At 42.5% G+C, this 69,898-nt stretch overlaps 6 protein-coding genes across 10 annotated transcripts; 2 read left to right on the forward strand and 4 right to left on the reverse strand.

Moving 5' to 3' along the window:
• Positions 1–6,383: 6,383 nt before the first annotated feature.
• On the reverse strand, positions 6,384–22,002 carry lrfn5b (leucine rich repeat and fibronectin type III domain containing 5b). 3 transcript variants are annotated; one of them, XM_086263488.1, is made up of 6 exons: positions 21,864–22,002; positions 13,992–14,907; positions 13,041–13,215; positions 9,643–9,976; positions 8,393–8,693; positions 6,384–8,265 (listed from the first exon to the last, which is right to left on the reverse strand). In XM_086263488.1, coding segments are annotated over exons 1-6 (2,418 nt in total). In that variant the 5' UTR covers positions 21,866–22,002; the 3' UTR covers positions 6,384–7,575. The 3 variants fall into 3 exon arrangements, with proteins under 3 accessions (XP_086119614.1, XP_086119615.1, XP_086119616.1); XM_086263489.1 differs by lacking the exon at positions 21,864–22,002 and adding an exon at positions 20,117–20,718; XM_086263490.1 differs by lacking the exon at positions 21,864–22,002 and adding an exon at positions 15,799–17,571.
• LOC147312326 (sterile alpha motif domain-containing protein 15-like) lies at positions 21,869–25,002 on the reverse strand. The gene is made up of 3 exons (XM_086263492.1): positions 24,435–25,002; positions 24,213–24,311; positions 21,869–22,113 (listed from the first exon to the last, which is right to left on the reverse strand). Exons 1-3 carry the CDS (start codon positions 24,519–24,521, stop codon positions 21,940–21,942), a joined length of 360 nt encoding a protein of 119 aa, XP_086119618.1. The 5' UTR covers positions 24,522–25,002; the 3' UTR covers positions 21,869–21,939.
• Positions 24,591–33,303, forward strand: LOC147312327 (methylmalonate-semialdehyde/malonate-semialdehyde dehydrogenase [acylating], mitochondrial-like). Its single transcript, XM_086263491.1, has 12 exons — positions 24,591–25,117; positions 25,419–25,463; positions 27,336–27,410; positions 27,845–28,006; positions 28,093–28,171; positions 29,015–29,317; positions 29,596–29,717; positions 30,437–30,626; positions 30,731–30,912; positions 31,495–31,674; positions 32,226–32,324; positions 32,461–33,303. The coding sequence occupies exons 1-12, from the start codon at positions 25,082–25,084 to the stop codon at positions 32,563–32,565; spliced, it is 1,578 nt and encodes a 525-aa protein (XP_086119617.1). The 5' UTR covers positions 24,591–25,081; the 3' UTR covers positions 32,566–33,303.
• Positions 33,304–33,565: 262 nt separating this feature from the next.
• On the forward strand, positions 33,566–43,796 carry entpd5b (ectonucleoside triphosphate diphosphohydrolase 5b). Of its 3 annotated transcripts, XM_086263495.1 has the most exons (15): positions 33,596–33,671; positions 34,281–34,426; positions 35,802–36,022; positions 36,483–36,562; positions 36,771–36,914; positions 37,412–37,487; positions 37,927–37,962; positions 38,273–38,361; positions 38,450–38,532; positions 40,226–40,287; positions 40,646–40,747; positions 41,019–41,162; positions 41,473–41,529; positions 41,713–41,828; positions 43,086–43,796. In XM_086263495.1, the coding sequence occupies exons 3-15, from the start codon at positions 35,803–35,805 to the stop codon at positions 43,167–43,169; spliced, it is 1,293 nt and encodes a 430-aa protein (XP_086119621.1). In that variant the 5' UTR covers positions 33,596–33,671; positions 34,281–34,426; position 35,802; the 3' UTR covers positions 43,170–43,796. The 3 variants fall into 3 exon arrangements, with proteins under 3 accessions (XP_086119623.1, XP_086119621.1, XP_086119622.1); XM_086263497.1 differs by lacking the exon at positions 34,281–34,426 and having other exon boundaries at positions 33,566–33,671; XM_086263496.1 differs by lacking the exon at positions 33,596–33,671 and having other exon boundaries at positions 34,024–34,426.
• znf410 (zinc finger protein 410) lies at positions 43,003–60,585 on the reverse strand. Its single transcript, XM_086263493.1, has 12 exons — positions 60,469–60,585; positions 60,093–60,179; positions 59,955–60,006; positions 59,698–59,830; positions 56,564–56,746; positions 51,616–51,837; positions 48,952–49,108; positions 47,842–48,023; positions 47,252–47,341; positions 46,976–47,095; positions 45,723–45,842; positions 43,003–44,146 (listed from the first exon to the last, which is right to left on the reverse strand). The coding sequence occupies exons 3-12, from the start codon at positions 59,985–59,987 to the stop codon at positions 44,046–44,048; spliced, it is 1,341 nt and encodes a 446-aa protein (XP_086119619.1). The 5' UTR covers positions 59,988–60,006; positions 60,093–60,179; positions 60,469–60,585; the 3' UTR covers positions 43,003–44,045.
• A 950-nt stretch (positions 60,586–61,535) lies between these two features.
• On the reverse strand, positions 61,536–69,489 carry cipcb (CLOCK-interacting pacemaker b). The gene is given in 5 exon segments (XM_086264113.1): positions 61,536–65,908; positions 65,910–66,739; positions 67,962–68,134; positions 68,234–68,383; positions 69,107–69,489. Coding segments are annotated over 4 exon segments (1,161 nt in total). The 5' UTR covers positions 68,343–68,383; positions 69,107–69,489; the 3' UTR covers positions 61,536–65,859.
• Positions 69,490–69,898: the final 409 nt, after the last annotated feature.

The raw sequence follows: 69,898 nt of genomic DNA on the forward strand, positions 1-69,898 counted from the left end.
AATGTGGAAAAGTTCAAGGGGGCTGAATACTTTTGCAAGCCACTGTAAAAAGGCACCTAACTGAAGAGATGGACAAGTGGAAGACAAATAAAGTTAGGATATGTAGTACATACAGCTGATGAACAGTATCTGAAAGTTATTCCCTGGAGAAAGAGGAAAAACACAGCAGCGACCTGACACAGGACGTGAGAGACCTTAAACCAGCTGATCCATGTACTGGTCACTGAAGCCTCCACAGAGAAGGTCTAACTTGAAGGATGTCTGTCAAGAAGCTTTTCTTATACCAGTAAAACCAGATTTTTTGAACTTTGAGTTTTTGAGACCTACGCTACATTATTAGTAAGAATTTTTATTCTTACTGATGCATATTATCAGAAACGTGTAGTGCTGCTGTGAGGGATAAATTATACAAAAATGCCAGGTGTAGCAAAAATGATACAAACTAAAACTCATATATGCAAATTGATATTAAATTTTTCCTTCTCTTTTTTTAATTGTCAGAATATTTAATAAACACTCCAGTTTAAAAATAATTAAATTTTCTGACAATTATTTCATGGTTCAGGCTCCACAGAGTTAAGGAAGGGAAACGGGGAAAAGAAGCTGACGTATGCCAAATGAACAGCAGGTTTGATGGAGTGATGAATCAAAGTTGACATTTCAACATTATTGAAGCAGTGTGGGATCATTTTGACAAAACAGAACAAAAGGCATCCAACAGCCAAGAGAAGAGCTTTGAATGTCCTCCACGCACCCTTCAGAACTATTCCTAAAGACTACTTAAAGAAATGACAAAAAGCTGCATTAGCTGCCATGTATGCTTGAATAACATTTTCCTTGCAACATATAAAGGAATGAGGTGCAGCACAAGACTTTTGCACAGTTCTGTATTAATAATGTTAGCATCTGTGGGGTTTCATCTGAATGAATGAAACGATCTAATTAAAACAGATGGTGGCTATTCCCTCACACCTAACAGATAAAACAAATAGCCTAAAATCAAACACAACTATCAGCCGCTACATTAGAGTCACATTCAAAACATTTAATGTATGGACCCAACACCTGTTTGTGTGCTGTACTGTCAGGCACCTGGACTGGCAGCAAATCCTGGGTGGATCTGGTTTGTTGTGAGGTGTGCAATCCATGCTTGATTGCGTTAGGCTCTGGGGAGTTTTGAGGTCAGTGTGATGCCTTTGACCTTTTGTCTCATTTAAACAATTCCAGAGCAGTTTTAGCAGTGTGGCGGGGTGCATTGGTCCCCCCCCCCCCCCCCCCCCCCAACCAACTGGCTGTTCCTTCTTGAGCCAGCAAGCAGCTGCAGGTCTCTAATTGAAGTCTTTCTTCCTACTGAAGGGAGTTCTTCTCCTGTCACCAAGCGGTTGCTCATAGGGAATGGTCGGATTGTTTTTTTTTCTCTATTATTGTAGAGTCTTTATTAAATAAGTAATTAAATTAAACAAGTAATTAAGTTACTGCTTAGTTTTCAGACTGAGGCTTTAAAAGACACAATATTATTATTTAAAAACCAGTATTACAGCAGAAAGACTGTCTAATTGAGGTGAAATTTCTGATGTTTCTGAGTTGTTGTCAGAGCCACAAACCAAACATTTCCTCACTGAAAGTCTCCAGTGGTTTAATTTAAATAACCGATTGAAGCCCAAAGATGTAAATGCATCAATATTTCACAGCAAATTAAAAAAGAGACACAAAACCACGATAAATCTGTGTAGCAGAACCTCATTAATCATCTCTGCAACCCCTTATGGCTAGAAACACTGGACTAAAGTCTTTAAGTCTTCTTTAAAACAAGTCCACTGCAATCTGTTAATAGTAAAATGCTGGCAGTGCAGTGGTGCATCAGTAGTACAGGTGTAATTATGTACAACTACCACTGTAATTCAGTGTTTTGACATTTTTAAAACTGTCTAAACCTTTGTGGGTTTCCCCACCAGTGATGGGCTTGATCCAGCTAAGCTCAGCTAGCAGGATCAAAAAAGAAGTGTTGCTGTCTCTCTGCCTCTTGTTTCTCTGTGTTGTTTGCAGCATCATAACGAGATGCACGCACACACTCTTTGGGGGGTGGTGGGGGGTTCTTGGTACGATCAGCTTTCACTTGAAATGTTGTGTTGCAGACCTGCAGAAAAAGAAAATCATTACACACTGTGGTTTTTGCCCCCATCCCCCCAGTCTCTCCCATCACGTCAATTACAAATCGACCTTTATGTATCTACGTCATTTATTTCAGCACCCTCATCACGTCCTCCCGTCGCCGGGTCACTGAGGGTGACTCCTTCAAAAAGAGCGTAGCCGTCGCATCTACATTTCAGATCACTGACTGTATCTGCCCTGCAGATTTGATCAGCCTGCAAAGTCCTTGCAGAGCAGATCAAAAGCCCTATAAAGACTTGTTTATGAAGCGCTACCTGACATATTCAATTTCACCAGCTGTGGCTCTGGCCTGTCAGCTGCACTGGATGATGGCTGATCAAACAACAGCTGTGGAGGCCATTAAAAAAAAAAAATGTCCATCGCCACCTATGCCTGCATTTATATTTTACGAGGCCAGTTAGCGTGAAAATCCTGCCTAATGCTACACCCCGCTTTTGATATCTCAACTTAACAAGCGCACTCTGAGCAATAAATAAGATTAGCGCGCAGAAACACAGTCAATTCATAATCCTGGTGTGAGCTGGTTAGGAGAGACCTAGAGCCACGCAGATCTCCGTGTAGGATGGAGAAATGACTCAACAATACCCAAAGTGAAAAGAAAGAAGCAGATGGAGGAACGTGTAAATATTTGGGACCTGTTTGGTAAAAAATAATGTTGCCCCTGACCTCCCAGCAGCTTCCCATCCTCTGTTACCACGAGGCCAGGAGCGATAACGAGATTAGCATAAGCACTTTTAGTAAGTCACTGTGAATAGGATCCTTAAGAAGGCTTAAACTGTCCCCTTTCACCAGCGGTTGACAGATAGTTGAGAGCTGACTGGCACATCTGCTTGGTCGCCGCTCTGTTCTCTTAGAGATCTTCAGCGCTGGCAAATCAATGGGAGATCCATCACTTGAAGGGACGCAGGGTGCAGGGAAGGAGAGCAAATCACTTCTATAAGTGATAGCAGCTATCAGGCAAATGGGCAGAAAATGGTTCCTAATGGTGCCTGGTATGTCTGGTGTAAACTGCACCCAGACTCTTTGTCGTCCATCACCCCGGAGCATATGTAACCGAAAGTAGGGAGGAGGCAGGAAGAGGAGAAGAGGGAAGCATCTGCTCGTTCAGCGTGGGAACCCCTCAGGGGGTGACACGGTAATCTGGGTTCACGTCAAACCGAATCTGGCGCCTGTGCGGATGATGCTGTGTCAGTGGCTAAGTCTGTGTGTCAAGCAGCTGAAAGTCACTAAATGTGCACCGTACCCCCCCCCCCCCCCCTCCCGCGGTGTGCGACCTTCACTCGGGCTTTCAAAAAAAAACAAGAAGAAGAAGAAAAACCCTCTCATTCTCTCTCCTGGCTTTGTTAAAATCCTGTTGGTAATTGAGGTATAGTTGACTCAAAGCTGAGATAATTAAAAATGAATGACTCCGACCCTTCTCTACACCCCCCCCCCTCCCCCCCTCCCCCAATTCCGACAGAGAGCGAGAGAAGGAGAGGAGAGGCTTTCCAGGGCGACAAGCTCAGCAGGATTAGTTCTAAACTTCAGTCACGAGTCATGACTTGACAGTAGCAGTTGGTGCTGAGTAAACAAATAAGTCTTTAGATTCGACCACTTCAATTACCCCCCACCACCCAACACCACCACTACCAGCCACCCAGACTGCTGTTTTCCCGGAAACAGTAATCACATTCACTATTAATGAGCCATGATGTTCATTCTGGACCCATCCACTCCTCTCAGTAATGCATGCTTTTCGGAACTGCGTGTGCATATTTTACACCTTGCCACACCAGATGGATACCTGCGGTGTCCTGGTTGCGCTCGCTGTCTGACCCCCGGGGCTCCTCTTTACATGCTCAACCATGAATGATGCTCGCTCATCGGGAGAAATTGTCTGATGTGCGATTTTGACTAAAACACTGCCTGCAGAGCGGAGATAATGAAACGCCGGGCTGCAGCCCGGAGAGCGAAGGACGCCAACACACCTGTTCAAAGACCTCAGTTTTCCTTATTACTCTAACTGCGACGCCAACAGGCTCTTCATTTTGTTAAAACACACACGACAATCTCTTTAAATGAGACATTTGACCTCGAGCTGCACACATCAGTGTCCCAGTGTCATTTTTCCCCTTCTTGCCCACCACATGATCTTCATTAAACGCGCGCAACTGTGGCATCAGAGGTTTTACGTATAGGTTTAAGTGCTCATGCAGAGGAATGAAAAGCCCATTTAGCAGTTAACAGCAGTAATTTCAGATGTTTCTGTGTGTTGTTATGTCTAATATATTTGCTTATATTGGCAAATAGTTTGCAGTCCACAATAGATACAAAAGGTTAAGAAATTTTGTAAGTATCTTTCTGCGTTATTGTACATGTTCTGTGTTTCACATTCTAATCAATCCAGTCTCTTTTGGCCACTTATAATATTTTTACAGAAGTGTTGTGTTATATTTTTGTCATTTCTGCTGCACTCTTGGCTCGCTCTTGAAAAAGAGATTTTTTTTTAACGCCAGTGAGAGTTTTACATTCATAATTAAACAATATATAAAAGCCTCTTTGACAGAATCTGATTGCAGCTTCTACCTCATGACAGGAATCTTTCTTTCTAGCTTTATATCATTCACGAAAGAAGTTTCTGACGTATGTTTCACAGATTATTTGCCAACAAGTCATTTACAACCGTTACAAATACAGACACTTCTTTTTATTTATTATTGGGGAAACAGCGGAAATCATTTTTGGCAGGCTGGCAGTTCCAGTTGTGAAGGATGCTGGTGGCTGGTGGTGATGGTAGGGGGTTTGGATGGCTGTTCGGGAGTATGACAGGACTCCCGCATTTGAGATTCGAGAGGAGTGAGTCAGCATGACCTAAGACTGGGGGGGTCAGAGGATGTTGAGGGTAGGAGGCAGACTAGACGCGAGCATGGAAACTCATAATAAGCGTTTGCAAAGCGGGTCAGAGCTGTGCAGCGTGCAGTCTTGTGAATGAGGAAGTGTTTGTGCTCTGGCCGCAGGGCTCGAACTGCTCCTATATCTGCCAGACCTCCACCACCCAAAGGTCTATCACCCAGGCTCACCTCCTTGCTGCCCCTTCTTCATCCAGCCCCCGCCACCCACCCCCTCACACAGTCCCCTCCCTTGCCATCTTTGTGGAGGTGCGCTGAATATCGAAGAGCCAGAAGCTGCATGGCTGGCTTACAAAGGATGCTCTCTTCCCTGTCTCCCGCACTCCGCGTCCTGTTCTGCTCTACATTCTCCCTTTACGCCAGGCTCCCCGTGCCCTCCTCCTCCTCCTCTTTTCTCGTCTCCCTCTCAGTCTCAGCTGCTTCGCTTTCTTCTCTGCACCTCTCGCTCTCCTCTCCGTTTCTTCACCGTCACCCCCGTGACTCTCAGCCTCCAAACCCTCCTCGCCGTATTTGTTTCACAAAACCTTCCATCTTCTCCTCACTGCACCGCCTCCCCTCCTTTCTCTCCGTCTCTTTCTCTTTCCAGAAAAGCATCTATTATTAACACACACCTCTGGCTCTCGCCAAAGACTGAACCGAGGTTCAGGCCAAGCTTCTCAGCATTTTTAATCACCCGTAATGAGCGAGAAATAATTTAAAAATATATAAATCAGTGCCTGAATGCAGTGTGTTTGGGTGATAGCGGTTCACTTATGTCTTACACAGTCTCCGTGCGGCTCTTTCTTAACAGGTTTTCCCTACGCAAGGCTTTATTATTAGAGGCACACCAGCACATTCATGTATAGCAAGTATGAAGGAAAAAAATCAATCAGGCAGCATGAAACCACCAAAATACACCGTGAATCAGAGCTCGTATTGCAAGGGGGATAATGCACTTCATGTCAGTCCTGATATCACGGAGTCGTTACTGTAACTGTAGAAATTAGTCATGCGCAAGTTCCCACTGCGGAGGTTGTGTTTAACCTCTCCTGCCGCAGGATTTTTTTCTTTTTTTTTTTGCAGAGGCTGCTGTCGGAGGGCACAGGCACGGCGCTGCTGTCAGATGACTGAGGAGATACGCAGGCGAGGGGCGTCCCGGGTGACAAACGTGGCCTCTTTTCATCATCCGCTTCCCTCCTCTCTTTGAACAAATACAAAGGCTCAGAGCCAACTACTACTTTGAGTTGCAGAGCTCGAAGAGAACTAAGGGATTCAGCTATTATTTTGTCCGGAAACAGGGCTCTAATTGCAGGGGAAGATGAACCAGAGAAGCTGAAAATGAGATGAATCTAGCCCCTCCTTTTATTTTTGTGGTGTTTTTGGTTTTTAAATCACTGGTTTATTTATACTGGTAAACATCAAACAGAAACAACAGCAAAAAACCAAGAGCAGACGTCCTCCCAGTCACCGTTTCTCTTACATTTCATTTGATTTACAATGGTTGTCATCGGCATGACACGATCACTTCAGTAAGTTAGGGGGGGAAAAACACAAACAAAGCAAAAACATGAAAATGAATCATTCCCCTGGATCCACGCGTAACATCAGATTACTTCCCGCACCTTGTCACGCTGTGGGTGTTGGCTCAATCGTCGCTCAAATCAGTCATGACAGGAATCCTATCAGAGTTGAGTCTTCGTGTAATTACGTGATAAAAATGTATCGATTCAAACCGGAGGGCAGTATTAGGCTGAGTCGACTTGTGCCACACACACACACACACACACACACACACACACACACACACACACACACACACACACACACACACACACACACACACACACAAAGAAATGCTGCATTGTGCTGTGTCTGGGGGTGGGCTGGGTGGGGATGAAAAGATAGAGGGCTGTCAGTCTACTACATTCTTTTCCTACACCTCTGGGATGTAAAGCACATTCGTAATCTCTCCAAAACCACATCCAAAGTAATTAAGACATGTCACTGTCTGCAGAGCTGGAGACAAGAATCGTGTAGTCTACAGAGATTGTATCACTTTAAGTAACAGGCAATGAGATTGTTAAGTATAATAACCCCATCCCCTGTGCGATGCTTCTGTTATAATACAGTATTGTCCAGGTTACTGCATTCGATACCACATGAACACTTACGGTTGTACTGAGATATATAGTATCTCACACAACTAAAACATGTTTTGTTTTGTACATGAAGTTTGATTTATACATTGTTGTGCCTTTCATCAAAGTTTGATCAAACTCTGTTATAAAGAAGACTTTGATAGGTTATAAGGTAGAAAACAAATGTGAAACTTTTCCCGTAAACCCTGTGTCGCCTGCCTTCTCCCAGATATACGAGAGAAGCCTACAGGTCCTTCAACAAAGAGCACAAAAGCTCCAAAACAACAACACAAAAAACAAAACAAAAAAAACCCCATGGCATAAAATCCTGTCTGCTCACCACGGGCCACAAATCCAATCCAGCAATCCAAGAGAGCGCAGGTAGCAAAACTTCAAAATCATAAAGTGCTCTCCAGAAGCCACTCAGACCTCGAGAGCTTGTCCCTGGCCCGGCGAATGTTTGTTGTGCTCTCGAGCTGCGGCAGCTCTCCGCTCATTGACAGGCTGCGTTTGGAGCGCAGGCTGGCCCCGGTTTTTGGGTAGGCCACGTAGCAGCGCTCCGCGTACGACTCTGCGTTGAACGAGTGCCTGCGGTTCACCCTCGCCCCTCCTGCGGGAACAGTCATGTATTGTCGAGCAACTTGATGGGGCCGCGGAGCCCTGGGGATGGCAGTCAACTTGGTGGGCTGGCCCGGTACAGCGAGAGTGATGGCTTGGGCCGTTTTCACATCCGACGAGTTATTCCGGTTCATGTTGTCGAGCTCGACATCTGCTTCGGCTCGGCGAGCCTCAGAGGGTTTTGTCGGAGCGGTCGAATGCTTGGGTCTCGGAGTGCCCGGGGAGGCTGGGTGCCAGCTGTGACTTCCAGCTGAGGTAGAGACCGTGCAGTCAGGGACAGACGGTTTCGTGGATGCCACCACGACAGGTGGTCGCTGCTTGGCTGGCTCCGGGGCAGGCAGGGCGACACGGAGGCAGTCCTTGTCATTCTTCTCTGGCCGCAGAACCTGCTTAGAGAGGGACTTGGGAATCCCACAGCCCTGTAGCTGTCCATCACTGCTCAGTGACCTAATATCCCCCATCTCTAGTGCCTGACAGGAGACAGGGAGAAGGCAAGAGCGAGAGGAATGAAAGCAAATCTATGAGACACACATTTCAATACAGACAGAACTAATAAGGATTAAAAGAACAAAATGCAAGGAATCGTCGCCCACTGACCTTATCTGTATCCCCTTGGTTACACACCCGATAACGCACAATGAGGAAGATGATAAAAGCGAGCACAGACGCCACGATAATCCCTCCGATGATAACCACAATGGTACCACCGAGAAACTGGGACTGCATGAAATGGCATCTCAGGTACTGCGGCTCAGTGGTAAAGTGGATGCAACCAATCACTCTGGTGGCGGTCAGCGAGGTCACCTGGTCGTCATAGATGGCCAACACGCACAAGTCGTAGTGCGTACCAGCCGCCAGGTTGTTTACTAAGATGCTCTTACTGGTCGGGGGTATCATCCTGTAAAAAAAACAAGAAGAAGAAGAAGAAAAAGAAGAAAAGGCTTTGTGACTGTTCCGACATACTTTAGATTAGAGAAGGCTGAATGAAAGGAGACAGAGCAAATCAGATTATCAGCCTTATTGTTTTGTAGGGATAAAAATGACATGACAATCATTTATCTCTCAGGGGGCTATTTACGATCTGTCTAGGCGTAATCTTTTGTGACATTTGATTTATTCTCTCAAACATCATTACAGATAAAAGGTTGCTTCGGTAGCTGGGGACACGCGGATCCCCCGTTTGTTCACAACATCAAGATTACAGGACGGGACACAACTCTTTAATGTCTCTTTAATTCTGTGGCCGCGGCTGAAACACCATATGTGTTACTGACTTTGAAGTTCATTTAGGGAGAAAAAAAAGGGTGGTGGTGGGGGGCAGTGGGGTATCTTGCGAAATGATCCTATCATATCACAGTGATTAGCACAAAATATGCGGTGAAAGGGTGCAGAGATGAAAGTATCCTGTGTACGCCAGTTCCTCAGATGGGCATGTGTGAAGCCTCTGATGCTTTTTTTGTAAAAACTGTGGAAGACTAGTCTTTCATCTTCCTATGAGTCCTCAGCTTAGTGCTGACATTCTGTTTTGATTTTGTTGATTAAGCATTATCAAGCTTCTGCACGTCGTAAATGACACACTCCAGCAAGGGGAGATTACGAGTCGAAGAATGAGAAGTCAGATACAGCGCATTAGTCTGTCTTCCTGATAGGATTAATAGACGCCACAAATAATCGCGTTGACAGCCAGGTCCATTTCTTAATGACTAAACATCCAAAGTGATTTAGAGATTCAAAGAACACCGTGAAGGTAAAACAAGGGCCGTGGAATGCATACATATGCTTAGATTCAGCTTTAAAGTTTGTTGGGCAGTAAGAAAAGGAGCTTTTTCTTCTTCACATCTGCTCACCTGTATACCAATGAATCATCGTACGTCCCATTATATTGGATCTGAAACATGCGGATTCCAGGAATACTCCTGTGGAAGTTGAACTTGACCAGAGCTGAGGTCGAGGTGGCCTCAGCAATTACTACTTTCTTCTCCTGGCTCGTCTTTGCATTCCCCAGAGGCACCCCTCCTGCCTCTGCCCCCGTCTTGGTCACTGTGGCGATATCTGATGAGCCGGGGTCACGCTCCTGCTCCTCGACTGTGTTATTGGTGATGTGAGGGAGTTTGGTAATGACCAGCTTTACTGCACTGTGGGCCTCTCCGGCTGGGTTGGAAGCCACACAGGTAAAGGAACCTGAAACAAAAACCAAACAGATTAACTTTCTCCTGCCTTAAATTCATCACAATGTACAAATAAGCCCTGTGGGTCAGAAATGTGTAATAGAGAGCTTGGCAAAGAACCAATTATATATATTATTAGTTCCAATTTCTTCCGCTGAATCTATCAGAAAATGCCAAAGATGATACTTATTTGTGCAACAACAACATCTACAGAAGATGAACAGTTTCTGAAAGTCATAACCTTAAGAAATAACAGGAAAAAAAATCAGCAAAGACCTGTTAGATGCATCTGGATGTTCAGCTAATCCATTTACTGTCCAAGCCATTTCTGATACACTTCAGTGGAAATGTGACTGTCAATAAGCCCTTCTTAAGGAAGGGAAACAGGGAGAAAAGTCTGAGGTATGCCAAATTACACAAGAACCGGACTGAAAGTCAGTGGCAACAGGTCTTATGGAGTGCCAAATCCAAATTTGAAAAATTTGGCTCAAATTTTTGACAATATAGAGGAGGTCAGGAGAGAAGTACAACAGTAACCGTCTACAGCCATCTATAAAACATCTCTAAAACATGGTGGAGGCTCTGCATTTAGCCACTTTTGTGGATCTTCTAAACATGTGTGGATATATAAATGCAGAAAGGTACCCTAACATTTTGATCCATCATGCAATACATGAGCCGGTGCAGTAAAAGCATAGCTAAACAGAAAAATACACACAATAGAACACTATCAGTCATGGATTGACCTCTCTGGAGCAAGGACCTCAACATTACTGAAGCAGTGTGAGATAATCTTGACAGAGAACAGAATAAAAGGGAAAAACATCCAAAGAAGAGCTTTGAATGTCCTTCAAGAAGCCCAGAGAACTATTCATGAAGACTACTTGAAGAAATGACAAGAAGTCGCCTAAGAGAGTTCAGGCTGTGTTGAAGAATAAAGGTGACCATATCAAACATTGGCTTTCAACTTTGTTACAATTGTAAAAACTCTATTTGTTCCTCATAGTCTGTATTTCCATATATAATTACACTTGCTTCACTAAGTCACTGCACCTGTTTCCAATTTTCCTAACCAAATATAAAGAAATGAGGAGTGGCTCAAGACATTTGCACAGTACTGTATATTCTCTTGTGCACTGTGATCATTGTACAACTTCCTCGTCTGCTTGGTGTAACGGTTGTGCAGACAAATCAGAGTGGTTACAAACAAAGCACAGAGCCATGCATACTCTCTGTGTTTCTGAATTATACATTACTCTGACCTTAGAGGATCCTCCGGCTCTGCTGATGTGAATTATAACACCAGAATAAACTGAAATGAACTGAAATGGAGGTAGTGGGATATTTTTCACCTGCTTTTTTGTCCGTTCTTTCCATCCTGTACAAATTTATGCTTGACTACATTTGTTTTTACTGACTTTGTGTGAAAATTTCTTTGGATACAAGGCAAAAACTGCAGTTTTTCAAATGGTCCCCTGAGGCTGACTCCAAAAGGCTAGTCAGTGATAAACTCCCATGCTGAAATGCGACTATTTCCAGCAAAAACACATCAAATAAATTGAATTAAAAAAAAACCCCAAAGGTTACAAAAACAGTTTCAGTCCTTCTAGCTGATTTCCCCATTCATGACAACTGTGCAGTTTTCAAATTGTGCATTTTTAGGGGTCATTCTGTGCAGACAGATGGTTGCCAAGACAGGCGGATATAGCCAGTAGCTCTCTACGAGGCTTCACCGTAAACAATTTAAATGAGTGAACTGGACCAGACTTGATGTTTATGGTGTTGGTGCTTTTCACTGCACTCTTAATGCAAATATCTGACAAATAAAAGTGCTTTCTGTGTGCCTAATTGGACTAACAGATCGTCCAAGAAGTCTGTGCTCTGCGAGTCAAATTCTGGTATTTCATTTTTATGTTACTTAGCACTAATTACCAGATATGCGATCTGTGCAAAACACCCATCCAGTCTGTTCTTTCAACAGTAGCTTTTACTTAGCACCCCCCTCCCCTCTTATTTATGGTCACTTCTGGCTTCAGACTGGAAACATTGGAAAAACATCACCTAGCTCTCTCCAAAGGAAAACAAGCTCAGCCTTCCAGCACTTATGGACTAATTAATACAAAATATCTAATCTTTCTAGTGTTGTACTTGAAAAGCTTCTGCTTTGAATCAGGACAGTTCTAAGGACTACCTCGGGATAAGTACCCACTGTGGAAGTCCTGAGCAACTAGATATCAAATTCCAAGTTTTTTACCTAAGCAGCACTAACAGAAACTCTAAAATGATGTAATAGTCAGCCAGCGGCTGGTAATACAGCATCACCTCTTGCTGTGGTCTTTTATTTTTCTTTCTAATCCTGTTTCGGTCTCTGCACGTTCTGTCCACATAGCTTCACTGTGGTCGACACCTCGTATCAAACTGATGAACATTGCTAGTGAAGATTTTTTAACATTTCGCTTTGATGAGTCCAAATCACATCATGTAGCTTGTGTTGCACATAAGCTCAATACAGCCTGGAGTCCACTATCAGTTCACCTCTCTGAGCTTTCGTGCCATTTTAAAGGCTAGCATGGGGAGGTCTGTGTTTCCTGCCAAATGTTTCACCAGCTGGAGCTTATAATGGCAGTAGCTTTTGATAGTTTTGCTTGTGTGTTTGATCAGTCAACACTTACATCTAGACTAGTCACACAGCACGTCCCGTCACTCCAACTTCCTTCAAAGCTAAAGCAGAAACAGTACTTACACCGGCACAAGGAGCTTAAAAAGGACCTTTAGCTTCGGCTGCTGGCGATAGTGAATACGAATGTGTTTCAAGATGTTAGACACTGTTTCTGGAAAATTTCAGGTATCTAAAATGTTAATTGTTAACAAGTAAAAGTGTCAAAACACATTTCTTTGCAAACAGATGCATATGACAGGAACTTTGCCACGAATAAGCACACAGGCACGTCTCCACACTCAAAACTTTATCACCCGGTGTAGGTAAATACTACAGCCTTCCATGCTTATGTGCAAGCAAACAACTAATTCCGCTCCGTCAACAACATAAAAGCCCAGTCAGTGCAGTGTAAACAGACCGGAGTCCTTGACAGTGCTGATTAGGATGTCCAGCGTGCCGTCGGTGTGGACTACAGCCCTGGAGGAGTTGGACATAAGGCGTCCATCAGGTGCAATCCAGTGGATAATGGGGTCAGGGTCGCCCCTAGCCTTGCAGCGCAGAGTCACACTCTGACCCTCCAAAGCTCGCAGCTCCTGAGGCAAAGGGAGGAACAGGCAATCAGAGCGAGAGCTTCTTTTAACACCAATTAGATAAAGACCCTGATCAAAACTGAAAAACACAAATTACACACAGAAGTACTTTTGTGCTGCACGGTGTGGCTTAGATATTATTATTAATGCCGTTACTGATGATGTTGCGTTTCACAATCTCATTCCCTGTGAATGTAATCAGCAATTGATCATTGTCACGTTACTGAATTAGCATTATTATAACGGGAAGATCATCAATGAGACAGTACATCGCAGTTCATACGCTTGAGTCCAAATATAAGTTCATTTTCTCTGCAATTATGCAAAATAGGTCTGCTGAATGTAAATGAGATGATATATCTGTAGTTCTTTGGCAAGGATTTGATCAGATAATTTTGTTTGGATGCAAGGATAGAATCAGTCCGAGCTTCCACTGTGTATTGAGAGCTGCACTGCGGTTCCATCGCTAAACTGCAAATAGCTTTATTAAAACTGAAAATCTGACCAAAGAACTCCTCTAAAAACACCATCAGGTGCTGCAGTTTGATTTCATTTTTCAAGCACTTTATTTTTTATGATTGGCGAGCTGAGTGGCCCAGATGAGTCCCACAACTCTTGTAAGAGTTCTCTGAATCACAAAGCTAATATTTGGTATGACAGTCAAAGGCAGCAAATAGTGCAACCTTGGATTAACTAAGGCAAAATCCGATGTGTGGCTCAGAGTGAAGCAGTACAGAATATTGCGTCTTAACGGTCCACAGCTTAACTCGAAGACGTACCTGAGAGTACCTGGTGATGAGAGGAGGCTCGCACAGGAACTCCTCTTCCGAAACAGTCCAGAAATAGCGTCCGGCGAGGTGTTGCGGTGAAGCACAGGTCTCCAGATCATCCTCCCTCTGCAACCTCCGCAGCCAAAGAAGCTCACAGTTACACCTCAGTGGGTTGCCCCCAAAGCTCAGTGCGAACGATGTAGGCCCCATTTTCCCAGATGTTGCCAGGACCCCAGCTCTCTGGAAAATAGGATCAGGAGGAAGCTTCTGGAGCTTGTTGGAGGTCACATCCAATCGCTTAAGCTTCTGCAACCCAGAGAAGGTGCCCTCTGGGATGTAGCTGAGCATGTTGTGATCCAAATTGAGCGTATGGAGATTGGACATCCTCTGAATGGCCACCCAGGGGGCGCTTTCCAAGTTGTTGTAAGACAGGTCCAGCTCCTCCAGTGCTGTCAGGTCATTAAAGGCCCCGCTTTGGATGTGGGTGAGCTGGTTGTTGTTGAGGATGAGGTGGTGCAGCTTGGACATGCCGCTGAAGGTGTCGTTGTTGATGCGGGTAAGCCGGTTGCTGTCGAGGTGAAGAGCTCGTAGGTTCTCCAGATCTCTGAACGCGTGAGGCGCGATGGAGCCAATAGTGTTCCGAGACAGAGTCAGATCCACCAGCTTGGTCATGTTTGCAAAGTCTTTGCGTTTGATGCTGGTTACAAAGTTATCCCCAAGACGCATCTCCACCGTGTGCCTGTCAATGTTAGGGGGCACAAACAGAAGCCCCTTTTTGTCACACAGTGTGGCCAAATTAGGGTTAAGCACCTGGCAGACGCAGCGTTTGGGACAGATTTGAACTTTGTGGGCCTTCACAGCCACACCGAGGATGATCAGATACACCAGGAGAGACTCCATTTGGCTTGTCATCAGGTTGATGCGCCTAAAAAATAAACGAATGAGAGACAGAGATGATCAAGCTGTTTGTGAAAATGGCAACAAGTGCAAACCCTGAGATCTATAATTCAAGCTGGGCAAAGTCACATTTAAAAAAGGAAAGAAAAATGGGCAATTCTGCTCTGCAAAGTTAAAGATTTTCCACTAGGCTGCAAACACTATTACTGTCAGCTCACAGCTCTCGTTTTTATAGCGCAAAGTCTGAGCAAGAAGCTAAGCAGATCGATGCCTGAACAAACAATAAATGCTGCACCATTAGACATGAAACTAATTAGTCACCTGCCGACTTGAGAGTGAAACATCCCTGGTAGTCTTGTAAGGTTTTTGTGACAGCTCTCCTTCTAAGCCCCTACTCCTCTGATCATACTTTTTTAAATATATGATCATGCCAGTCCTTTTATGTTTGTGTACAGAAGGATGAAAGTCTAGACTGGCAGTCCAGGGTCTCATCAGAATTATCCTGATATCTCCCAGGATCATATCGCCAATAGGAAGGGATGATTGGGCCCTGTGCCTCAGCGAAGATGTGCTATGCCTTGTTATTGATTTTCTCTCTTCTCTCCCTGATGCTGCTCTTACTTATGACACAGCTGAGATGTGGGGGGAATAAGGAGGGATCCATTTGATGCATCCTGAGACATTGTCAGGGATATAGCATCTCATAAAAGTAAGACTTTGGAGATCAGATGTACCAGAGCAAGAGTGACAGAAGTCGAGATTATATTTACTCTTTTTCTTTCTCCTTTTTTTGGTTGAACATGCAATATTCAGCCCTCTGGGTGTCCAATTACAGCACACAGAAAAGGACACCAATCAAATCAAACACAGAGAACAGGAGATCCAATCCCACAACCTGGGTGAAAATCCAAAGGCCGACCTTTAAATACAGACGAGAACGGCTGATTTATGATTACAGCTTCCTGTGGTTTGCCGGTAATGCCTCTATTGTCCGTGTTGGGACTCTAAGAGTGTGCAGAAGAAAAAAAAACAGTTAAAAAAAATCCAGCCTTAGCAGAGAGGCCTGTCAACTGAGTGCCTTCATGTTTCAAAAGATTCTGTTGCACTGGAGCGGTGACACACAACTCCCGGTGTAATAACCTTGATAGAGTGAGAATGAAGAAAATATCATAGAGTAAAGAAAACAGCAGACAGGACAGGTGTGATACCCTGCCATGCGAGGGCATGCGGTGCCATTCGCTGACAGCTGGGTAAAACGTATTACAGCCCTAACGAGGAGGCAGGAACCATTCCTTTTAAAATGGGCCATAATAGGAAGGGGAGGAATGATATTGTTGGAGACAGAGAGAGAGAGAGAGCACGCTGGGTATGACATTTTCATGAACGCTGCTGATGAAGCAGCGGAGAATAAATGTCTTTTTCTGACCCATTTTTACACGGGACAACGTTACCAAATCCCACAAGATGTGTGCGGGGAGCCGTGGTGCACCGATCTGAGCTGGCGAGAAATGGACCGTGGGATCATTATTTAATGTTGTCATGACTCTCTTTAAAGAGAGCAGATGACTTCACCGTGAAGCAGTGCTGCAAAGCCGTGTGTAGTGCTTTCCAAGTATGCGTGCAAACTATCGACTTTTTATGTGCGCGCACAAAGCGTGAGAGGACAGCCTGCCTAAGTGTGTTCACGTTGGTGTGCCAACCACCTTCTGCTCTGACTCTGAATGGTACGGCCTCTGGTTGTGCAATGAGGCAGAGAGGACCTGCTACTTCCAGACTCGAATGGCGCTGAAGACACGATATTGATTCACTCTGTGGAGATGAGGCTTCTTCTTTCTATTTTTTTTTTCATGGCTGAAAACTCAGCCAAACGTGAAGAGAATGGTTGCAACAGTAATCTCTACAAAATTTGTTCTGTGAGGACAAAAGGACAGCCGCTCGCTGCTTAGATGGGCCAGGAAATATCTCTTACTGTCCCTCAATTTGCATTTAATTACTGGTCTTCCACAGAGATTTGCATAACAGGTTGCACTCATCAGGTACATGAACAAATAAGTAGATGATCAATCAATGTATTCATCAATCACACACTTCATCTTCAAATGTCAACCTCCCCCCCAAAACCTCACAGAAAATCATTATCCACTAGGTCGGCCTGTTCATTATAGTGGAGCGACTTGGGAGGGCCACAAATAAACAAGAAAACAGATAATGATGCATTAACCATACTCTCCTTCTTAGTCAATCAAGTGTTCGTTTACTACCTCCGAGCAGGTCTTTTCACCCTCGGAGAAAAGAACAGACTGACAGCACACTCCCACACATAAGCACACACACCAGTGGGTGGGGATTTGTGCCTAATAGAGCCAGATCACTACACAACAACCCCCCTTCCTCATCCCCAGCTACAGAGACACATTCATGTGCAGCAGCAGCAGCAGCAGTAGCAGTTAACAGTAGGAGAGGGTATCTATAGCCTCCCTGGGGTGGCATTGGCCAAGAAAAACCTTATGCAGCATGCTGCATGCCAATCCGGCCGGTGAGGTCATGGGGGATATGTTTTCAGATGGTCTAACTTATGCTGGAGCTCATGTGAGAAAGCCTCTGCAATCCGCGTCTGGGCAGGAAATCAGGGAAAGCATCCCTGCGAGGAGGGGAAGATAATGAGATGAAGCCTGCCAGCGTCTCCACGCAGGTCGGCACAACGGCAGCGGTGGCATCTCGGTTTGCGTCTCACCTGAGTTGGCCGGTGGGAGGTGGTGGAGGGTGGAGAGGCCGGACATTTGCTACACTGCCATATATATATATATATATATATATATATATATATATATATATATATATATATATATATATATATATATACATATATATATATATATAAGCTGTGTTGTGTCAAGGAGGTAAACTGATGCTGCAACGTGACGGTAAAACGGTATCGACAAAACAGTGAAACAGCTCCTCATCCTGCCTGCTTTTATGAGAGCAAATGGAGCCGCAGCATCTGCTGAAGTGGATCATATTTTGACTGAGCTGGTAGAAATTCTATGTTGTCGGGTAAACGCTTGTGTAGGTAAGAGCAGCAGACCAAACATCGATGCTGTGAAGCACCATCCAACTCACTAACACATGTGAATGTGGCCATATGCTGTGACACCCTGGCTTCCTTTCGTTTTTCTTTTTTCTTCTTACAAAGTCTGTAAATGTTAGAACGTGATAGCTCTTTGGGTGACAGCCTTGATGCCATGGCAACACCGCAAACGTCAGTTTTAGGGTGAGATGTAATCAGTGGCTGATTTTTTTTCTTCTTCAGATAACCTAATATTATTTAGAACAAAGAGTCCTCTCCGAAGGAAAAGGACCTTGACAACTCTTTTGCTCGAAGGCCAGAGCAGACCCACTGTAGCATTTCTGATGAGGAGATTGTGCACTCAGCTAATTCTGGATTGATTTGGATTTTTTTTCCCAGTCTTGCACGTAATAAAAGCCAAAATGACTTGATGGGGAAATCTGATGCAGATTAAATGATTTCTCAGCCTGTGAGTGCATGTCTACCCATCCACATGCGTGCCAGACGGACGGCATACTAAGCAGACCCAGCTGCATCAACAGAAGTGCAGTTCATCAGCATTTACATCGCCTTCTTGTAATTTTTCCCCCTTCATCACAAGAAATTCACCTTGATACACTAGACACCTCGTGACCGGGGGCGTATAAGCACTTTGCATATTCTTCTTTGAGCATTTCACTGAAGCAGGTGACAGATTTTAAATTCTGATCACCGATTTGTGATCTTAATTCTTGCACCGTTGCGACGTGCCCTGAAGTGATGGGCTTATGACCTGGGATTGTCTTCTGGTAGAAAGGGAACACAGAATCCTCAAACACTAAGTCTGAATATCAATGTGGCCTCCTCAAGTTGAATATTCTGCATGATACATACCAGCAGGTGTGCAGATACTCACATCTGTCAGTTCCAAAGTGAATTTCGGGTAAAGGAAGTGCAAAAACACTTCTATTGGTGACAGCACGACTCCCTCATGTTATCATTTACATGTGTGTGAGGGGAAGGGGGGCAGCCATCAGCCATAATGAGATCTCCGCACCTTCTGACTCATTTTCCTTCTTTCAAAGACCCCCAGGATACTGGATTTCTACCTCATGTAGCAGCACTAGCCAAATTGTCTTTTTTTTTAAAAAAAAGCTTAATAATGCATAAATCTCCTTTACCTTATTAAGTTGTGTAACCATAAGGCATCTCTCACATACTACACGTGTGAAGCAGGTGTGCAAGTTTGTGTGAGCCATATCTCAGTTTCAGATCTGGATGCAAGCACTTCTCCAGTGGGGGAAAAAAGCTACACAAAACCTAATTTGTGGGGAGACAAATTTGGGTCAGCGAGTGTGGAGCTGGTCTGCAGAAAAGCCCGGGTGCTGAGGAGCCACACATCACTCCTCCTCCGTCAGTGAAAGGAAGCAGCACATAAGCACCAACATTTGAGTGCATTCACAGAGCACAGAGAGCAAATAGAAGCAGCAAAATGAGGCGTGGGCCTTGTTTCACTGGTGTAGCAGTTACAATCATGCCTCGGGCACTCATGAATAATAAGATACGTGATAACTAACACTCCTCAGACAGGACCATTATACCTCATCCTTTATAAAAATAAAAAAAAATCACTAGGACCATTTCCCCCATACCACCTCCTCCTCATCCCACAGACTTACAATCCTGTTATCAGTTTAGGCTCATTTAGACTTCATCACAGCTTAATTACTGATGAGGAATTTGCATATCAGTTATGGGTTTGACCAGAACACACCAGAGACAAATCTCTCTAAAACACACAAGAAAACACAAAACACATGCAATAAATCAGCCTTTTCCTGCACATGAATCACAGCCACCACGGCCATTATTCTCAGTTTCACCTATATCAGGGGGGAGGAAAAAAGCAGCACCAAACACATACAAATGGATACTAAAAATAAATTTTAAAAAAAATGTTCCTTGGCGTGTGAGATTTTTTTTTGACCTTGCGGTACAGGTCCTGGGCTGGTGGGGTTACAGCCACAACTCATGTCACAAGGGAAAATCTGAGCGCATTCAGACGGGTCCTAAGAGAACTACTTCAAGTCAATATTTCGCTTCTTGAAAGACAGACTCCGCAAAAGAGTTCACACGCTCCAATTCACACCAAAGGCAGCCTGTAAAATACTGATTTTTTTTATTATTTTACCTTGTAGCTGAAACATGGAGCCAAGTCACAGGAGGGTGGGTTTGAGCTTATTTCCTCCCAAGGGGGCTGGCGGCATACCGAGAGTGGCTTGCCTTAAAAAAGAAATGTGCTGCCTGGAGATAATTCAGGTGTCCCGAAACACGCGTCTTGGTTCCTACAGCATGTGACGGCCTGCGAAACCAGCGATGCCCTTCAAGAAATCCATAACCAGCAGATAAAGGACGGCTCCTTTGCGATCCTGTGTGAGCGGTAAAATGTTACTCTAATTCCCCCTATCGAAAAAAAGGACTAGACAACAGGCAACCCCCCAAACAAACAGGAAAAAAAAACCACACACAAACTGAAGGGTCCCGGCGTGGCTCTGAAGCTGCAGCTGTATAGGGATCGTCTCTACTGCGCATCCGCCTGGATGCAGCTCCAGAAGAGAAAACGCCTCTGTAGCTTTGTAGCGACGGGCAGCTTTAACATCTACAGCAGCGCTGTGAGCGACTGCTGCTTCCGCTGCTGCTGCCGCTACTGTGCTCAATCCGGCCAGATGTTCGTATCGCTTTCACGGGCTTTCGCTGGCGACGCAGGGTTCAGTGTGAGTTAATCCAGATTGACTGAAGGGTTGCTGCCGTAATATATCCCCTCCCCTTCCCCTTCCCCTCCTTACTGCCCCCGGACTACTGTCAACCACCGACCCGGCTCCATTTCTGACCAGAGGTGTTGTGCTCGGAATGGTAATCGGTGCGCTCTGAGCTGCACAGAGACCATTTGTGTGCACAGACAGATGCAGTGCCTCCCAGCCTATCTCACAGGCAGGCATCATCATTTATTCATGGAGACTGAACTCTGCTGCACGAACGTTGAGTAGATTGAGCTTATGATATTCTCTAAGAATTCAATTTGATTAAATGAAGAAGAAAAAAAATATGGGGCTGAGATGCTGATGCAGATTCAGACATGCAGGACATGAAGGCTACGAAAGCCAGGCAACAACAAGCAGCCCGTAGGCTTAAGCAAGACTGGTATTGAAAAATCCATCCATTCTCTTGGATCAAACCTCTGCTGCTGCAGGTGCTTCTAGTGGGTGAACGCCAAAAATAGGCTATAGCTGAACAATGCTGCATGTATTACATAGATTATTGGCAAGAAAGTGTTGAGTTGGCTGAAAGAGAAAGGCCCGGCTCCCCCGTGGGTCTGCTTGGCGCTGGACCCATCCCTATCTGATGCAATGATCCTATGGCCTTTTGTGCAAGTTGGCAAAGTAGCCTATATGTGCACAAGTGTATTCAAGTGCAGCAGCACTGTAGTTTTCTTGGACTTGCTGGGTTTTTTTGTTGTTTTTTTTGCTCCTGTGACAACAATGACCTATACCACCCCAGGGCCTTACAGCACTTTGAAATAGGTGTTTGTTGTCATCCAAAAGAATTACCCTGAGGATCTCTACTCTAGATCAATAACTCCATCCAGTTACAACACACCCACTTGAGATCAATATGAATAGCCTAAGTGGTTTAAGCATTCACTGTTATCCAGAACTGGAAGGGCATGAGCTTTTTGTGCACGAACTGTACATGTATGAAAACATGTCACACTATGACTTTATTGTCTCAAAAGATTTGCAGAATCAATGCATCCTTGTGAGCATGATTTTTTTTTTAAACCAGCCACATCAAGAACATGTTAGCATTTTGCTGGTGGGAAGTGTTAATGTCAAGCTTGCATCATGAGCTCACAGTTGGTGATATGAAATGACACTGACATGTCTTAGGCTTTTTGTGATGCGTTCCTTTACTGTTGTGATTCAGACTTTCCTGCTTTGCTTTTCTTTCTTTCTTTCACCGGTGCATGTCCCTCAGGAACCGCTGGTATGTGAGGCTGTCTGCTCGCTCGCCGCTCCGGCTCTTTTTCTCCAAAAATAGGCTCACGGTGTCCCGTGGAGGGTCAGTGATGCTGCGACTCCACAGGGTCTCTGTGATCCCCAGCAGCTCACGCACGCATGCAGAGATGACCTGCGGGGTACACAGCGGGATTTAAGAAAGCACGCTTAATGTTTACATTATCTAACCTTATTTAATAAAGTCGTCCCACTGAGAGGGAGAGGAGAATCTTGTATAACAGGGAGAAAGGTTACAGGGTTACACTCATAAAAACTGATGTATCAAATGACTTACAGGTTAAACCAAAAAATAATTATGACTTAACAGCGTGTACACGCTTCTTTGCTGAGACTGTTTTTCTCCATACCACTCATACCACAGTTTATGCTTCCTGGGAGTTTAGCAGAGTTGAATGGCACATTTAGCCAATTTAGTTATGACCCCAGAAATACAGATTAGAAAAAACAGTCACTGTAACTGTAAACAGCCTATATTGGATAGAGCTGATCTGAGTGTGTTTTCTGGCAGTGATGTTTACAGCACACGCTTTAATTGGATGTCGCGCTGCTCTGAGAAAAAAAAAGAAAGAAAGCCAAACATGTGCTGTTATTTTGTGGTGCTTCCAGTCAACTTGTAGTAGTGCATACTGCAGAGACATCTAACACAACTGAAGGTGGTTATAACAGTTATTTTTAACACTGTTTTCTGGCTTTTTATGTGTTATATCGTCAAAGAAAGATATAACGCCTTTATAACCTCCCACCATATCTTAAGGGGGATCAATTACACCTTTACCCATGTTTTGACCTTTATAAAGGGGATAATGTATGAGTAATCCCTATGAACCTTTAGAGTGCTCTAGACTTTTTCTGCTCTTGGCTCTGTACAATGGCAGTGGGACAGGATGTTCTCAGTATGGCCATCCGAGGCCTTGGATGATAGGAAAGATGGATGCAGTCACTGTGATGTCAACTAGAACATTTTCAGCCTCATCATGTTGGTGTTTTGAAGCCAGCTGTGACTGGAGAGGGATTTGTTTGACTGAGAAACCAATTTATCACTGACAATTTGTCAGGCAACTTCCTCGAAAATCCTCCTTTCTTACTTTTACACAGAATCTTTTTTACAAACTGGATGTCATGGTTTATTCAAAATGATCTGAAACAAGGGACTGAGTCCTAAAACTCATCAGGAAAGAACTGCTACATTCTATTTTCCCATAGACTTCTATACAACTAAAACCTTTTTTGAAGCTGCCCCTTTTTACTGGTCATTAGCTGGTCATTAAAATATATAAGATTAATTGCATTAAATAGTTCACTTTTTAGACTCAGAAGCTGTCTCAATCTTTGATACTATCTACACTCAATCAATCAGCCAATTAAGTGGCAGCAATTTAATGCATTTTAGGCATATAGACATGGTAAAGATGACCTGCAGAAGTTGTTGGTGCCAGAAGAGGTTGGTCTAACTTTTTCAGAAACTGCTGATCTAATGGGTTTTTTCCTGGACAACCAGAGAATGGTTCAAAAAAGAGAAAATATGGACGAAAATGTTTTGCTGATATAAGAGGTCAGAGGAGAAGGGCCAGGCTACTATGAAGCTATGAAGGTAACAGTAATACCAAACTCATTACAATAGGCTGCAGAAGAGCATCTCTAAATGCACACCATGTTGAACCTTGAAGTAGACTGGTTACAGCAGCAGAAGACCGCACCAGGTGCCACTCCTGTCAGCTAGGACCAGTAAACTGAGGCTACAATTCCCATGGGATTACCAGAATAGGACAACAGAAAACTGAAATTTAAGTCTTAGGCAAACAGATCTGGCTTCCGAGCTAGGCAGCCCTAACCACCTGCTGCTCATACCATTTGTTTACAAGTGCCAGCCATTCAGAAGAAAGATGGCTGTTTCAGAGAGAGGGTGACCTTAAAGACTGTACTAATACGCAGTATAAGATAAATACGAATTTGCGTAATCCGCGAATGCTTTCGAAGTATCTAACAATAAAATTATGGAGCGTTAACTTAGCATGACAGATCCCCTTTAAGTGATGTGTCACCAACCCTTTGTGTTTTTAAATGCATAACCTGACTCTATTAAGCCATACATCAAAATTTTTATATATAAATAGGGCAAGGTGATAAAAATGGTGTTGCTTATTTAGCATCTCATATTACTTACTTGGCAAGTTCTAGCCAACAACTAGAACTAATGCCTCTTTTTAATACCTGCATGTGTTTAAAATCTGTGACTCCCAGTCTTGGCAAGTAGATGCAATTCACGTAAATAAGCTTTCTTCCACTTATGAGGTTGTCCGTGAAACATGCCTGCGACAGAAAGACGTAATAAAGTGAGAAGTTTAAGGAGTGAACTGATTCAATGGAGGCTAACTAGCTTCTTTTTTCACTTTGTCAATGTTGTCACCTAAGGTCAGGTCAGGTTTAACTTACTTTATATTGTGGAAATCCTAAAGACTCAATCCATCTCGCAACATCATGACAATCCCACTGTAGGAACTCCATGTTGCCTTTAAGCATGTTGCCATGGAAACTGTTACCTGGCTTTAGGCGTTAATAAGCGTTTACTTCGAAACGTTTTTATAAAATCACTTTTATTTTTATTTTGTCCTAAGAAAGTACCGGGCCTTGTATTTACGGCAAGGGACATCTTTAACACAGAAGTTTGAAAACAGTTTTTTCCTTATCCTTTTTTTTCCAGGATCAATCAAGTGTCACCGACGACTCAACTGCTATGGCTTTGTTTTCCTCGCCACAGCCAATCAGTGTCTCGTCATTTAGGGTGGCTGGTATACCGCGCAGAACGATTGGCTTTTAAGTTAAGTATATCCCGCCCACACTGAAAGGAATCAACGAATGGTTGCGTGCGCAGTTTTCGTTGATCCACACATTATCCGCATTGGTTCTCCTCGTTCACATCCACACCAGGGACAGGTTGTAGATCGGCGAAAAGCGCAGCTTCGTATTCACCGCTCTGCCCTCTGGAACCTTTCTCAAGCTCAAGTTCTCTTTGCACTCCAACGTCTCCTGGGTCGGTTGAAGGGCTTCGGAGCAGGAAAAAAAGCACTGCACTCTCCACAATGGCGGCAATTCTCCGATCCCTTTTAAATAAGAAGGTAGAGTAAGATAATGAACGTGCAATATACAACTGTTTGTTTGGTTCAGTGTTTATGCACCAAACTCGGCTAACAACCTGCGCTGTTAGCTAGCAAAGTCACACGTTGTACACAGTCCACTCCTCCTTTTTGCAAGTACATGACAATATATTAAGTGATTGGTCAGCTAACAACAGGCTTTATTTACATCACGTGGACAGATATGATACGTCAGTGGATCATTCAGACGTGCCTCTTGAGACCTTGCACAGACAGTGATTTAAAAGCTCTAAATAATGGTCTGATATGTCATTTCTCACAGGCCCCCCTCCAGCTGGGTCGTATGTGCTACTCATCCTCCTCAGTGGTAAGAGCCATCACTCAGGACCTTTTATAGCTTAGTAGTGGTGCCGTGTTATGCGCTAAGGGCCGTCTCTTCTGATTGTCAGAAGAGTATGCTTGTTTACTTTTGTCAGATTGTGTTACAGCATGACATTTGTTTATAACAGAGTAATATTTGCGTTATTGGAAAAACATATATGTGTGTGTGTATTTTGGTTAAGTTTTTGAATTAGCATAATTTCTAAATGATTTTATTTATCACTTCGAAGTGAGTCTTGGCTAAGAAAGCACAGGATGTCAGACTAAATTCCGAAGCCTTCCACCAAAACCTCAAAAGAGGCAATTTCTTTGCTCATTACAACATTAATTTCTTTGATTATGTTTATTGTGCATGTTTTCAATATTTTTTTGGCTAGTGTTTGAAATCTCAGTCAAAAGTATATCCATCACATCCAGTCAGAGACATCAATTTTTACAGTTGTTTGCACTGCAGCTTTGAATATTAAGATAAAATAAGATAAGATAACCTTTATTAGTCCCACACGTGGGAAATTTGTTTTGTCACAGCAGGAAGTGGACAGTGCAAAAGTTATGACGCAAAAATTAGAATACAATAAGAATAAATACAGTACACAGCTGTACAGAATAGAATAAAATAATATACTATATACAGTAGAATAAAATAGAATAAAAATATACAATAAGATAAAAATAGAATACGAATGCTATATACAACTGAGTAAAAATACAACGATGCCAGAAAAGATTATTGCACTTAGTGTTATTGCACATGTGTGGATGTGTGTGTTTGTTCAGTTAAAGTCTTTGTTGTGGAGTCTGACAGCAGTGGGGAGGAAAGACCTGCAAAATCTCTCCGTCCCACACCGTGGGTGCCGCAGTCTCCCACTGAAGGAGCTGCTCAGTGCTGTCACAGTCTGCTGCATGGGGTGGGAGACGTTGTCCAACAGGCTTTTGCCAATCCAAAGCTTTCCAGTGTTGAATAGTGGAACAAACCCTGATGGTACTTTTCCTGTTTCTTAAGGACATGACTTTCAGATACTGTTCATCTACTGCTGTAGATAATGTTTAGGCCTGCCACTTATTCTTTTGTCTTTCAGTTGTTGAGTTTCCTCTAATTTTTTCAAGGGAACAGTGCACAACATGCCAAGATATGAGACGTTTTGGGCTAATGGCTCTTTAAGAATCACCTTGTAGGTGCAAAACTACTATTTGATGCCAGTTTTTAGCATTTTTTCATTGACTCAACTACAGAAGTAGGAACAAATGATGTGTTTTTGCTACGAGTAACATTCTTCTGGAAGGACTGGACTGTAGCCAGTGTATAAAGAAAAACTTTGTAAGAGTTTCAAAAAGCCTGGAGAACTATTTCTCAAGACTATTCTAAAAAAATCCAATAAAATGAATAAATAAATAAATATGTCTCTTCGGTAGCAAAATATAAAGAAAAGTGGCTCAGGACTCTTGCACATTTTATATATGTTAAAGTTTAATAGATTCCCGGTGTTATTTTTTCTTTTTTTTTTCTCAAACTGAAGCTGTCTATTTTTCTGTCAGTCGACTGCTGCAGTGCTAATGGATATAGACCTTGACTTTTCCAGTGCATACGCACTGTATACTAAAAATCTATCTTGAGTTAGGAGGAGGAATGGGATTGGAACACGGGTAATGTAGCATGGAAGATGTACAGCTTTGCTTGGAAATGTCTGAGGCAAACTTAAATTAAACAATTCAAAATGAACCTGTAACACAGCTGAGTGCATGCAAAGTGAAGTAGAGCAAAATGCCTTGGAAAATAACTGCATATGTTGTGGTGATGAATGGATGCGATGGCGACTGATGCATCCAGATTGAATCATATGCTTCTTTGATCTTCTAGCCCACCACCAAGCTGTTCATCGATGGCAAGTTTGTCGAGTCCAACACGTCTGAGTGGCTTGACATCCACAACCCTGTAAGTATTCATAGATGAACTGTGCCCAACCTGCACAGAGGCTGGAGTAATGCGATCTGGCTGCAAGTATACAGTATAAAATTTGTTGTAGTAACTTGTGAATATTGGATGGAATAAATAAGTCCTGATTTGTCAAATTTTAATTGCCTAATATGTAAAACGACAGAAATCTGAGCCCAGTCTACACAACCCGTCATGCTTTATATCCTCCAAGAGACGAGACTAGTGCATAGCTTGTCAGATACTAGCCTCTTGCAAAACAGTGATGAGCGATTGTAGCATGAAAAGATATTCATCTACTTCCACCGCATAAGGATAAAAATAAATGTTTTTTGTTATTAATATTAATGAAATGATGCACATGCAAATAATGACTTCCCCTGCTCTCAGTTTGCTTGTCTGATTGTCTTTATGGACCGTGTCCTGTTCTGCAGGCCACTAATGAAGTGGTGGGACGTGTTCCTAAAGCTACACAGGAGGAGATGCTGGCAGCTGTGGACTCCTGCTCCAGAGCCTTTCGCTCCTGGTCCGAGACCTCCATCCTCAGCCGGCAGCAGATCTTCCTGCGCTACCAACAGCTCATCAAGGACAACATTGTAGGGAGATGGGTCACATATATGTCAAAATAATTTATTGATTTTGTTGAAATAATTCTCTCTAAATTCTTCTTCTAACATTTCAGAAAGAGCTGGCTAAGATCATCACTTTGGAACAGGGCAAAACTCTGGCTGATGCAGAGGGAGACGTATTTAGAGGACTGCGTAAGTAACGCATTGACTCGACTTTTAGTCTTCCTTTTAGTCTTTGGCGTCCTGATTAGATTAGTCCTGCTGTAGATATAGATAAGATCAAATTCCTCAAGTGAAGCAGTTTATACAACAGTCAACACTCTATGCAAAAAGGGACATTGAGCTTTAATTTAAAAGTGGACAGTAGTAATAGTTGGGCCATATTAGAGGCTTTAACCGCTTTTAATAAGGCTTTAGTTCCAAGAAGAAAAAGGCTGCAATGCTTTTGCAGCAGTACAATAATAACTCCTGATGTTAAAGTGTGTTCCTGTCTTCTGTAAAACACTTTTCACACTATGCTTTTAGCTGCACTCTATTTAAAGATAATTACGCAGCTTCCTTTGCTGAGGTGCACTCGTTCATTCTGGCAGCCTTGCATCAACGGGAATCATGTTTGGAAATTAAGGGCTGTGTGCGGTTGCAGACGAAGGAATTAATTTTTGTTTATTACAACACGCAGCTGCCAAGTAATTTTTTTTTGTTTCCTTTTTTTGTTCTTGGTGTTGATCCCAGTTTCAGGATGCCTAAATTATTCTGGCAGGCTAACTTTTCTATTATCAGCTGAAAGACAGGCTACATGTGCAGGTGCGCTGCAAGTACCGGGGCTAATGGTGCTTGAAATACTTACAAGTTTTATTACAGTTTTTTCATGGGAAATGGAGCTAGCAGGCTTTTCTTTTTTTAATCTTAAGAGGCAAATGTGTAAATTTCAATAATGGACTCATCAGTTAACTGTGTATGTGTTATTTCAGATTGCTTATCTAGGCACTTTGTTATTGGCTGACTTCCTAAATCCTTTTCTTGCTCATTCCTCAGAGGTGGTTGAACACGCCTGCAGCATTACATCCCTCATGCTGGGGGAAACCTTACCCTCCATCACCAAGGACATGGACACCTACACCTACCGCCTGCCCATCGGAGTGTGTGCCGGCATCGCCCCTTTCAACTTCCCCGCCATGATTCCTCTGTGGATGTTCCCTGTCGGGATGGTGTGCGGCAACACCTACCTGATGAAGCCCTCTGAGCGAGTCCCAGGCTGCACCATGCTTTTGGCCAAAATGCTCCAGGATGCCGGAGCACCAGATGGTACACTCAACATAATCCACGGACAGCATGCAGGTGAGTGCGTAATTCCCTGCTCATTGAGGAGCTCACAGTCTGTGTGTGTCATAAACAATAGAGAAAGGTCCAAGGATGAGTCAAACATTAATCATATACCCTTCTGGCAATATGTAGATAAGATATTTCCATAAACTGTGCAGCCTATATCTGTAAGTAATCTACAGGCATTGTTGAAGCAGGAGAATTTGAATCTCCGTATCAGTGCTCGTATATTGTGCCCTGAGGGTGTGACACAGAAGAACAGAAAATATTGACTTTTTTCCTTGTTTGTGCAGCGGTAAACTTCATCTGTGACCACCCGGCCATCAAAGCCATCAGTTTTGTGGGCTCCAACCAGGCTGGAGAGTACATCTACGAGCGGGGCTCAAAGAATGGCAAGAGAGTGCAGTCCAACATGGTATTCACAGACCGAATATGCTCTTCTTACACTGGCAGTGTTTAGATGGCACATGGTGACAGTAAATAATGGGGCAAGAATCAGCTGCCTCTCCAGTCAGGTCTTTGTCCTTGGTTGAAGTCCAACTCTTAATTGCTTTGGACAGCAGCTGGCAGCTGTAGTCCTTGTCCTGCTCTGAAGCTGGGTGACTTTGGTGTAACAAGATACAAACCAGCTTCTTGTGCTGGTTAGAGTGGCGCTTGAGTATGTAGAGCGACGCCTGTGAATCAAGTCCTTGACTGACACAAGAGCAGCAAAATAAGAGCAAAAAGCGCACCTAATAGTAAGTCTGTTGTGCTATCTGGGAAGAAAAATTAACAATTATTTGCAAAAATAAAGAAATAGTCGGGTGGATTGCAGGTATGTTGGTCTTGAGCTGGGAAACATACCTGCCAGATCTCATCTATAGTAAGTCCGTGTCTGGGAAATCCTGATGGAACTTAGTTTTATTTATTCATTTATTTTTTAGACTATTTTTTAAAAATTGTTATTACTAATATGAATGAAAATGGGTAGTGGTCTATTTCCTGTTGCTGTTACCAAGACAGTGATTAAATCCTCTGCTGTCAGTCACTGGGATTTGTAGCATATGTGATTAGCGCTCTTATGTCTCTGTTTGATGTTCTGCACTCTTTTGGAGTGAAATCATACAGATTTTGTATCCTACATATTGCATTTAGGGTGCCAAGAACCATGGTGTGGTGATGCCTGATGCCAACAAAGAGAACACCATCAACCAGCTAGTGGGCGCTGCTTTTGGAGCAGCTGGCCAGCGCTGCATGGCTCTCTCCACTGCTATTTTTGTTGGGGAGTCTCGTGAATGGCTCCCAGAGCTGGTGCAGCGCTCTAAATCGCTCCGCGTAAACTCAGGTAACTTGTTGTGTAACCGTATCGCCATGAAAAATAAATAAATAAATTACGTCAGTTGGCATGCATACTGCCGTTTTTCTTACACGTCAAAATGTGTGTTTTAGGTGATCAGCCTGGGGCAGATGTGGGTCCCTTGATCACCCCAGAAGCCAAAGCCAGGGTAGAGTCTCTGATCCAGAGTGGGGTTGATGAAGGTGCCAAGCTGCTGCTGGACGGGAGAAATGTTAAAGTCAAAGGATATGAAAATGGAAACTTTGTAGGACCTACCATCTTAGCTGGTGTTATGGTGAGCTGAGAACTTTTAATTTGGGTCAGATGCTATTAAAGTAATGTTAAACTAAACTGTCTAGAATGTTTTAATGTAATAACATTTTTTTGTTTTTGGTAGGTGCTGTAATTATCTGAGGCAAAAATAAATGATCGCTTCAATCAGTTCAGTGTCTTTGATTAGGGTTGTTGGAAATGAAACAAAATCAGTCCTCATCTCCTTGAATGTGACCACAGATTTTGATTTTCCCCTCCTGCTGAGCACATCTTTAGAACAGACCTCTGTGAAAATTCAGATTTTTGGCTTTAAAAGTAGATTTAAAAATGCTTTTATTCGTAAGCCTGAAAGTTTGAATCTTCAACAAGCAGCCCTCTCAGCATGAGAGTCCCCCCCCCGATCCGTTCTGGTTTCTGGTTATAAGTGTTGAGTGTCACACAAAGCTGACCTTAAAATAGAAAGTAGCTGTAAGTGCTGTGAAATGCATTTAAAGCAGTTTTTCACCTTTCTTCCCCGACACAAACCTGCTCGTGCTTTGTTCTGTTAAGAATTCCTTTGTAGAGTTTGAAGTCCTGATCGTTTTCCCTCTGCTGTTCTTTTCAGCCCAACATGAAATGTTACAAAGAAGAGATCTTTGGACCGGTCCTTGTTGTCCTGGAGGCCAACAGCCTGGACGAAGCCATTTCTTTAATCAACCGAAACCCTTACGGTAACGGCACGGCCATCTTTACCACCAATGGAGCCACAGCTCGCAAATACACACACGAGGTGGACGTCGGCCAGGTGAGAGACTTTAAAACATGAAGCTCTTTGTTTGCTGAAGATATAGTTTCAAACAAGCGTGTTAACCGGCCACCTTTGTGGTATTTCAGGCCACGGTGAGTCACCCGTTTGAGCCTTGGATGAGTAAGCGGGTTTGCGTGGGAGGCGCTTTATTTCTGAAAAAGTAAAGCAGACATGTGAAGTGGGAATGTTTTTATTGGAGTGAAGCTGGTTTTACACTGCCAGCTGAAACTATGTCATATATTACCTGCCAATGCATTAAAACATGGACGAATCCCAAATGTGTGGATTAGTGCAGCAGGAGCCAAGTTGTAGTTCATTTTTGGACTGGCTGTATAATTGAATGCTGGTCCAGTGGTGCTGATAGGCTCCTTAAATGTATATTCACGGGTCTGTTTTTATTGAAACTGTATGTTGATCTTGGATTTTAAACACCAGGCCTTACTCCCTTTGTAAGCTGGCCAAATTAAACAAATTATGCTTTGATCATTGTTGTATTTCTAGCCTGCATTAGATTTGTGTTTTCATAATCCACACATGCGTTTTTATAGATTGGTGTGAATGTGCCCATCCCCGTCCCACTCCCCATGTTCTCCTTCACTGGTTCCAGAGGTTCATTCAGGGGAGATACCAACTTCTATGGCAAGCAGGTAAATAGCAGAAGTAGTTTATTATCCCCTCAGATCATTGCTGTTCCCTCCACTGAAGTATTGAAAGAGCACAATGCAGACACTTTGTCATGTGCTAGATAGCTCACTGACATATCTGTTATCACTTTACCACTAGGGCATCCAATTCTACACTCAGATCAAGACTATTACGTCGCAGTGGAAGGCTGAGGATGCCACTCTGACAAGCCCGGCTGTCACAATGCCAACCATGGGACGCTAAGCTAAACTGACAGTGCATCTAACCTTCAGAGACTTCTTACATGCCTTAAGAAGCCCAACGAGGGATTGGAAGTGGTTACGATATCTTTTGATTGGTCAAATGTTCATACTGAGGATGATTACTTAGTGACTGGGCAGCAAAGAAAACGAATGTCAGGATTTACAAAGTTAAAACAAATACCGGTCACAATTTACATCTTTAGAAGTGAAGATAAAAAATGGACTTAATCAGTGATGCTGTGAATCTGTACATTGGTTTATTGCGTATTTTTTTGAACCCATTTTTCTCCTCACTTCCTGTACAGAGCAGTGGGATCATGACTTCATAGTGGCTAGTCCTTTTTCATGATCCGTTGAGTGCCGTGAAAGCACAAAGATCAGCGATTCTGACGCCGAGTAGTTACAGCAAATGTCTTCCACTGTTATCCCCTGTGTGTTTCATTAGCTTCATCGGTTCAATATGTGAATAGGCAAAAGCCTACATGAGAACATGGACACAGACATTTCCTCACTTCAGTGAAACTGACATAACCCTGCTGTATACTGTCCAATGTGGAGATTAGTGTGCGTGTCAAATTAAAGTTCACAGTTTTATACTGTACTGTCATAGTATTGGTCATGGGTTAAATATATTTCATGTCAAATATATTCTTTATTAACCATTACGATGGCATTTATAGTATGAAACTGTGCTGCAGTTAGTGTGGCTACTTGACTGAATAAAGCCACTATAACAGGACTCAGTTGTGGTGTGATTTCTGTTGAAATAATTCCGTTTTTGTTCATGTATTCATATAATGATAATAATAATACTAATAATGAGCTCCGAAGATGAAAAGCAGGTTGCAACTTTGAACTTGCGGTAATTTTGCCACTCAATGCGATCCTGTTGTTTTGAATCCCTGTCAAAGGTTAGCATTAGAGAGGATGCTTCCACAAGCACAAAATTAAGCACCGGGCGTCCTCCCATTCACAGGACTGAGCAAACAAGCTGTTTATTGTTCTTGACACCAGTGTGTTATGCGAGCTCAGCACGAGACCAAAAACACTGCCGCTGACGTCACTGGGAGTCAGCTGTGAGCAGCGTGCTGCTAGCCGGACATCATGGTGAGCCTCTGTGGTGTTTTCGCGTTTAGTAAGGCATAATTAGGGCAGCTGCTAATTCTCTGTGGTGTAATTAGCTGTCATGTGTTTTTTTTAAGAATTCCCTGTTCAAGTTTTAATATTATTTTATGATTCCGCAGTGCCGTCTGCTTGGCATTAGCTTGTTCTCAAACTTCACTGGCTAGCTTTCTGCAACACTTCAGTCATGCGAGTTATCCGATAGCTGGCGAAAACTAATACAACAGGGATGTTAAATAAGAGTCAGCGCTGTTAACTTTCAGCCTAACTTCAGTTATCAGTCGTACGCAGGGTAGTGTTAACAAGTAAGATAAGAAAACTGGAAAGTTGGGATAACGTTATCGCTACATGTTCAAACGAAAGACAGTAAATGTTAATGCAGGCTATTTAAAACATTAGCGGCCATCACACATGCACGTTATTACTTTTGTTTGCTAGCTTAACCAGCCTAATTGATACCCTTCCAACTTGAATTTGATTTCTTGAAACACTGATGTGCTGTGTGTAGCAAGCCAGTAAATATTAATATGGACTATATACACTTACCGGCCACTTCACTTACTAGTACCGGATTGGACTCCCTTTTGTCTTTAGATCTGCCTTAATTCTTCATGGCGTGGATTCATCAAGGTGCTGGAAACATTCCTAATAGATGTTTGTCCATATTGACATGACATCATCCCACTGTTGCGGTTCCTGTTCCACCACATCCTAAATGTGCTTTATTAAATTGAAGTCTGGTGAGTGTGAAAGCCGTTTGAGTACAGGGAACTCACTGTCTTGGCATGTTCAAGAAACCAGATGAGTACACTGTGGTCACAAAGGAGTGGGTTTAGTCAGTGACAATACTAAGGTAGGCTGTGGTGTTTAAATGATGCTGGTTTGGTGCAAAGGTGCCCCCACACCATTCTTTGGTTGTTTCATGTCTGATTCTTGGTGAGTCTGTGTGAGATGTTGCTTCAGTTTTCCACTCTTGACTGACAGGAGTGGCATCTGGTGTGGTCTTCTCCTGCTGTTGCCCGTCTGCTTGAAGGTTTGATGAGTTGTAACGAGTGGGCATTTGAGTTGACTGTTGCCTTCCTATCAGCTCCAAGCAGTTTGGCAATTCTCTGACATTTTTGTCCGGAGAACTGCCATTCATTGGATATTTCCTCTTATTCGGATCATTCTCTGTAACTCTTAAATATGATCATATGGGAAAATACCAGTAGACAGACAGACAGACACACACACATTCATTTGTATGCTCCTCTTACAATCTGAAATTGCATATAACATTCTATACATTTGTCTTTCCTGTTTTATTTTTTATCACAATTTCAGGGCAACTTTAAAACAAAAATGAGTTTTGGATTATTTTTTAGCCTTTATTCCCATTGAAGTGTAACATCAAAAACCAAGTTGTGATTGCAAATGATTACACCAAATTTGCAAGCACACTGGTTGTGATGTTTAATCTATGCAGATTGGTCTGATTTTTTTTTTCCCATGTTCAGAGCAGATATTGAGACTACAAATAAAAATTGCCTCACCCTGTTTTTTTTGAAAGACTCACAGACGAGCATTTCTTTTTACTGTGTTCATTTTGGTAACTTGCTCCAAATCATAGCACATGTACAATCGCTGAAATTAAAAAGTGAAATTTGCATTTAGAAGAACATTTCTGATGTTAAATATCTGTTAAATTTCTTTGCAATCATTGCGACATTGTCTCAGCAGTGTTTCTAATAGGAGCACTTGACTTGAGTTTTTAAGGTTTCATAATTGTGCACTTCTGTAAAAAGATGTTGAGACTTGCTCCAGTTGCCAGGCATGTATCGATTGAACATCAAGATCAAAGTCAACCAATTTAAGTTCAACAGGGTGAAATTTTTATGTTTCTTAAATGTTCTGCTGGAGTTGACTAAGCAGGTAAGGAAGTTGAGATATATTATCTCTGGGGTTGGTTGAAAGGTATGATGGGGTGTGGTCAAACACAGTAGGTGTAAATCACTTAATTGCTTCCTACCACTCTGTAGCTTGTCACGCTGTAATTTAACATCTCCCAGTACTAGCCAGGAGCAGTTCTGGAGCACTTCAAAACAATTTAAGCTCTGTTTGTTTTTCATCCTCCAGAATGAAGATGAAGCCTGCCGTGCCACTTCTCCTCCTGGCCCTGCTCGCTGTCACAGGGCTGAGCCAAGCCCAACTCGGGAACTCTTTCCTGGATTTCTCCTGGATCCTTCCCAGTCTCAGTCGGCCGGCGAACCACAGCCGCATCTTCTACGCGGTGATGTTTGATGCAGGGAGCACGGGGACACGCATTCATGTCTACACCTTCATCCAGAGCGACTCAGGTAATACAGGCCAGAGGTGTCTCTTTAAGCCTGTTCTCTTCCCTATATTTACTTATTTCCTTAGGTTAGCGGCGTTATGTGCTCAATACAGAAACAGTGACATGTAATGAATGCAGGCTGCCTGCAGAAAGCCTAGCATAAATATTCTAAGGGTTTTTCTCACAATGTAAAGAGTAGCAGGGAGACCTCTGGTGCTGTACAAAAAAAACTGAAGTGCTGTGCAGCTTAAGTAGCACGCTTCAGGTGAACTGAAGTGAATATCTATACTTGCAGTTCTTTTAAATCCATAAATGCTCACTTCAAGGTGCGTAGGTAATTCCATTAATAATCCTTTTTGGTCAGATTTAAGTCGGAGTGTCTCATCTTAAACATGGCTATATGTACACTAAGCAGATTTATACCTCCCTAAATTAATTTAAGAGGTTCTATATGTGACGTGGGTGGCTCTTGTGTCTTTCAGAGCAGCTCCCCATGTTGGACAATGAGATGTTTCATTCCATAAAGCCTGGCTTGTCGGCATATGTCGACGTCCCTGAAACGGTGAGTTCAGCGTTTCCTCTGATCAGTTGCATTGAGTTGGAGGGTGCACTCATTCAGACATTCCTGCTGCCAGAAATGAAAGTGAGAAATGCAAAATGACAAACAAGTCAGGCCCAGCTGACATAACACTAAGTGTCATCTCAGCTCTCAGCAGTCACTCAGTAGACTTTTCGGCTGCTCTGCGGTGATTGTTGTTTCTGTTTAAAAGGCTGGACAAACAGTGAGGATGCTGTTAAAGGTAGCCAAGAGGACGGTGCCTCGTGTGGAGTGGAAGAGAACTCCTTTGGTCCTCAGAGCCACGGCTGGACTTCGGCTGCTGCCCACACAGAAAGCTCAGGCTCTTCTGGACCAGGTAAGAGTGCACTGTCTCGTACTGAGACCTTATTGAGAGGCCTGAGACGGCAATTACACAATACAAGCATTGTGTAGAGTGCAGTTCTTTATCATATGGGAGTTGTTTGGCGCTACAATGTCTGACACCATCGTGAAAAAAACAACAACCCCACAACCTATTATCCAACAAAGCAGCAGGGAGAAAAGGAAAGTGCTGTGGCAGGTATTACAGAGACAGGAGGGGAAGTATTGTTATCAGAGAGCAGGAGATTAGTGTGGAAGGCTCTTGTGGAGGGGATAAGATAGTAACGGATAGCCCTGGGGCACCTTGAATGATAAATGATACTTTATTAATCCCCCCCAAGGGAAATAATTAATCCCTTCAAGCGGAGGGCACCTCTGGATGAGCTACCATTACACTAGATAACATTAAGGCCATCTCACTGTTGCTTTCCTTTGCTCCTAGTTGCACTTAAATCTCCCTTTCTCTCGCCCGTCTCTCCCTCTTTTCCTCAGGTTCAACACGTGTTTGACGAATCTCCTTTTTTGGTGTCAGACGACGGCGTCAGCATAATGAACGGCAAAAACGAAGGTAACGTCTGCCCACCCTCTGCCCCGACAAGCAACACATCCGTCAGATATCACGGCAGCTGTTGTCCTCTCTGAGGTGTTTTGCAGGTGGCATCAGTGATCTGTCTGCCCGCTTTTAGCGTGCTGTGCAGTTTCTGTAAAGAATCGTTGTTTACTGCAGGCATGAACCTAAATTGCTGAAGATTACAGCAGTGTTTTGTGATGACACTTAAGAAAACGAAATGGCATATTACCACAAAGATGAGTCAGTAATTATGCGGTGCAAAAATACTATTGTCTGTTGTGCCGTTGTGTAATTGATTAGTCAGCGTTTCAGCCTCGTTTATAGGACTACATGCCTTTTATATGCAAAATTAGTTTCTTAAATGGTCTTTGTTTTCACCTGAAATGACAGGTTTCTGTTTTCTTACTTTTCTTTTGTGCTAATTTTGTAAATGTAGGACTCCTGGCTTGGATATCGCTGAACTTTCTAACAGGCAAGTACACTGCATTAAACAGTAAAATATTTGTACCTCTTTTTCGTACTTTATATCCAGGTTTAACTTTGTATCTAAAGGTGCCGTCGCGTTATCACACCTCATGTTCACAAATAGAGGCTAAATGTGTCCGACTATGAATTTCCTGCCTACAGGAGTGCTCTGATCTTTATCAGATAGGATCCAGCGATTTTATACTTTGGCTTGTACATGTTTGCCAAATAGGCCTTTTGAAGATAACATCGCAGGTGTAACTGATTCGGTCCTTTGTGTTGTGGTTTCTGGATTAAAGTGTGACTTTTTTTTTTAGGTCACCTGAAAGCGCGAAGCAAGAAGACAGTGGGAATATTGGATCTGGGAGGAGGATCAACGCAAATCACTTTCCTGCCCAAACTGAGGGTCAGTTGTTTGAACACTTGAGAGAAATCTGTCTGATCTCTAACCTTTGGTGATAGTAACCCTCTGTGCTCTCTGTATTCCACTGTAGAAAACCACTGAAAGTGCTCCTGCTGCTGACTACACTGCTAAGTTTGATGTCTTAAACTCAACATTTGAATTGTACACTCATAGGTAACTGTTTCAGAAACGACTGTATGCTTCATGAGACATAATACAGTCCATTTTAATTCAGTGTGAATGAATAAGAAATTGCTTCTTGATTTCACATCAAGATCATTTCCATATTTTCCTTTTTCACATTTAAAATTAGCCTCAAGTTCTGACACTGACTCTGTGACTTCACTCGGATCTGTGTTTAATTAGGAAAACGTCTAGTATCTGTTTAGGCAAGGCAAGGCAAGTTTATTTGTATAGCACAATTCAACAACAAGGTGATTCAAAGTGCTTTACAGAGACATTAGAAACAGGAACAAATAAAAAGCATGATTTAAAATTGAATAAAACAAGCAAATAAACTAACTAACTAATTAACAAACAAACAAACAACAGTATATAAAATCAAAACAGATAAAATCAGAACAGTAGATAAAATCAGTAGTTAAATGTAAGTTTTGAAATTTAAGCTTAAAGTGTGGATTTGGTGCTTTATTCAAATGCAGCTGAGAACAGGTGAGTCTTCAACCTGGATTTAAATAAACTGAGTGTTTCAGCTGATCTGAGGCTTTCTGGGAGTTTGTTCCAGATATAAGGAGCATAAAAGCTGAATGCAGCTTCTCCGTGTCTGGTTCTGACTCTGGGAACTGATAAAAGACCGGATCCAGATGACCTGAGGGATCTGGATGGTTCATACTGGGTCAGGAGGTCATTGATGTATTTTGGTCCTAAACCATTCAGAGCTTTATAGGCCAGCATCAGAACTTTAAAGTCTATCCTCTGACGGACAGGCAGCCAGTGTAAAGACCTCAGAGCTGGACTGATGTGGTCCACTTTTTTGGTCTTAGTGAGGACTCGAGCAACAGAGTTCTGAATGAGCTGTAGTTGTCTGACTGATTTTTTAGGTAGACCTGTAAAGATGCTGTTACAGTAATCAAGCCTACTAAAGATGAATGCATGGACTAGTTTTTCCAGGTCCTGTTGAGACATCAGATCTTTTATCCTTGATATATTCTTGAGGTGATAGTAAGCTGACTTTGTTATTGTCTTAATGTGTTTTTCTAAGTTTAGGTCTGCATCCATCACTACACCCAAATTTCTCGCCTGGTTTGTGGTTTTTAGATGTATAGATTGAAGTTCTCTGGTGACCTGTAATCGTTTTTCTTTGGCGCCAAAGACTATTACCTCAGTTTTGTTTTTGTTTAGCTGGAGAAAATTGTGGCACAACCAGTCATTGATTTCCTCAATGCATTTACCAAGAGCCTGTACAGGGCCTCGGTCTCCTGGTGACATTGTGATATATATTTGTGTGTCATCTGCATAGCTGTGATAGTTTATTTTGTTGTTGTTTATAATCTGTGCCAGTGGGAGCATGTAGATGTTAAACAGAAGGGGTCCCAAGATGGAACCTTGGGGAACTCCACATGTGATACTTGTCTGCTCAGATGTGAAGTTACCTATTGATACAAAGTATTTCCTGTTTTCTACGTATGTTTTGAACCAGTTTAGTACAGTTCCTGAAAGACCTGTCCAGTTCTCCAGTCGTTTGAGTAATATGTTGTGGTCAACTGTATCAAATGCTGCACTGAGGATGTGTATTATAGGCAAACACCACTTGTTTGCCTTCTTTTGAGGATGACTTATTTGTCACATGCACAGTCTGTTTCTGCTTGGTTTTCTAAGTGTGTAACAATTCTTCAACTTCATGCAGCTATCTTGGAAATGGACTGATGGCGGCACGGTTGGCCACACTGGGAGCTCTGGGTGCAGAAGGTACTGTGCTGTACATGAACTAAATGTGTTTCTTTGCCATTATTCATGTCAGTGTCATCATTGCACGTCACTGATGGATACTGAGAAGAAGGTGGGTCAGTTCAAATGGTTTCTTTTTTAGATTTTCCAAATCTCGAGAAGGAAAAGTAAAGAAAGATATTTTTGTGAGATGTAGTTTTCTGTTATAAATGATTCTAGCCCTGAGATACACTGAGATGAATCACTGAAGTGCTTCAGAGAAAATTGTGTTAGTGACTGCCTGAGTTTTTTTTTTTTTTTTTTTGAGTCATTCTATGACCTTGTGTGAAGCTGTTGAACCAGTCACGAGTTTAAACAAGTGGTGTCTGCGCTGTCACAGGGTTGGAGTGGCAGGTTTTTAAAAGTTCCTGTCTGCCAAAGAAGTTCAGGGATGAATGGAGCTTTGGAGGTCTAACCTATCAAGTGAGCGGGGACCCAGATGGTATGATCCCATTTACTTATAACAAGCTGTAAGCAGATGAAACCCAAAGCTAAGGTTTGCAAGGAAGAACTCAAAAAATGTCCATTGATTTTTTTTTTTTCTTGGGTTTTACAAAAAATCTTATCTGTTACCAGATGCGAGCAAAATGCATGATACGAAATTTAAATATTAGCAGCAATATGAGCAAAAATATGAGGGCATACTTGGATTACTTGAATGAACATAAGATGCTGACTTTATTCTGCCGTCTCTGTTTTTCTTTCCCCTCCAGGTTACACAGGATACAAGCTTTGTTATCAGGAAGTACTTAAGGTGGTGAAGGGGATTATTCATCAGCCGTACGAGCTTGAAGACTCCAATGTTTTTTATGCATTCTCCTATTACTTTGACAGAGCTGTGGATGCGGGCCTTATCGGTTAGTGAACACACACACACACCCCCTTGTACACACCTTATATAATTATACAGACCCAGTAGGGTGTCATTGCCCATTCCAGCACTAGACATAGGCAGGGAAATGTGAGTCACTTGCACCTGTCTCAGGGGATTTGATGAGCTATAGGTGTGTAGGTATTAAAGAAATTGCTATTCTTTGCCAGTCCAAGCTGAAAGGCCACAAGCTCTATTACTAGTATTATGGAAATGTACATGTAGACCTGTTCTTGTAATGAATGGTGTAGCATTTTTAAATGTGAGTAAGATGACCTCAGTCACCTCCGTTGCAGATGAGGTCCACGGAGGGATGCTGGAGGTCAGAGACTTCAAGAAGAGAGCCAAGGAGGGTGAGATGGGCGAAGGAATGCATCATTACTATGACAGATCTGCAGCTCCCTGTACTTGAGACACAGTGTGCATCTCAATGGAGCTCATTTCTATCTGAAATCTTGCCCTCATCCACAGCAGAATACAGATGACTGATTATTCCTAACACCTAACAGCCCTTATTTATCCTTTTCTCTGCTTAGTGTGCAATAAGATGACCAAGTACCCTCCCATCCACCCTTTCCTGTGTATGGACATGACTTACATCACTTGTCTACTGAAGGATGGGTTTGGCTTTAAAGAGAACACAGTTTTGCAGGTGAGGCAGCATTGTGTAATAAAATTAACAGGGTTCTGGCCTTGGTTATAAGAATGCAAACGAAGCAGTACACCCAACGCAACAATTTTTCACAAGGCTGCGCGGCTTTATGAATTCAGCTATTTATGTTTCGAGCTGTTTAGTTCAAACTTGCAGATGAATCATAAGATGGAAACCTATCAAAAGACACAAGCAATGTTTCAAATGAAAAGGTTTAAAATAGCTCCTCACACTTCATAGCATTTTCACAGGCCTTCTTCAAAGAGGCCCTGACACATTAGTCAAAGAAGAGATGGTAATATCTCATCCTACCTTTTTATGTTTGAAAATTCACTATGTACACTGAAAACAGCAGATAAGTGTGCTACCAGAAATTGCAGGGTGAGTTGCATTTCAGAAACCCTCCCCAGGGACTGGGAACCTTTGGAGGGGCTCTGTGCATTTCCACAGTAGGGAACTGGGCCAAAAATGTTATTTTCTGATAGTTTCATGGCACTTACATTCTAAAGCATATATTAACACCCAACACCTCCACACAGCCATGCAGGAAAAATGAAGCACAGACAGATTTAGTGCAGATATAAGAAACACTGGTTGCAGCCAGTGGTACCCGTCAGCAGAGTGATAACAATATTCAATCTGCCTTTTTCGGCTGAGAGGTAAAAACTGCAGGCTTAATCTTGCTTGGGGCACCAGCTATAGGCCAGACCTTTTCAAGAAAACTACTGGGTCCAGAAATGGCATCAAAAATGATTGGGCTGCTGTAAGAAACTGACCAATGAGATTCTGTCTGCTTTGATCATTTTCTTATTTACCCAACTTTCACTATATAATGCTATCAGATGTAACACCAAAAGAAAAGTGTCTCTGCACTAGTATTGCATCAGTGGAAATGAGATAAAAGACCTTCAGCTCTGACGCACAGAGGAAGCCAGTGTAACCTGCAGGTTGTAAAAACAGTGGTTGCTTTTATATCTGTCAGCGGGATAACCTTCCCAGTCTCTGAGGGCCTTTAGACTGCAGAGGAAACACAAGCAACCGATGATTTGAAGGGATCTGTGGACTCCTTGGAAAAAAAAAATTGTAAAAAGTTGGGAGTACTTTGAGTAGAAACTTGTCTGTGTCAATTCTCTTTTAATAAAACAAAGGAAAAGAGGCACTTTTACACAAAAAATTCCATTACCTTTTTTATTTCAGTAAATACAAAAATCCTTTGAGTGATTTGGTGGTTTTTTTTTTTTTTTTTTCCATCCTTAGCTAACCAAGAAAGTGAATAACGTGGAGGCTAGCTGGGCACTGGGTGCTACATTGGATCACTTCCACTACCTGAAGATTCACTGAGAAGTGAGGAGCGTACACTGACAACGAGAAGCTGATTTTAGGTGGCGCTCACTAACCACACTCAAGTAATGTGCACTACCTTATCTAAGAGCAGCAGACAGCTGGTGTTGGTTTTATAAGGGCAGAACTAACCTCATGAGTAATTCTTAATTTCTTTTAAAAAGCAATTATTCTCAAGTGTTAATATATTGAGCTATATATGAGCAATGCATTGCCCCACTCGGAGAACAAGTGAAGCACAAGAGGCTGAATGAAACATTTTACCAATAACACACTCTGTTAATGCACCTCTGGGGATTAGTGGATATAGAATTTATTCGAGATAGATGTTTTCTATTTTACTAAGTCTGATAAACAGAGAGGCCTGGCTTGTTAAGTCATGTAATACCAGCATTTACATGCAGCATTTGATTAACTGTGCTTGAGTGGTTTTTAATGTTAAGTGTTTCGTTATTAGTCAAAAGAATAATGGCTATAATGGGTGTCTGGTACATTTAAATTTAACTTATCAGCCGTTGAGGTTTTGGGGTACTTGTTTTTCATTAACAACCATCACTGCATTTCAGTGTCTACAATGATGAAGCACATAAGCATTCCTGGTCATTATAGTTTCATAAACTAGCAAAACCCGTCTCAGTATTTCTTTGGGAGTCTTTGTTCTCAAAAACACGAGGAAAAAAAAAATGTTTGTACAAACTTTGCCATTTCACGCTTATTAAAATAAAATCATCACTGGTTGCTAATTACAAATATCTACAAGGGTCTACAGGTCTGAAAGTCATCTTTTTACAGATACATATCTATATGTAGTCCACTGTGGCAGTCAGCCCAGTGCTGCTGCAACACGCAGTGTGCGATGTTTGTTGTGAAGGTGGACTACAGCAGAGCAACTACATCTTCTCCATATGCATGGCCCTCCGTTGTCATGGTCACCAGTTCATGCGGTTGAGAGAGAACTACCACAGAGTCTGCAGAGCCTACACAAACACAAAGGAAAGTTCAAAGAGGATGTTATTCACCCTGTATGTATTTAAAATAACATGAAGGTGCAGACATTGTAAAATCAAACCAAGCACTTTCAGCCTTTGTGCTGATGAAGCCGTTCTTGAATTTCTGCAATACATACAAGTTGTATGCAGCTGGGATGTTTCCAGGCTTCCCAGCCACACGTCTGAACTACATCACCTGGCTCTTCAGTGTTCAAATAATTTTAATTTTATTTATATCGCACCAAATCACAACAACAGTCACCTCAAGGCACGTTATATAGTAAGATAAAGAGCCTTCAGTAATAGAAAAACCCAAAAATCAGACCGTGAGAATGGAAAACTCCCTTTTAGTAAAGAGAGTAAAAAACAAACAAACAACCCCACAAGTAGAACCAGACTCAGGGAGGGGGGAGTCATCTGTTGTGACTGGCTGGGGATCAGGGGAGAGAGACCGGACAAATAAAGAGATCCAGAGATGAATAAGAACTAATGATTAAATGTAGGATGTGTATAAACATAGAGTGAAAAAGAAACCGTGCATTATGTGAAGCCCCCAGGAGCCTCGACCTATTGCAAAGGTCACCTGATCCAGACGTAACTATAAGGTTTATCAAAAATAGTGTTAAGTTTGATCTTTAAAGCAGAGAGTCTGTCTGTCTCATAAATTCAAGCTCCTTCCACAGAAGGATGGAACAAGCTCTTATATTTTGGATAAACAGTTGAAAGTTATGGTTGGCACTGACACTTTGGTCATTGCTTATGTGAACTATGTCATCAACACAGTCCCATAACCATTTACACAGGCGCTTGAATCGCAGTCTTTTCTTGTTTACCAAGTAAAAAAAAAATACTGGCAGCCACCAGTGCAATAACTGCTTGAGTTATCGCGCTCAGATGATTTTCTGAAAGCTTAACCTCTGACCTTGATCTTGAGGTCAAGGTCATTAAACTTCATACTCGTCCAAGAGTTGTGGTAGATGCACCCATGGTATGAATTTTAGAATCCCATGTCGCCTTGTTCTTGAGTAATCGTGTCCACATCGCCCACCTGTGCTGCGGGGTGATGACAATACCGCATCAGCATTTTATGGCTGATTGGTTAAAAAAACAAAACCTTGAGAGGTGGGCGAACACTCAAAACAAAAATAATATGCAAGCAGCAGTGCTACACTAGTGAATTTATTATTACCAGCATGAGGTTATCAATGTTATTTACAAATTTGTTTTTAATCTTATTTATTTAACAGGTACAATGCAAAGAGTGCCAGCTGAACTGCTGGAAACAGCCTAAATGTGAAATTTCAGAGACATGAAAACTCGAGCAAACACAAGTCTACACAGCCTGAGTGTAGCCGCCGTTATCAAAAGACTCATTCCCTGAAAAACACTTAATGGGACATTAGTGACACCACAAGTTGACTCAGCATCCCTGACATTAACAGAACATTATGAGCTTCACCAAATGAGAGTTTACTGCAGGGCTACAGCATTGTCAGATGTGTTAGGTGTTTTTTAAATCTTATGAACTGCCTTTTTTTCCTGTCATACTTGTTCAAACGCCTACCTGGTGATCTCAGCATGGCATGGTGGAGATTCATGGGTTCCACAGTTGTTGTCATGGTGACCATATTGTCTCCATTCTCACCGTCTGCCTCCAGCAGGCTGCTTTGTGTCAGAGCCTCTCCTGTCAGTTGCACACAGACATCAAACTTTTTGTTTTTCCCAAACCTCAACACAAGAGAGAGCACATTTAGAGTAATCCGTCATCTTTATAGAAACCAGGACTCAACCTGCAGCCTCGGTGTGATCACCACAGGCCAGTGCTGGTTAGAAAATGATGCTCTGAAGTTAAAAAATAATTGATAAAAACTGGAATCTAGATTTCTAGAATGCGTTCTGTATAAATGTTGATTTTTGTTTGCTTATTCTAGTTATTCACAATCAATTTAATAATTAATCCAGTACCTCTTGTCATGTATAAATAACAGAAACTACCAGGCTGTTGTGCAACTGCATCTTCCTTTGCACTGCTTTTACAAAAGACTGGCCTCTTTGGGGAGCCTGACCCGAATAAATCTGCTGTTTATAATTAGAGCTTTGGCAGCGTTTCCTCTGCGGTGATTCAGCTGCTGTGCTTCCCTGCTGCTACAGAGATGTGACAAGGAGGCAAATGTGCTGTCTGCTGTCATTGTTTCATGCTAAAAATGAATTTAAGCTTATTTTGTTCAATTGTTCCAGATGCTGGAATGTGAAAAGCTCAATGAACGATCCTTTTAATCTGAAAGGTACTGAAAATGATACCGAGAATAGAGACAGGAGTGACTGTGTAAATTTGCCTCAGCTGTATTGGAAGATTAACCGTATATATTCACTCAATTATCTCAGCAGGTGAATGCATTTCAATAAAGCAAGATGATGTTATTTTAACTTGGTGATTAAAGACTTCTTAGAGGATCTGACCCCATCACAAAAAGCCCAACAGGCTTCGTTTTTTTTTCCCCCTGCAGCAGCGTTTTGCTGTCTCTGCTTTTTCTTTTTTTGAAGCTATGTGCATTCTAAAACAATTCAGCTACTGGGCCTGAAGAATAAAAATGTGAATGATACATTTTTAAGTGCTAGAAGTCATTAACAATTCAAGAAATGTTCCTAAATGTAAATTAAAGCAACACCATCTCTATGCAGACTTTAAAATGTATGGGCAGCTTGAAGCTACATAATCCAAGGATTAGCATATCCACCCACCACACTGGGTGGGTGGGTGGGTGGGTGTGTGTGTGTGTGTGTGTGAGTGAGTAAGACAGACAAAGGGAGAAAGACCTGTTTCTCTGCTTTCACTACTGAGTCCTTCCTCTCCGTGTCTCTTCCTCATGTGGACGTTTCTGCTGCCCGACTGAGAAAAAGTCTTCCCACAGATCCCACACACATGAGGCTTCTCACCTGGGAAGTACGCACACAGACACCAAGCAAAACTTTATTCTTCTTCTGAACTGCTGCAGGACGCCGTCTACAAGGCGCACTACTTTACACTTTATCTGTAGCTTACTAATTACAAAGGAGCGCACTGCTGCGCAGCTGTGAACTTGTCCCACTCACCAGAATGCACGAGCATGTGTTTTCGTAGACTGGAATACTCTGCAAAGGATCGCCCACAGCCATCTGCTTCACACAGAAAAGGCTTCTCTCCTGAAAGCAGCCACCCACCACAAATATACATATTGTTTACCTCCGCATTACAAAGCCCCAATTAAACTCTTATTTTTGCAGAAAGTATCAGATGCGGATGCGTTCAAAGGGATGCGTTGAATGGCCCCGACGCACTGGAAATTACAATAAACTGCAGCTTTGTTGTTGTCGTTTCTGAAAGCCGCGATGACCAAAATAACCCAGATAAGTCAGCTACGGCTCATTCTTCCAGATATACAGGCGGAAACTAAGCACAGGTCACCTAACTGACTGTGGAGCACGCCATCAGAAACCTTAATGCCACCCTAAATAAAATATGACAGAGTAGTGTTACTGATTGCAGCAGTAAAATGGAGGGGCCAGTGCTGCTGACTCTTCAAATCTCCAGCATTAACTCTGCCAAGGAAGCATTAAATGAGCAGAGTCAAATGGCCTTAGTTAGCTATTGCTTCCAGGACATTTGGGCTTTTAAATGCAGGGGTCCGTCCTGCTTTCCCCACCTGTGTGTGTGCGTCTGTGGTTCTTCAAGTTTCCAGCAGTGGTGAACCTCTTGCCACAGTTCGTCTCCTTGCAAATGAAGGGCTTCTCGCCGTTGTGAGTCCTCATGTGAACCTGCAGCCTCTGCAGCACATAGAAACTCTTCCCGCAGCCTTCTGCGCTGCACCTGAACATCCGGTCATTCCTGCGAGCCGAGATAAGATGACAAACAAACCTCGACGTCTCTCGTGCACATGCTTCGTTGGTTAAAGCCCGCCACGAGGTCAGACGGGGTAGCCTCAAACAGATCTGCTACGCTGGTATTAACAGAGCTCCTGCCATACAGCTGGAGAAACTCCTGTTGCACAGCAGTGCTTTCTGCTCCCTGCACAGTCTTTCTGCCTCCCCAACAAATAAAGCAGGAACCTTTTCCTGAGCTGCCATTACTCCTTTCATTGTGGCTGTAAAACACCTGTGCAGTTTAAAGCCAACACCTCCAGCTTACATTTTACAACTGCTGAACAAACCTAGTGCCTTTTGTACTTGAAAAACATCACACAGAATAGCTTGAAGATCGAGCTCACCCTGCCCTTGAGGGTACTTCAGGAGGGCAGAACGTGTCTGGAGAGCAGCCTGTTACACATCTTACACCAAATCTTATACTAGAACATGAAGATTAAAGTTGCAGGAACCAAAGACATTCAGGAGGACTTGATTGCTCACCATTACAACTTAAAAATGACACTAATTTCTGGCATTACACAGCTCAACAAATAACCAAGATACCATGATACACACAAATTTGTTCTTTTCTGCACTTTTGTTGCATATTGGGCTCTAGCTTACAGAGTATGACTTTGTGGTGTCTACATTAGCTGCTTGAATCTTTTTGTCTGACTTGTATCTATACTTTACAGACATTACAGGCATGTAATTTTCTATTAACACATTTCACAGTTGGTGCACGCGTTCCTGTGTGTAATGAAATGTGTACATCAACAACGCTGTATTATTTTCTAATTTGAAAAATGCGTCCACATGATCAGAATTTGCACACTTGAGCAACATCCCCTATGCTTGAACCACTGCTGGACAAGGCACAATCCCCCCGTGCTGTCTGTGCAATGCGTTACCTGTGTGTTTTGAGGTGATATTTGAAATGAGCGGGCCAGGTGAACGTCTTGCAGCAGCCCTCAAACGAGCAGCGCATCTGCTTGGAGAGGGGGCGGCTCGTTCTGGCAGAAAGGTCTCGTTTGTCTCCGTCTGCTATCAGACTGTGTGTGTGGTCACCTAGGCAACCGGAAGAGGAAAGTGAGCGAGGTGATGCAGTAAACAATCCAGCAGCGAGAGTGTCCCCGGCCTCTGGAGCATACCTCTATAAAAGCTAATCACTGGTTACTGACTGAGACTTGCAACCAAAACAAAACTCAGAGATGAATGAAATCAGTCCCATTTAACCCGACCACACTCCACGCTTATCTGCTACAGTTTAGTTTGTGCTGGTGTCTGCTGTAAAGCACCTGTAACTGATATCCTGCTGCTGAAAGAAACTAATCTAATCTGATGGAAGTTAGATTTAGATGCAGTAGGTTCAGAGCCCCTGTGCTGCCTTCCTGCATCACAAACCTCCACTACACTCAGTGATTTTGCACTTCTCCCCTCCCAAGTGAGTACTGTGGATCAAACTACCCCCATATGTCTGATAAACCCCCCGCTTGACTTTGACTTCTGCCCAGGAGACAGCTGGAGAAACTCCTGTTGCTATCAGCCTCAAAGATCCGAGGACATGCGCTAGCCAGCTGTCCCTGATCCTGAGTCACATTTACAGCCAGAATCTGAAGCAGAAGAAGAAACCAGTGCTGTGCAACACGCTGCCTGCTTCCTGTACTGATCAATTAGCAGCTTAAAGACCCTGGCATTAGGTGATGAAGGTGCCAAAGCAATTAATCTTGCTGAGGATCTGTCAATCCAAAGAAGGGGAGGGTGGCCTTGAAGGGCTTGTTTCACACGGCTGAATTACTAGCTGCTCTAGCTGCTCTTGATACAAATACAACAAAGTCAAAGAAAACTGTGCTGAAAAATATCAGCTGTATTAAAAGAGTGTATCTGAACCTAAACTGGACTATGTGAAAACCTGTAAGTAAAGAAGAATGCACAGAGTAACATAACCACTTTTAAGAGACAAATTGCAGATTTTAAGACACTTGACAGCTTTTCCATTTTACCTGAAAATCTATTTTCAACACACACAAAAAAAACAGCACAAACAATAATGCCTTCTAGTTACCACTTGATTTGTTTGTGCACATCATCACAAACATGTCAAATAAATCCCAGTCAGGTCAAGATGGGAGGAAACAAACCCGGGGCTGGGCAGAGATATGAAGTAAACTTCTTACACTCCCATATCACTTTTCAACATGGACCTCCAGCTGCAATTCGACTCAGAAGTGGGGGGTTCAAAGATCAGAGATGTAGCTAGGAGTCATGGAGCCTTAAATGTCATGGGTAAATGCTTTATCTAACAGGCAGCCAGTGGAGGCAACTTAAAATGGTTTGCGATGTAGTCCTGACTCCTGGTGCGGGTCAGCAGCACTGTGGAGCGTCTGTTTCAGATCAGAGCAGAGGCTTTACAGTAAGATAAGATAAACGTGTGGACAGACGCCGCTAAATAAGCAACAGGTCGAGACGCAATGCGGGAGAGGACGGTAAACAAGTCGACGATCAAAGGAGTTTGAGTTTGCGAGACCCGGGCGAGCGTTTAATAGCCATTTAGAGATTTTTCTAAGTGTAGCGTCGGCATTACTTTCAAATAGATGGTAGAAAGTTGAAAAGAAGAGGGGAAACATGAGGCTACAGCCAGCAGCTGTTGTCACACTGGATTCTGTGACCGCTGAGACTCAAAGGCCACCACAGCCTTTTTTTATTACAGCTTAATGAATGCTGTATTGAAAAGGAGTTGATGAATATACAGTAACAGGTTTTGGTTAACAGCTATTAAACAATTTCCTGGCTATAACCGCACTTGCTGGCAGATTTACACTTTGGTTTCTGAACAAGGTTCAACAAATAAGATATAATCTGTGAAGCATCGAGCCTCTGTCCCTCCCACTTCTTCTCTTTGTGCACATCTAAGTGGCTCCTGTTCGTCGCTTATATTTACTGTGCAGACATGAGTGATATTGATTTACTTATATAACTCTTGGCAATAAAGCAAACACAATATTTCAGAACCATCAGCTAATTTTATTTTCTGCAATATAACATCTTCCTAATGGCTTGATCGCATGTGTGTCCCCAGGCCTGACCTCCTGCCACCCCACATTTTTACTAAATCATTAGCGACATAAAATAACCACGGGAGCTGGATTCTGATCACTGCTTCGTTATATTGTGACATTTACAGCTCTACTAAATATCTGCCGTCGCACTTGTACATCAGTCAAAGACAAAGCTACAAATTCCTTTTGATTGGGAGACTCGAGACGAGAATTTTGGGACCCAGTTTTAGTCAGAGCTGATTACACCACGTTTTCATCTCTTCACTGACCTCATTTCTCTTCTGTCTTTGATGCCTGCTACCAAAATATACGCCGCTTCCTCTACACAGCCGTTACTTCTTGGTTTTTTCCCCCCAGTTTTATTCTCAAACTTGATATTAAATCCCAAATAGCTGCCTACAGAGCACACACCACTAGCAGCGCTCACATCCAATGAGTGTTGTTTTAATATTGTTTCAAAAAGAGCATATTTGACATAACTTTAAGGTGTATAAGATCCCTGGAAGAATTCTTTACCGTTCGTGACACTTGCAGCTCTGGCGTCCTGGCTGGCCTTGGCATCCTTCGCTAGCTGAGCCCGTGTGGCGGCGATCAAGCTGTCATGTGCCAGCTCTTGTACCCGCAGATACCAGGGAGCGCTGCCATCTATTCCGTAGTCCCCCGATGGGACCCCCTCATCTTCATCATCCCCGGCGCCATCTGCGGCGAAGATCAGGGACTCTGAGGAGGCTGTAATGCCTGACGGGGGGGGAAAAAAGAAAAAGGTCAGGATGAGAGTAACTGAAATAGAAGACAGCTGCAGTATATCTCTGAGGCGCTCTAGGTCACTTCTATTTATTTATTATTGTTCTTCCAATGCTGCTCTATTCTAAGCAAGCGGGAGGAAGTTTTCAACAGACACCCAAATAGAAATATAAGAAAACATGACAATCCTTTCTTCAGGGACTGAGTACATTTAATAAACAAGTAATTCTGTCCAGTGAAATGTCTCTCCATCACGTCTCACTGAATCACAGACAGAACACAGCGCGCTGCACAAAAGGTGTATGTGAGGAGACCAAAATTAATTTTTTGACTCTCTTGCCAAGGCCTGATGAACCAAGAGAATGTGCTTGCCAAGGCTCATTTCTTCAAGCCAAAATATTTTTTCTTTTTTGAATGGAAATGTGTCACCCCATTTCTTTTTGGCGCTGTGTGTGGAATTTGGAAGACAGAAAGTGCAGACACAAGACGGGATTTAGACTTTTTATATGAAACTTTGCTTGTCAGTTAACAGTAATATTACTTTTTTTTTTTTATATAGAAAGCAAATGTTAGAAGATACACACTGATTGGACACTTTATTAGGTACACCTTGTTGGACCAACTTTTTGATTCAGATCTGTCTTAATTCTTCATGGCACAGATTCATTAAATCGTTGGAAACGTTCCTCAGAGATTTTGGTCCATATTGACATGACAGCATCGCACAGCTTCTGCAGATTACAATTCTCCTGTTCGACCACATCCCAGCGATGCTCTGCTGGTTTGAGAGATGGTGACTGTGGAGGTCATTCGAGTACAGTGAACTCATCGTCAGGTTCAAGAAAGCTGTTTGAGATGATCTGAGCTTTGTGACACGGTGCGTTATCCTCCTGGAATCAGATGATGGCTACACTGTGGTCATAAAGGGATGGACATGATTAGCAACAATACTCAGGCGGGCTGTGGAGCTTAAATGATACTTAAATAGTACTAAGGGGCTAAAAGTGCGCCAAGAAAATATCCCCCACTCCATTACACCAGCACTACTAGCCTGAACCACTGTTACAAGGCAGGATGGACACATGCTTTCATGTTATTTTCTCCAAATTCTCACCCTACCATTTGAATGTCGCTGCAGAAATCAAGACTCATATGACCAAGCAACACTTTTCTAATCTTCTATTGTCTAATTTTGGTAAGGCTGTGTGAACTGCAAACTTGTTTTCCTGTTCTTAGCTGACAAGCGTGATACCTAGTGCGGTCTTCTGCTGCTGTAGCCCATCTGATTCAAGGTTCAACAGGTTTTGCTTTCAGAGATGCTCTTCTGCTCTTGGCTGCAGCGAGTGGTTATTTAAGCTATTGATACCTTCCTATCTGCTTGAAGCAGTCTGGACATTCTTCTCTGACCTTTGACATCAACAAGGCATTTTCACCCAGAGAATTCCTGCTTGCTGGATATTTTCAGACCATTCTCTATAGAGATCGAAAATGTTACGTCAAAACCGCAAAGGATTGTAGGTACGAGTGGCAAGCGGTACTAGCGCACGCAGGCTTTCACAAGAAAACAGTCACACAGCAATAAAAAGAAACAAAGAATGGCAAGAAGCTGTTGTATTATTAACTGCAATAGCCGGTCACATGACAGCCACGGGAAGCCGACGGGTAAAGAGATCGTTTTTTATCGGATTCTGTAGTGGAAGAAAAATTGTTCAAGCCATGTTTCCGAAGTAACAAAGAGCCAACGGATGGCCTGGATTGCAGCCATTCGAAGACCAAATATGACGTTTCAGAACACTGCAGCTCACATGTTAGTCTGCTCCAAGCATTTCCACAAAGGCAAGTCTTCTGTTGCAGTTATTACGTAATTTATCGTAACATAATTGTTGATGTAGGTTACAAATAAGTCTATATTGATTTGAATTTAATTTGTTGTGCTATGCTGTTTTGTTCACTGTGGCTTTGCGGGCTAATGTTTGTTGTGCTTTGTAGGAAAACCAGCCTACAAAATGCTGGAATGTGATCCAGACTGGGCCCCCTCTATCAACCTGGGTCAGACCGAGTGTAAAGCTGCTACCACAGCGAGATTTGATCGGTTAAGAGAGAGAGAGCGAGATCAAAACAGCCACGAAAAGTCTGCATATATGTGTCCAAGTGTTGTATTGAAGGAATCAAGTGATGAATAACTGTTTTCCAGTATGTTGTTTTGATCTGGTTATTTTTTATTATTTTTTTTGCATTGTTGATTTGTTTTTCACTGAAGCAGCTAATAAAGCGTGATGGAATACAATTTTGCCTCTTTCTTATAAGACTCTATAATAGAATGAAACAATAATGCCAGTTATAAATAAAGACAATCAATTGAATGAATTAAGAAACACTTGTTTTGTATCTATTGGATCTGAAAATGTTGTGAAATGACAAATAGATTGCATTGGCCTGTACAGGAGATAAAGAAAAAACAAAATTACAACAGTAAAAGTAAACTGGACCTGGGCTTGTTGCAGGGATCTGAAGTTACTAAACATTTTGTGAGTGTTGCACTCACACTTAGGACCATATAATTATAAATATGTGCATGATGAAAGTTGGGCAGCACGCTAACGTCTTTAGTCCACTCTGTATTAGAGATGGACCGATCCGATATTACGTATCGGTATCGGTCCGATACTGACCTAAATTACTGGATCGGATATCGGAGAAAAATAAAAAATGTAATCCGATCCATTAAATATCACGAAAGCACCTCACAAAACTTGCAACACGCCGTAACTCGCCTCAGAACGTTAGCACGTCGGAGCAGTATGCATCACGTGATAGAGCGGCTGTGGCATGCGGGACCTGTCGTGGTCTGGATAGCATTTGGAGCTTCGCTAGCAACCCGGCATTTCATCTCCGACAAAGTTATCCCGAGAGAAGTAAAGCAAGTGTGTAAGTCCATCTCTGAATGTTTGTAAAGCATTCCTGCGTTAAGCTTAACAAACGATATATGGAGCGACTGCCTCTTCTTGCTGCTACTTCAATCATGAAACTGCTTAACGATCAGCTGATCGGCTTTTCTGTCGCGAGTCCGTGTCTCTAGTTTGCTTTTGGCCCACTTTGCACCAGAAAGAGGAAACCAGCGGCTGAACAACAGCAGCACGTTTAAGCTTGATAAGCTGTTGTTAGAATTTATTTAATATTACTTTCTACTCAAGGATCTTTTTCTACGTAGCTGACGCTGGTAACTGTGCAGGGGCGGATCTAGCAAAGTTTAGCCAGGGGGGCCGATAGGGCATTAACAGGGAAAAGGGGGCACAAAGACATACTTTTCTTTCTTATTCTCATTTAAAATGTCTAGCTTTTAATAAATAATTATCTGACACCCAAAGTTTTAATTTGATGTAAAATGAATAGAAGTCAATTACTGTATATAGTAACTATTAAGTCTAATATATATACCCTAGTAAGCTATAGTACTTTTTCCTTTGGGAAGGTACCATCTGTGCAGTCTGCAATTTTGTTGAAGAAAGATGTTGAATCTATTTAATATTTCTTGAAAAATAATTGATTTCTGTGCATTTTTTTTCACACTGCATCAAATTAAGGTTGATTACGTCGATTAAGCATCATGAGGTGGAGCGTGAGGGGTGGTTCCCTATTTTTTATTTATTTATTTTTGTTGTTGCTGGGAGTTTGAACCCTATTAGTTAGGTTGCTTAATATTTATGCTAAGTACTCTTTAAAATACCACAATAGGGAGGATGGTGTAGGTTTAAGTTTATTAGATTGATCAGTATTGCTGAACTATGAAATATTTTTTTTTGCATACAGGTATAACAGAATAGCTTTAGTGTAGTTGTTGTTTTAAACTTGAGTATGAACTTATACAAAATGCAGCAAGATATTTAAAAAACAGTTTTGTTGATTAAAAAACACTATATCGGATTCATATCGGTATCGGCAGATATCCAAATTTATGATATCGGTATCGGTATCGGACATAAAAAAGTGGTATCGTGCCATCTCTACTCTGTATGCTCGTATGGGTCTGACGCTTTCACTCCTTTGATTTTTTGCTTGTGCTTTTTTTTTTGCCTTTTCGTCAAGTCTGTCTTTGTACGGACCTGCCGTGTTCTCGTTTTGTACATAACTGTTTTTGGGGCAAATAAAATGCAAGTATGGATTAATGCAGAATTAATGGTTACCGGTGCTGGAAATGCTAGTGTTTGATGCAGTGTTTTGATTTTGCTGCCACTCGTACCTACAATGCAACGCGCGAAAGTCACGTAGTCTGTCGATCTCAATACACACTAGAGAAGGTTTTGTGGGAAAAATCCCAGCAAATCAGCAGGTTCTGAAATACTGAGATCAGCCTGGCTGGCACTAACAACCATGCCACATTCAAAGTCGCTTATCCTTTCTTCTCCATTCTGTTGCTCTGTTTGAACACCAGCAGGTCGTCTTGATCATGTCCACATGCCCAAATGCACTGAGGTACTGCCATGTGATTGGATGATTAAATATTTGTGTTAACAAGCAGTAGAACAGGTGTTCCTAACAAAGTGGCCAGTGAGTGTAGAACCAAAGGATTAACGTTACTTTGCTGGCCTGCAAAGGAAGAAATCGTGAGTCACAAAAATAAATTCAAGCATTTGAACTAAAGAACATGGATGCCAAGTGTGGCAAAAACATAATTCAGACTTTGGCAGAGACAAACGACGTCCCTTTAATGTTCGTTTACCTTTTGCAAGGTTCAGCAGGACATAGGAAGTGTTGTCTGACTGCTGTAAGTCATGGAGGATGGGCGGGGGGCTTGAAGCCCGTGGGTGAGAGTGCGTCTGGACTACTAATGAGCTTTGCTCTGACACGCCTCCAAACTCTGTCAGGGAGGGGGAACTCTCAGGCTCGTGGCTTAGGCCTCCATCTGGGGGAGGAAATCAGTTATTGTGTCAAATTGAAAACACATTTACTGTAAAGTAATATCAAACAGTAAATAATCAGTGAGCTGTTTACGCAGATATGACAAGTGCACTGTACTGATTTAATAGCACGAATATAAACTAGCAGACATGAACATACTATAAAAAAGGCACATCTCAAATACTGATTTAAAATAACTAAATGTATTCAGTGTGTGTATGAGACTTCAAGAAGGCACAAAATAGAACTTGATAAGCAACACTGAATGCAAATATAGCCTTCATTTACAATCAGTGCTGTCTGCTCTTTTAGATCTGCCCCTCTTATTCAAAGTAGATTAATAAAAAATAGAAATAAATCGTAGACACATTGTGTCACAAAGAATATCTGTCCTTCCAAATTGAAGCATCTCTAGCAAGCGCTTTTCTTTCTTTTCGTAGAGATGATTTACCGTCTTTTTCAACAGCCGTGGAAGGCTTTCCAGGTTTCAAATATAGACGGTTAAATGCACCAGTGCAAATCTGAAGGGATAGAGATATTATGAAAACAATCAGAATGCTGTGAAGAACTGTTCTTATTGCCAAGGGTCTTCTAAATGCTTATTTTCATGTGACAAAAATTTTAATTAGCAACAAATTTCATGTATTTCAGACCCAGCAACACGCTCAGACAGAAACTGGTTCACCCGAAAGACAAAACGCCAAAACACAAACTTAACAATGTGGTGTATGCTGTACAGTGCAGCGAGGAATGCTCAGACCTCTACATTGGAGAGACACAAACAGCCACTTCACAAGCGCATGGCACAACACAGAAGAGCCACCTCCACAGGACAAGACTCAGCAGTCCATCTGCATCTTAAGGATAAAGGACACTCTTTCGAGGATGCCAATGTTCACATTTTGGACAGAGAGGGCAGATGGTTTGAAAGAGGAGTGAAAGAAGCCATCTATGTCCACTGTGAGCGACCATCTTTGAACAGAGGCGGGGGTTTACGACACCAACTCTCTGCCATCTATAATCCAGTTTTGAGATCCTTCCCAGACGCCTTAACGCCCACTCACATCCTGGGCCATCTGACCTCAGGAATTCGCATGATAAGGTGGGGCCAGGTTTCACAATGAACACACCCGAAACTCTGGCTGATTGGGACCCACGCCCAGTTTCACACCTTGGCTCAGGCAATTAGAGGATCATCAGGGGGTCCTTTTGTCCCTCTGTGGGGGGTCACTCCCACTAGGTTTATATCTGGGACTCTCCACCATTTGACCTTAGAACTGAAGAAGCTTCTCGGATGAGAGGTGAAACGTCTTCAAGCAACTTAAAGAAGTCCAGACGCTTTTCTTTGCAAGCTCCTTTGACTACGATGACCTGGATGACTGAGAACCTTCACAGACAACAAATTTCATGTTTTCTCACAAACTAGTGCATTTGAATTTAACAATGTGGCACACGTATTTATGTGACTATTCCACACACAAAGGCCGGCTGTAGCTAGTGCCACTCATATACACTCGTATATGATTCAGTCAGTGCTCAGCGCCGCAACCATCACTCACTACAGATAATTACACCTACATTTTCTTTCTAAATGACACAGACAGGAAATGGCAGAGATTGTTGGTTAGGTATCTTTTGTCTTCTATTCTTCTTCATCATTATCATCATCATCATCTTCTATTAAAGAACAAGAATCTATGATTAAAGCTGTGATTGGTGTATCAGTTTAACAGAAATTGTGCAGGTACATGTATCAATGTTGGTGTGAATATACACTGCTAAAAAAACATAATATAAAAACAAAATAACACTTGGAAAACACATCAGTGGAGGGAAAAAAAAATGCTGGATATCTATACTGGTGTTGACTGGGTAATGTGTCAAGCGGTCAAGGCGATGGACTAAAAATCCATTGGGATCTCCCCGCACAGGTTCGAATCCTGTCGACAATGGTCAGCTATTTTTTTTTTAGTGCAGGGATAGCTCAGTAGGTAGCAGGGTCACCCCATGATCGGAAGGTCGGGAATTTGAATCCACTGAACAGCTACCCTGAGGTACCGTCCCCACACACTGCTCCCCGGGCGCCTGATCAGTGGCTCACCACTGCTTCACTGAGTGAATGGTTAAATGCAGAGAGAGTAATTTCCCCACAGGGATCAATAAAGTATACATTATTATTATTATTATCATTATCATTATTGTTATTATTATGTGCTTGTATGTATGCCTGACAACGTTGGGGTATGCTCCCAATGAGATGACAGGATGTGTCTTGGGGGAGACCTCCTCCCAGTTTAGGACCAGGGCATCACTGAGCTTTAGGACAGTCTGAGGTGAAACCAGAGGTATTCTATTGGATTTTGGTCCAGTTAAAGGAATGAGACTGCCTGCATATCTTCACCACATAAAGCCAGGCATTGTTGTGCACCAGGAGGATCTCAGGACCCACTGCACTAGCATAGGGTCTGAAAATCCAATGATTTCATCCCAATACCTAATGGCAGTCAGGGTGTCATTGGCTAAGCTCTAGAGGTCTGTGTGTCCTTCCAGAGACATGTTAATGATATATCAATGGTGCCAGGCAGTGAGCACAGGGCCTACTAGAGCACATCAGGCCCTCAGGCCACCCTCATGAAGTCTGTTTCTGATTGTCTGGTCAGAGACATTCACACCAGTGGCCTGCTGGAGGTCAATTTGTAGCTCTGGCAGTACTCATCCTGTTCCTTCCACAAAGGAGCAGATACCAATCCTGCTGATGGGTTAGGGACCTTCTACGCCTGTCCAGCTTTCCTAGAGTAAACGCCTGTCTCCATAACAAGGTACGGCTCTGGTAGTAATATTACTAGACAATGAAAAAAAACCCAAAACGATTGGATGTAGTAATGAAAGATGTGGCACGAATATCACTACTCTGCCCAATAGTGGACAAGACAACAGAAGTGAGCATGTGCTCACCTGTGAGCTCCAGCGGGGTGCACAGGGAGCTCTCAGCAGGGGCCAGCAGAGGCAGGCAGCAGTGTTTGGACTCCGAGTCCTCCAGACCCTGCACCAATGGGATGGACGCGTTCTGCACAAACTGCACCAGCAGCTGAGTGATGGGGAAGGAGAAGAGGCACAGCATGGAAAAAAAGATGAACCTCGTGTGTTATTTAACAGATCCCTGCACCACAAAGTGGTCTCCCTTCGGAGGGCGAAAATGATGGCAAGCTTACCTCTGGTTTGGAGTCAAGCTCATCAGAAAGCATGGGTCACCCTGTGTGGAACCTGCAGGGCGAAATAACACCACTGAGCTAATAAACGAAAATACTCGTCAGTATAAGTGGCTCGAGCACAATGACAATAATACACACCTCAAATGTGACCTGGTGAACGGCAGAATCTGTCAGTCATAAGCTCGGGCTGCAGGTCATCTTCCAGTCAAATCCATGGTACGAGCTCTGCGGTCAACAACAAGACAAAGCTGTCAGGTAAAACTCCGGAGGTTTTTGGTAAACACAAAGAGCCACTGTATGCTCGGCAACTGCAGCTAAGTGTAGCCAAACCTCAATAAAATCCATCTAAACTGTTCTGGATAAAAACAGGCATATGGCACACTGCCTGTTTACCTAGCTAGCATAGCTAGCACCTAGCCACCGGAGCTATTTTCCCAAATGATGGATCCCCGCTGACGACACACTAGACAGCTATACAATTCCGTTAATTCTCCGGTGATATTAAACAGTTTACCTTGCAATAGATGTGTATGCAGGACACAGCGTAAGAGTAACTTAATGTACATTTATCTCCAAAGAGCAGGTTTGGGCTACGGAGGCTCAGATACATCAATTTTAAGACACTTCCGCGTTTTCAGTAAGAACCATTCTGTGTCATCGACGCCATCTAGCGGTAGAGATGTGTAATTGAATGTAAAAACTGACCTCTCAGTCAGTTCAATAGCTTATTGGCTTCCTTGTTCCCTTTTACAAATAAATATATCAGAGGTAAAAAGCTTAAGTTGAACGGTTTGGAGTAAAAGTTAGAGGGCCGTGGATATGTGCAGAGGAAGAATACTGGGTATGCTGGACAAAGGATGTTGAAGATAGAGCTGCCAGGCAAGAGGAAAAGAGGAAGATCAAGTAGTGAAGGAAGACATGGAGAGGTATGGTGTGATAGAGCAGGATGCTATAGGGATAGGGTGAGATGGAGAATGTTGACCCGTGAAGACTGCAGCTGAATGACGAAGATTCCCTGGTGGTGACATGCAGTACATTTTACATAAAAATAAATAAGATATTAGCATACAGTTAGTTTTAGACTACCGTGGAGCAAGTATTAATGGCAACAGGGTCTACAGGATCTAAAGCTTGAAAAAAAGTGACTGTTTTACTGGGATATACTGATCACATTTGTTTGGCACTGGATTATTAACATTTAAAAACAGTGTTCATGTTCATTACATATCAAGTAAAAAGGCCACCTTTAAAAGAAGTAGGTGTAAAGCCTGAGTTCCAACTAAAATTAAAGAAACTACAGCTACCCTCTGTTCGTGTCTTATTTTTATGTCATGAAAGCAGAGATTTATTTTTAACCACTTCCTTTTTCCACACTCAGCTCTTGTGATGAGAGAGGTGTGCTGAAAGAAACGCAACACGTTTCATTGTTTCTAATCTTGTTTCCAGCTGAGATTATACAATTCAATGTTTTCCTCACTATGTGACCTCTGAGTGCTGTTTTAAATGTCAACCAAGCAGCACTACCATTCAAATGGACATGTTTAATTGTAGAAAGGAAAAAAAGAAAGAAACCACAGCAGCTTCTTTGGAAAGACATTTATTACACAAACAATGAGTCTCTAACTTAAAATGTACAAAAAAAGAGCCCTAAAGCATGTAACATCAAACCTTTTCAGTCTTAGTTTATAAGATCTTTGAATGATATAGCTGAAGTGTTTTATAACAAGCTACTTATAACAAGTCTCATGTCCTCAGAGGTTTTAAGACGTAAAACTCAAAAATTTCCCACTTTGGAAAGTATCATGAGGACTTCAACAACTTCCTCTATTTACATTTTATAAAGGAAAAAAAAAGACAGCGAGCTAGGCACATTACATTCAGTCTGCATGATCCTAAAAATATATATTTGAGCTGATATTTAAATATATTTTTGTCCATCGTTGTTGCTGGTGTACTACTGAAACTGAAACCAGCATCTTTAAAGTGACAAGGCAGACTGAAATGCACTGAGGAACCAAAGCTGCCAGTACTCAACTCAAAATCCAGTGTTACCAAACTGTACTGCTCTACAAGCTGACCGTTTAACAAAGAAAAAAAACTGCAGTCACACAACATGATCAGGAACACAGCATGTGGCATACACACTAGTATCATCAGAAACATAAATAGTCCATTACATAAGCACATCTGCACAAAAAGGAACTTCATCCACACAAAGAAACCTGGACAGCGACATGATAATGGCAACGATTACGCACGAGCAGGTAGCAACAAGTACATGTAAAGAAAGCACAGAGCGTTTTTGTGCTATTTTCAGTCGAAAGTTCAGTGACCTTTTCATACGTGATTTATTCCACTGGCAGTGAACCAGCCTCAAAACAGCTAGAACTTCAGAAGAAGGCCGTCCCGACATTTTTAAGATTTTTTTCTTTCTTGTTTTTGAACTGTGCAGTGAACCGTTAAGAAAACAAACTCAAAATTTATCCTAGAATCATTTACAGCCGAGGACAAATCGGTCAAGAGTGTTTTAAACAATTTCATAAACTCGGGTAAAAGTGCGAGGTGGAAACCTGGTCCAAGGAAAAATAAAGGGAATTCTGCAAAGACAGCACCTGAAAGTACAGAAGAAAGTGAGACAGTTGTAAAATGATAGTATTTGCTGTTGGCTGAGGGGAGTTAAAAAAACAAAGAGCAAAATCGTAGCGGCCATCCTGCTGCTCGAGTATCTCAATAAGGCTTTCACCAAGAACATAGGGTAGACAAATTACTCATCTAGCATTACAAAGCCATATGAAAAGTTAGATATATAGGCTACGGCGTGGAAGAATTTAGTTTTCTTCCATTTATTAAAAAAATGAATTCATAACTGAATGGTGGGTCTGTTAACATCTACTGATTTTAGACCATATAATCCAGTCATCATATTTAGCTTGTTATTGTAGAAAAGTTTAGAATGTCACTGTGACACTGCCTCGACATCTCGTCTGTGGTTATTGCAGAAAGTCAGTGGAAACTTATATGAGCCAAATGCATCAAACAAGGCGACACATGGAGCTTATTTGAGATAAAGTGGGAGTAAATAACTGATTACAAGTCAGGAATTTCATTTAGAGCCAAAGCGACTTCGAAACAACTTATTCTCAATACAGCTGTCTCGAGTACAAAGGATCTGAAAGAGCAGACTCAAAGGTCAGGAAAATACTCCAAACTGTTGCATGCTGGACGATAAGGTCACAAACAATCGCAGAAGGATCAGAGGGAGTGGGGTGGGAAGCTGTGTTATGTATTACAAAGTCGACTTTTACAAATTGTTTTACAAGGCCATGAGCTGAAGAGTTTCAAAACTCATCTGAACTTTGTTGCAGATTATATGGAAAATATGATTTCTGAGGGTCAAGCAGTCATTTATCCAGCCACAATAACCACAGCACTCTCAGTAGGAGAGACGCTAAGCCACTAAATCCTTCCAAGATTGTTGATGCAGATGCATCTGTATCTGTGTTGCTGACAGTGAAATTGGTGCACTGCAGTAAGAAAGTGGGTGGAGTAAGTTGGATGACCTCAAAGTCTTGAGTGCAACCTAAAAGGCTGGATGTCAGATAGCGCAACCTCCCTAAACTCACATTATAAATTTGGTTTGGGAGTAGCTTAAGAAGGAAGCAAATCAAAGAATTTACTGTGTTCACTTTAGAAACTTGTAATCTGCAGCTGGCACTTCCCCCAGAGTCAAAATATTTGCGATGTTGAGAGTTGAGGACAGAAGTGTTTACATGTTTGCCTACTGATAAAACACAAGATGTAGGCTGAGAGCACTCCAAATAAGCAAATACATGACAAATGTGCAACAATACAGACGTCATGTTTTTTTGTTTTGCAGAGTACCAACAATTCATTCAAGAAAGAAACCAAACCTCTGAGTTTTTGTTTGTGTGACAGACACCTCCACGTTTTATGGTAACATTTTAAATAAACCGTATTCATGCTTAGATGGCAAGTTTAAACAGAAGGTATATAAAAGTATCCCTCTGCACTAAGAGACCATTTTAAGTCAACGTAAGCACTGTAGGAACAGAACCGTCACATCAAATATTACACAATCACATGCACAATGTACAAAAACACTTAACACTGCAGAAACTATCAGTAATAGAAAAGATGAAAATGTTATTTATTGTTATACTACATAAGTCATATGTATAGATTAGTAGTGTGCTTATGTGTTGTAATACACTTCATGTAAAAAACAAAACAAAACAAAAAAAGCTACAGTACCATAGCTGCCATTAATTTCTGTCCAGAAATTGCTTCAGAGCTACTTTTACATTTCTTAGTGCAAATGCAAAGTTATCTGACATACACTGGGTTTGGATTTTAAGGCCATGATTACAAAAGAGAAACTTAAACTTAACTGTACATTAAAAATATCTGGATTTTGAAAGGCCATTTATGCACAACGACTGGTCTTCATCAAGAGTTCTAAAAGATGGGGTTTTTATTAGTGGACTAAAAAAAAATTACAATAAAAAGTTGGAAAAAAGTAGCTCTATAAACACATGTAAACATACAGGAAAAACTCTGCTCTTGAAGGCAGTCAATATTGAAATATTAATATTACGGCCATGTGTTGTTTACACTCAAACAGGCCTTAACTACAAGTGGAAAAAGCCAAAAACAAAAACATTTACAAAGGGATGTCAGGGAAGCATTTAAATGGCCATGAAGACAGTTCACACAGGAACATCTGCCATCAACATGATGGGAAAGACAAAGTTTAACTGTCAACTGGCCACACCATAACTTTCAACTCACATTTTCCAAATTGAGCTTCAACAAAAGACACTGTGTAGGCACATGTAAGTCTGACTACGCTGACAGGCGAAGAAGCCCTGAACACATTCAGTGTGACACAAGAAACCGTCAGAGTTTTTGTTGCAACTGTAACTGCTGCATGAACTCAATTGGACTTGAATTTCACTGTCAACTTCGTGTCTGTCAAGCAACGCAAAAGACAACTACCATGAATGATGCAAGTAATTTTTGCAACAAGACATATGATCAGACTGATTTATACATAGATTCTCTTTTCAAACACCTTCTCATGTTGTATCCAGATTTAAATGACCAGTGTCAGGATTTAAATTAAGCTTTGTTGTACTACAACTACACTGAGAGAAGAAATTCTTAGAGCTTCTGAGTTTTGATTGCTAAAATTGTCACCAGCACGGACACAGCTTCAGTGGAAGAGATCTAGTCCGGCTCAGTGAGGAAGAACATTGAGCTGCGTCTGCCTCATTTGGTCCCCAACACAACAAGCCAATAGTAGTCCAGCAGTCAGCACTTGAAGTATGTGGCTGTCCAAAGCTGTCATTTTTGCAGCGTGTCCTTTGCAGACAGGCTGTTGACCCATACATTGCGTTGTTCACCTTTTTTTTTAAAGATTTCTAAAAAAAAAACCCCAGAAACTACAGGCTGACAGCAAAGTGTACAATGTCCACCGAAAAATTTATAAGGGTGTTTTTGTATTTTCAATTTATAATCTTAGCACACCGACTGCTTCTTTCAATAAATATTTCCCCTCATACAGGTGCACAACACATGTGCACGTTGGTGGCCAGCTGGCCGCCTCCTATAATGTTACAATGAGTGCGACTCTTAAATGAGAGACAATAAAAAGTCAACACCAACTTTTTTTTTTAGGTTAGCTTGGTGTGTCAGGGCCCTAAGGCAGCCGGCAGCCTAAATGTAGGCCACAGCATGCTGCCTATCTGAGAGTCCGGGGGGTGGGTGTGTATTGTGGGGCACGCATTACTTTCGGTCCATCTGTCTCTGTATGCAACCAACCACCAATCCTTGTCTTCCTTCCCATCTCAAGTCTATAGGATTACTATGAAGGCCTAGTTCAGGTCTAATCTGCTTTTAAACTGGACTGAACAGATCGCTCTTTCTCATTCTCTGTCTTCTTCCAAAAGAGTGGCCTGCAGTTTAACACAGATGCTGGTGTCTCCGCTCCGCAGAGCCTGAAGAAAGAGGTCTGTTTGTTTTTTCAGCCGGTCTATGTCGTTCTGCGTGCGCTGGTTCTGCTTGAGGAGCTCCTTGGTACGGAGTGTGATGTCTAGCAGGCCAGAATTGCTCAGGATGTTGTAAGTGTTGCAGAAGCGCTTCCTTCTTGTGTCAGCATCACCGTCACTGTCGTTACCTTCACTCAGTGAGACGACCGCTGGGGAAACAGGGAGTGTAAAGTTTTTGGATCCAGTAGCATGACTGAAAGACAGCAAAGTCGTACAGTCTGCCTGGCTGACAGCCGATGAAGGCCTCTCCCTCACAGGAGTGGTGTTGGTTTCTCCTGTTAAGAGACATGATCTGCTCTGGAGCAAAGGAGACATTGTGGTGGGGGTTGCAGGAAGACCAGGAGTGGTTGGGCCAGAGTTACCAGCACTATTACATAAACTTCTCTGTGGCTTCTCTCGCTGACAGTGTTCCCGAGTGATGGAGGTCAAAGTACTACATTTCTCTGACCCTGAAGAAGAAGAGGAGGAGTAAGTTGAGGGGGCAGTTCCTCTTCCTGAGGAGCTAGAGCTGTCCCCGGGATGTGGGGCAATCTTTGGGTAGGATTTTAGGATTGGAAAATACTTCTTAGGGCGTCTGTGTTTAGAGTTGGCCTCTTTGGTGCCTGAGGAAGCTTGACGAGAAACCACAGGCTGGATAAAGACCACCTGAGGCTGCTGAACCACCTCCACAGTTGGACTAAACCCCCAGGGCTTCAGAGCAGGAGGATTCTCTCCAGGCTGCAAACAACAAGAGGGATATTGAAAGCTCTGAAAATCAGGTCAGCATCACAGCTCATACAGTTCCTTAAGGAGCTCCTGGGTGCTCACATAGCAACCAGTTGTTGTGTGATCATCTCATTTCTTTCTGAAGAGTACCCACACAGTACAAGTCTACATACCACACTTTAACCCAAAAAGGACATATTTATGAGACAGCTGTCATTCTCCACTTGCCATCACTAGCAGAATCTCCAGTCTTCAGTGGGTTTAAGCAGTTTTCACACACAACCTTGGGACAATGTTGGAAGAATCAGGTCAAAACATCATCCTAAGTTACCCTTTCTCATACAACACATACAGACCCAAGTCCATTTCAGATGTGCTCTCATTACAGGAAATACAATGATACAGTGTTATAGGTGTAGGCGCCGGAGCTAATACACATGACACCCACTCGCTGAGGTTACACCATGCAAATACCTGTGCACAATCAAGCATCACACAGTGCTCTACTAGGTTACCAATCATTTAATGTTTGACCTGACCACTTCTGACTTTGTGTTCTCACATGTGTCCCCGTCTGCTAATGTCTAGAAAAGCTCAAAGCTACAGAACATGTGTGAAAATGGTTTTAGAAACCACAGAATTACAGTTAGCAAATAAGGTTTTCGTTTCGCTTTTCTCAGTAGCTCCCCCATATTCTCTGTCACACATTTTCACACATCCAGTTACTTGCCATCTCTGGGGGCACTGAAATAAATCTTTTGCACACAAATATCGCTAAATCAACTTCCTTGTCAATATAGATGGCCTGGCCCACCAATTTCTGACTTTAATGTCAGGCCCTGACATGTGGCTCATTCCTTAGGAGAAAAACAAGTGTGACCCAATCAGTGCACCCGAATTTATTATTTCTGCTAAAATAAACTGGAAAAACAAGGCAAAAAAAATAAGCTTGAGATGCACACAGTTACATTTTATGAAGACAAATCCTTGAAAGCTGTACTTTATCAAAACACCATGTTGGTATCACCGAAACACAATTAAGAGCAACACCACTATTCCTAATGAAATTCTTCAGATGCCATAAGAAAAAAAAGGCATAATTAAGACAACGTAGTTCTTGGTTTGATACTGTGAATGGAATTCAAGAGATTATTTATTTTGGGGGTTTTTTGTTTGGGTTTTTTTTTCTCGTTGGAATATTGTGGTTTTATAATGAAGTCTTTCCCCAAATTACCTGCTTGAGCAGGACATTGTTCATGATGATCATGGGAGAGAGCCCACCCACCACTGCAAGTCCAGAAGGGTGGGTCCCTGAGCCAGTGGTCCGTGGTCCCTGCTGTACAACAGGGTGTGGTGAATCCTCAGAATCTGTGGTGTCCATCGTGCTCATGTGCTCTGAGCTCGCATCTATAGATCAGATGAAAGGGGTTAATTGGGGTTCAATTCAAATTAAATGTCATCTTCAGAAACACTTCAATATTTTGATATGAAGGAGTGTAACTAAACCTGAAAAGCCAGAGTCTCTCTCTGAATCAGCTTGGGAGCGTCCAGGCTTCATGATGACAGGAAGGTTTCCTGCCCTGGTGTGATTCTCTGCCTTCCTCTTTGTGGTCATCGCTCTTCCCGCAGCACTGACAAGGTCCAGCTCTCCGGAAGCTTTCACAAAACTACATCAGCACATCAAAGGCGAAAGCTGAGACAACACTAAGTAGGCCCTCTTTACATAGCAATGGCAGGACATAAAGTTGTAAAGTCAGAAATAGACACTGTTGGTCATCTTTTTAGCTGACGTGACCAGTTACATAGACATAAAGTTTTTTAAGACTGTAATAAACAACTCCCTCTTCTTGGTGTGGGTGCTTTAGATTCATTTGACCTCATTAAACAATTCCAGCTGAATTTATAAGAACACAAACCCACAATATTAGCCATTGGGTCATCTTTTATTTATATTTCACCCAAAACGTGTGTGATTAACGTAACTAAATGGAAATACAAGAAAACTTCGCCTGCATAAAATATAAATGTCAAATTATTCAGCTGTACCCAATCTACATAGATAAATACAGTCACTAAATAAAGCTATTACAGTGCATGCGATGAAGGGTAGTTCTTTGGGATAAATAACTACCGTTTAAAGTAACTTACAATAAGACAAAGAACACTTGTGAAACGCAAAATAGACGACCTCATTATTACAGTCAGGATTAGCTACGTTAAGCTAACCAACTAGCTAACCATTGTTTACGCTAACCAAAGGTTGATAGCCAAGCTAACGTCAGAGCGTCAACTCGCACTAGTACTATACTGTCACTATTAGTAGTGACAGTATACACACACAAAAAAACGCAAAACGTTTAAAACTTCGAATACACCTACTTCGTCCTTGGTGCTGCTTAAACGTCGTAGTCCTTAAAGCCGACGTATACGACCGTATATCCGGGTAGAGGCTATAGCTGCAACTCAACAACTTCTCTTCGGTGGGGTCGCTGGTGCTGCTGCCCAGATACGTTGACTAGAACTCGCTGGTCCACGGTACCGTACACGAGACAGACCGCCCCTCCCTGCCCTGTCTGCTCGGTCACATGTGGAGCACGGTGGCAGCCGCCTATAGCAGATAGGTTTAATTATCCCCTTTGAGGTTCAAAGTCAAAAGCTGGTAACCGATGGTGGATGAGTTTCTGGTCACCTCATATAGCAGCCATTGTTCAAATACGTCGAAATGCAAAGGACGGTATATTCGTTAGAGCCACTGTGCCATATTTGGTAGTTAAAGGCGTGCCCTTGTCTGGAGTGTCAGCTACGTCACGTTCTCTTAGCTACAGTGCCCGCCCACCTAGACTTCTCCTGCCTCTGATTGGACAGTGGCGCCAGCAGCTGAAAAACGTGACCGCTGCCAAATGTGTGGCAAGTTAGAGGACATTGTGTTCGCTGTGCAGTTAGAGGTGTACTGTACAGCGTAGGCATCTCAAATGCACCGTTGGGGAATCCAGTGACGTGAGAGTGATCTGTTAGGCTATATTACATAATATCGTGGCTGGCCTGCAGCTAACCCAAGGAGCTCAAGTCTCCTCTGCAGCATGTCTGAAGAAATAAACAAAAGACGAGAACCTCGGAACGAACTAGAGGCCTCAAGTGTGCCGTATATGAGTAGACAAAGCCACACAATCT

Source organism: Aulonocara sp. 'chitande type north' Nkhata Bay, linkage group LG15, assembly GCF_057382095.1.
Source record: "Aulonocara sp. 'chitande type north' Nkhata Bay isolate Kocher_YH1m ecotype deep benthic linkage group LG15, A_spYH_male_GT1.1, whole genome shotgun sequence".
In the NCBI taxonomy this organism is placed as follows: Eukaryota; Metazoa; Chordata; class Actinopteri; order Cichliformes; family Cichlidae; genus Aulonocara; species Aulonocara sp. 'chitande type north' Nkhata Bay.

Excerpts from the sequence above, each read along its gene's own strand:
- LOC147312327 (XM_086263491.1), top strand. The coding sequence starts at position 25,082 with ATGGCGGCAATTCTCCGATCCCTTTTAAATAAGAAG. Across the intron at positions 25,464-27,335 it reads GCTACTCATCCTCCTCAGTG|CCCACCACCAAGCTGTTCAT; the intron begins GTAAGAGCCATC and ends TTGATCTTCTAG. Across the intron at positions 28,172-29,014 it reads AGACGTATTTAGAGGACTGC|AGGTGGTTGAACACGCCTGC; the intron begins GTAAGTAACGCA and ends CTCATTCCTCAG.
- lrfn5b (XM_086263488.1), bottom strand. Across the intron at positions 13,216-13,991 it reads TCATCACCAGGTACTCTCAG|GAGCTGCGAGCTTTGGAGGG; the intron begins GTACGTCTTCGA and ends CCTTTGCCTCAG. Across the intron at positions 8,266-8,392 it reads ACCAAGGGGATACAGATAAG|GCACTAGAGATGGGGGATAT; the intron begins GTCAGTGGGCGA and ends GTCTCCTGTCAG.
- znf410 (XM_086263493.1), bottom strand. The coding sequence starts at position 59,987 with ATGCTTTCTGATGAGCTTGACTCCAAACCAGAG. Across the intron at positions 56,747-59,697 it reads CACCCCGCTGGAGCTCACAG|ATGGAGGCCTAAGCCACGAG; the intron begins GTGAGCACATGC and ends TTCCTCCCCCAG. Across the intron at positions 51,838-56,563 it reads CCTGCTGAACCTTGCAAAAG|GCATTACAGCCTCCTCAGAG; the intron begins GTAAACGAACAT and ends CCCCCCCGTCAG.
- LOC147312326 (XM_086263492.1), bottom strand. The coding sequence starts at position 24,521 with ATGCTTAAAGGCAACATGGAGTTCCTACAGTGGGATTGTCATGATGTT. Across the intron at positions 24,312-24,434 it reads TAGGATTTCCACAATATAAA|GCATGTTTCACGGACAACCT; the intron begins GTAAGTTAAACC and ends TTTCTGTCGCAG. Across the intron at positions 22,114-24,212 it reads CAGATTTTAAACACATGCAG|GTCATCTCTGCATGCGTGCG; the intron begins GTATTAAAAAGA and ends TGTACCCCGCAG.
- entpd5b (XM_086263497.1), top strand. The coding sequence starts at position 35,803 with ATGAAGATGAAGCCTGCCGTGCCACTTCTCCTCCTGGCCCTGCTCGCT. Across the intron at positions 36,023-36,482 it reads CTTCATCCAGAGCGACTCAG|AGCAGCTCCCCATGTTGGAC; the intron begins GTAATACAGGCC and ends TGTGTCTTTCAG. Across the intron at positions 40,748-41,018 it reads AGTGAGCGGGGACCCAGATG|GTTACACAGGATACAAGCTT; the intron begins GTATGATCCCAT and ends TTTCCCCTCCAG.